General features: G+C 51.0%; 1 protein-coding gene across 1 annotated transcript; it reads left to right on the forward strand.

The window, feature by feature from the left end:
• Positions 1-6,665: 6,665 nt before the first annotated feature.
• On the forward strand, positions 6,666-55,057 carry SLC37A1 (solute carrier family 37 member 1). Its single transcript, XM_068969459.1, has 18 exons — positions 6,666-6,734; positions 7,339-7,471; positions 8,587-8,665; positions 12,030-12,165; positions 13,935-14,011; positions 15,570-15,736; positions 20,714-20,751; positions 27,378-27,458; positions 33,436-33,567; positions 36,433-36,523; positions 39,647-39,709; positions 40,056-40,141; positions 41,176-41,224; positions 42,406-42,479; positions 44,514-44,592; positions 49,565-49,662; positions 53,754-53,818; positions 54,263-55,057. The coding sequence occupies exons 1-18, from the start codon at positions 6,666-6,668 to the stop codon at positions 54,276-54,278; spliced, it is 1,533 nt and encodes a 510-aa protein (XP_068825560.1). The 3' UTR covers positions 54,279-55,057.
• Positions 55,058-70,880: the final 15,823 nt, after the last annotated feature.

Genomic DNA, 70,880 nt, shown 5'->3' on the forward strand with positions numbered 1-70,880 from the left:
ATAGTCTCCCTTTTTTTGATATGCCAAGTTTTAATAACTGTGGAAATGTTTGCAGACTTTAAAATGTGGTTTTCGAAAGAGAGAAAGGGACAGGGCAAAAGATGGTGGGCTTTTATCCACTCTACCAGCATCTCTAAAACCAGTACCAAGGACCAACCACCCCTGAAAACTTAAATTCAGCTCCTTCCTATCTTCCTGGTTAGGGAAATAAACATATGACTCAAGAAAGGCAAGTTATGAAAATGGGAGAGATGGTTGAGGGGGCCTTAGTGAGTGCTGTAGAACTGAAGGAGCTAGAGAGGTCTGGAGCTTTCCTGAGGTTCAGGATCCAGCCTAAAAGGCTGGATGTGGATCCTGGGGCCAGCGCCCGACGTGCTAGGTGGAGGGCAGCTGTCACCCTGCAGCAGCAGTCTGACCAGTGAAGGGCCTGTGTTGGGACTGGGGTAGCCCGCAGGTGGGCTGGACACCAGAGGGTCTCCTTCTGATGGTCGCGTGCATCCCCACGTAGCCAGGACCACTCTCCCGGCTTCCCTGATGGGGGCTTGGGGCTTAATGATGAGGCAATCCTGTGAGCAGCTTAGTTGAGTTTTCATCAGTCACAGTAAGGGCTGCTGGCTGAGCCCCCAGCCTGACCAGGTGCACGAGTCCCTTGTTTAATATCATCATCACAGTTGTCCTGAGAGCATCCCTTTGAGGAAATTGAGACTCTGGAGCCTAATTCCTCCATGAAGACTGGGGCCACACCAGGTGAATTCCATGGGTGTTGGCTGACTTAAGGGTCCCTGCTCTTGACCTTGCTGGCTCAGGGTCTCTGTTGTCCAGTTGCTCAGTTTTGCCTGACTTTTTGCGACCCCACGGACTGCAGCACGCCAGGCTTCCCTGTCCTTCACCATCTCCCAGAGCTTCCTCAAACTCATGTCTATTGAGTGGGTGATGCCATCCAACCATTTCATCCTCTGTTGCTCCCTTCTCCTTCTGCTCTCAATCTTTCCCAGCATCAGGGTTTTTTCCAGTGAGTCTCTTCTTCCCATCAGATGGCCAAAGTATTGGAGCTTCACTTTCAGCATCAGTCCTTCCAATGAACAATCAAGGTTTCAGGGCCTCTAGGGTAGGTTTAAGTACCTGAGTACATTCACAGCATCACCCCCAGATTTTCCTCAACACATATATGGTCTGACTCAGCACCTTCAGTGTGCCTGGTTGTGGACTAGCCTAATCGGAACCCAGGGGCTTCTTGGCCTTCTGAGATGGATGACGTGTCCCGCTGCATGTGATACCTGCCTCTGTAATGCCTTACAGGGCTTTCACATGCCTGATTACCTCATCTTATTTATAAACCTAGAAGTAATGACGATCCTGTTGACCCACGGGACAGTTTGAATTATCTCTCACCCATATTTATCAACACCTTATGAACAAATAAAAACATATTTGCTTCCCTAGAATTGATCACCAGGGACGGTGAATTATATAGTGATTCACATCCTTTCGTGTCATTTCTAGCTATCTGACATGTCATGTCAGCATGAGGCTACTCTGTTTAGACTTACTGCTGATATCTGTCATTTTCTCTGATTTTAGTAGACAGCAAAAAGGAAAAATAAGTGATAAAGATGAAAACAGGTCTGGGAGGAGGTGGGGTTACAACCTCGTTCTCTTTTCAGCTGCTCTAGATCTGGCCCCGCCTCCTACCTAGAGGCTGGAGGGACACTCGGTGAGGGACGCTTCCCAGCCGCCCCTGCCCTGGGTTGGGCCAGGACAAAAGCCTGAAAGCAGGGGGTTCTCCAGAAGGCTGCCGGGATCCAGGTTCTCCGGGGGGCAGAGACCAATCTGAGTGTGAATGTTCAGCTCTCTCTGCACACACAGGACCAGGAGAAGAAAGCTCTGAAGTCCAGAGGCCGACAGAAAACAAAGGCTGAGGGACTGGAAGTGCTCACCGAGGCTTTGGAGGGAAACTTGCTCTCTGGAGACTCAGGTTCAAGCCCTGGGGTGAGAGGACCCCCTGGAGGAGGCACAGCAGCCCACTCCAGTATGCAAAGAATGTCCAGGAATGAATTACCAAAGTGTGAAAAAGATAACATTTTTAAGCCACTATAATCCAATTATTATGGTATTACATGAAAACAAACAAGGAGGTCAGTAGAGTAGTAGAGAAAATACTGTAGAAATGCGGTAGGATGGTGACAGAGGTGATGGGAAAGGATAATTCATCTAATAAGTGGCGATTCACCTGGAAGCTTCCTAATATTGAACCTCTGTCATATAAAATAGATGGAAGAATTAAGGGTTTGAATGTGAAAAATGAAAAGTACGAATCCAAGAACAAGATCATATCCATTTTAGGGGTGTAAAGTGGGGAAACCCAAAGCAACGATGGACGGAGGGGTTGAAGAGGCAGTTCACAGGCGAGGGATCTGAATTTCAGGAGCTGTACTAACTGTGTGCAAGCTTGCTGATATTTACAAGTGCAAGTTCAAGTAACAGTGCGTCACTTTGTACCCACTGATGGGCAAAGCATGTAAGACAGCGACAGCCCTGGCGACATGCGAAGGGTCTGCAACCTTTGGGAAAGTGTCTGGGTAACACCTGTTGACATTAAAAATGCTTGTCCTTCAGTTCCTGCTTCTGGGAACTTTGTCCATAAAAATAAAAGCACTTAGGAATATCGGCATAAGCATCTTTATTGCAGCCTTATTGGCAATAAAAAAAAAAGGGGGGCAAAGGGGGGAGGAAAAACCCGGGCTATTATGTGAACTTAATCAGCAGGTGAAAGTTTGAATAAATTATAGTAAATTCATATTCTGATATGTACAACTACTTTAAAAATGAATTAGAGCAAAATCAGTTGATGCAGAAAAATTCCTCGGAGGTATTTTTGAGTAAGAAGAGTGAAAGTGTACATAAGTCCATGTAGAATGATCCCATTAAAAAATAGACAGTGACCCCGAGGCCTCCCTGTGTGTTTCTGAACGCCTGTGTAAGTGGGTGTGTGTCTGCATGTGCAGGTGTGTGTCTTCATGTGGCACCTGTGACACAGATGAGCTGACCACCACCAGGGGCTGCTGTAAGTGGGGCACCGCTTGTCTCTTCCCCCTGTTCTGAGCACTATCTCATCCACTCTTGCTGCTGTAACAAAACCCCACAGTCTGGATGGCTGTAAAGAGCAGACATTTCTTGCTTGTGGTCCTGGAGTCTGGACTTCCCCAGTCATGGTGCCAGCATCATAGGTTTCTTCCAGCCTGCAGACAGCCACCTTGTATCTTCATATGCTAGAAGGTTGAGGAGCTCTCTGGGGTCCTTTTTTTAAAATCTTATTATTTTTAATTGAAAGATAACTGCTTTACAATATTTTGTTGGTTTCTGCCTGTATCAACATGAATCAGACATATGTTCCCTTCCTCTTGAACCTCCCTCCCATCTCCAATATCCCACCCCTCCAGGTTGTCACAGAGCACTGGTTTGAGCTCCATGAGTCATACAGCAAATTCCCACTGGTTGTCTACTTTACGTAGGGTAGTGTATATGTTTCCATGCTAGAGTAGCATGGGGGTCCCTTTAAAAGGGCACTAACCCCATTTATGGACTTCCCTGGTGGCTCAGATGGTTAAGCGTCTGTCTACAATGCAGGAGACCCGGGTTTGATCACTGGGTTGGGAAGATCCCCTGGAGAAGGAAATGGCAATCCACTCCAGTACTATTGCCTGGAAAATCCCATGGACAGAGGAGCCTGGTAGGCTACAGTCCATGGGGTCGCAAAGAGTCAGACACGACTGAGCGACTTTGCTATCTATAACCCCATTTATGAGGGCTCTACCCTCATGACCTAATCAGCTCCTACAGGCCTCCCCTACTAACACCATCACCTCAGGGAGTTAGGTTTCAACATATGAATTTGGTGGGACACCAGTACTCAGAGCAGAGTGGGCACCAGAACTTTCACTTCTCTTCTAGGACTGCTCCGGCATATTGCTTCCAAGAGTTCTCTTAACCCAGAGCTTTATAAAAGGAGCGTGAAGGACTAGTTAGAATAAATGGACCCACACAACCTAACGAGCTCTAGAAAGTTTTCTAAACATATGCACTTGGCATAGATGATGTACACACTTGTATGTGCACATGCGTGCATCTGTGTACACACACATACTAAACTCGACGTGTGATCCAAAGGTGGAATGAAGCTGACACAACCCCATCCTCCTGATGACGCCCGAGTCCCCCGAGTGATTCCTGCCCCCCCGCCCCATTGTCAGCTGTCAGCATCTTCTGGACCCCTTCCTGATTCCCCCTGGGTTATCTCCTCCGTTAGAATGAGCAGCTTCAAGGAGGCCTTGGCCAGAGAACCCAAGAGCAAACCCGTGTTTTTGGAATGAATGAGCAAATAGAGTTTCTCAGGGTGTAGTTGTTCAGGTTCAGAGTTTGGAGCATAGGGTCTTCATTAATGTACATGTACATAAAAGACGATTATGCCTAAATGGCTGATGGGCAAGTGCATGTGCAGCCACGGTTGTCCCTGCCCCTCCCCCGCACACAGGGCTTCATGACGTCATGGCTGTTCTCTGCCTCCTTCCATCAAGTTGATAACCTGTCTTCTCTTGCTCCACTCCCCCTCCACCTGCCAATCACTGTGGCAGTTCATTTTGTTTTGTGGTTTATTTTGCTGTTCCCGTTCCATTACGTATCACATGGACATTTATTAAACCGTCATGAGCCCCAAGTACCAAGAACGTTCCATTCTGCTCCTCCTCCCCTGGCGTCTCACAACTCTTATTTCTCAGCTGCCGCATTGTCTTCTGATTGATTGACTTTTAATAACTGCCTGCTGTGTTTTGATTAATTTCCTGTGTAAAAAATTTGCGAAGGAGACTGCCTTTATGAAAACAGAAGGCTAGCCGCCCCCCTCCCCCGCAAATGATTTTATGATAAAAGAATCAGTTCACCTGGTGAGTTTGTTTTGTTTTTACAAACTAAGATAATCTTAGTTTTATTAATCCTTATCTTCCTGCAAGCGCCAAGTTTCGGGAATATCCTCAGAACTCATTATACTCAAGTAATCTTCAACCTTTTGTTGCTTTTGCTGCAGCCTTTCCATGGGGTGGGGTGGAGATTGCATTTCTCATGTGAAAGAGCCGGCGGAGAAGGGGCTGAATGAGAGGAGGGGCAGCTGGAGGCGTCAGGCTGCCTCAGTGTGGGTGGACCCCCAACTCACAGCTTAGCCAGCTTCTGGGTGCTTCTGAGGACAAGCACTGGAGCAGGAGCTCTCCACACACACCTCCACCTGCTCACCTTTACAGCAGCGCTGGGGTGGGCTGCACTGTGCTGGCTCCGTAACGGGCGGTGGGAGCTCAGCTCCCGTGACTCGGCCCAGGCTGGAAGCCGGAACAGCGGCACCCAGATCCTGGCTCAGAGGCTGTTCCCCTGACCAGCAACACCAAACCAAAACAGGAACCCTCTCCTGCTTGTTGATGAAGCAAAAATGGGTGCTTTCTAATCCTTTCCCTCCCCCGTGGATGGTGAAAGAGGGTGTGGACCTGCCGTGGGAGCTGCATCTACAGTGGTCCTCTTTGCAGATTTCCATGAGAGGCAGGTGTTAGGAACCCCACATCAGCCTTGCTCACAGGTCCCTCCCTTGCACACCGCCTACAGGACGCTTGCATCCTGCCTGGGGCTCCTTCAGTGAAAGGTGAATAGACAGCATCGGTGGCACCTTGGGCCTGGCCCTGACGGCTTCCGAGAGAAGCATCAGGGCAAGGTGGGCAAACACACCCGCTCCTGAGGTCAAAGACAGGAGAAGCTTGCATCAGGTGGCCGGGGAGGTGCTGGAATCCAGCTTCACGGAGAAGGGCAGGGCTTCAGGCTCCCCAGGCCCTGTCCCTCAAGTGGCCCGAGGGGGCCCGAGGGCACCGAGGTGGTGCTGCCCACCCCACTACCGGGCGGATGAGCTCAGCTAAGGGAAGCTCTTTGCTGAGTGTTACCTTCAGTTTGGAAAGCAGAGCCTTGGCTAGTTTTACGGCCATGTTTATATTATAGCAAGAGAGCCCAGTGATGATGACAAAGCCGTGTGGCCAGAGTCGCTGCGTCCTGTGTGCCAGGCCAGGTCTCAGGGGTGTGTGTCCGTGTAAAATCAGGAGGTGTCCACTCTGGCTAACCACGGCCCTGGCCAGGCGGCCTCTTAAAGGACATCAGCCTCTTTGGTGACTCCCTTCTGAAGAGACAGGGTGTCCACGAAGTGCAGGTGGTGGACGGGCCTCCTGGCTGCCCGCACCTGGCGGACAGGGGTCCAGCCCACTGCGGTCCTGTTGCTGTGTGTCTTGACCCTGGGGTAGACGCCCCTGCCGGGGCCCCCTTCCTGACATCCGCCCAGGCCTGGCCCCTCAGGCCAGTGTTCCCCCTGAGGGCCACCTCCCTGGCCTTGAGGACACCTCCCTTCTACCCTCACTCATACTGATTGGTTCATCTGAGACACGTGTAGCAAAAACCCCAGAAAGCCCACAGCAGGAAAGAAGTGGGAGCCGGGGGCCGTCTGGGGAGCGACACTGCATGACCCCCAGGCTGCCTGGCAGATGCGTGGAGTCCTGTCTGTCACTCCTTGTGTTTTAAGGAACAAGTCACCTGTTTCAGGTCCCCAAACCACGATGGCCCGGGCTGCCATATGGCACTTTTCGAACATGCATGTCCTCCCTAAGGAGCACCCTGAGCTAGTTTTAGGCATGTTTTTGAGATACAATTTGCACAAAGTAAAGTCCGCAGACCTCAGGGTCTGGCCTGGCAAATATTTGAGGTCTGGCCCCTGTCCAGGTTTCGAGGGCTCCCTGTGCCTGGCCCCCGTCATTACCCCCACTGTCTCTAGGTGACCACAATCCTCTCAATGTCACCTGGATTCTTCTCCCTCCTCCTGAGCTCATGACCAGAGTCCTCCCATGTGTGCTCCCCTGTGTAAGGCTTATTTCGAGATTCAGCCTCGTGTGGACCTGAAGCTTGTTTCAATGATATAAATACAGCAAGATGGATCCATGCATCTGTTTTGGGCACGTGGTCCTGGGTGTGGCCCGGCTGCTCTGAGCAGTGGTCTCTGGGTGGCTGTACGGGCTATGCTGGCTGTGTCTCCGCTCAGCCAGGCTATGCTGGCTGTGTCTCTGCTTAGGAGGGACTGGGCGCTAGGGAGCTCGGGAAAGGTCCTCATCAGCAGACATGCAGTGGATCCTGCAGAGACACTGACCCAGGGGTGCCTTATCCCCTGAGAATGCAGTCACCCTAGGATGGCTGCCTCATGCTGCACCCCTGAACCCCACTGAGTTCTCTCTCTCTCTCTGGCTTCTGTCCACCCCACGGGTGTCCCAGGGTGAATTGCACAGCTACTGCACGGCTTCAAATGATGGGAAAGTCGGATTCAGCAGCCAGAGCCAAAAAGCCAGAGCTGCCCCTGCTCACCAGCTCCCAGACAACGGGACCGACTGTGGCTGGGCCCCATTCGGTGAGTTCTCCGTCTGTTCCCCAGCCCCCACCCCCGCCCCCATGCTCACCCCAAAGGCTTCCTCCGCAGGTGGAGACCCCAGAGCTGGCTGGCTGGCCTGGCTCCCCTGGCCCAGATGATCTTAGCAGCGGTAACGATGCCCTTGGATAGATGCAGCCACACCTCCAGTTGCAAACTGGTCCCTCCTCCCAGCAAACCAATGTTTCGCCTTCAGCTGCTGCTGTGTCCCCAGTGCCCGTGTGCAGGGTTGCCCCTTAGTGCAGGGGTCCCCCGCCTCCAGGATCTGCTGCCTGGTGATCAGAGGTGGAGCTGATAAAATAATAATAGAGACAAAAGGCACAATAAATGTAATGCGCTTGAATCATCCTGAAACCATTCCCCTATCCTGGTCCATGGGAAAATTATCTTCCATGAAACCAGTCCCAGGTACCCAAACGGTTGGGGAACACTGGGTTAGTGATTAGATCTACTGAAGGTCAGGCTTGCCAGGTGGCACTAGTGTAAAGAACCTTCCTGCAAACCAGGAGACATAATGAGATATGAATTCGATCCCTGGGTTGGGAAGATCCCCTGAAGGAGGGCTTGGCTACCCACTCCAGTATTCTTTCTTGCCTGGAGAATCCCATGGACAGAGAAGCCTGGCAGTCCATAGGGTCCATAGGGTCGCCAAGAGTCGGACACAACTGAAGCAACTTAGCCTGCATGCCCTACTGAAGGTCATTTGCAGGTTGCACTTGTCCAAGCTAGAAGTCAGGACTGACAGGGCATAAGCTGTGGGCGGAAGCAAGAAAGCTTCGCTGGATGCTGGCCGGGGCAGGAGTGGGGGGTGATGATGCTGAAGCAAAGCCAGGGTAACGTGAAACAGAACGAGGAAACTACAGGCTCACCCCAGCGATTGGGATTTGACCTCGTGGGAGGATATTTATGCAGTGATAATTTTGCAACGTGGCAACTTTATTTCCCATTGCTGCGTTTTCTGTGTTACCACCTGAGGACACCACCCAGCCCTAGCGAGCAGAAGTCAGGATTTCACTGCCCCTCTCCTGGACGTACGCCGACGTTTAGTGAAGGCTAAGCAACACTGTGGCTCTCCCATTGCTTCTCAACCCGTGTAGATCAGGACAACTACCAACAGCTGCTCGGAGCCCTGGACTACTCCTTCCTGTGCGCGTACGCCATCGGCATGTACCTGAGGTAGGTCTGACTGGGACCACGAGACCCAGCTGGTCCGCTGGGTGCAGAGCAAGGCTCAGGCATGCTGAACATCCAGCCTGGTCCACAGGCAGTGGTCCTCTCGTCTCTTCTCAGAGCTGAGGTGAGATGGGAGCCAGAGCACGCCCCAGGTGTCCTGCTGACCAGGCAGACTGTCCTCAGATGGCTTATCCTGGCCCGGGGTTAGATGCACGGTGAACCCTGCAGGGACCTGCTCACTCTGGAGCAGGGTGCCGGGAGCTCCCCACACAGCAAGCCCAGCAGAGCACCCTCTCCTCTGGTTTCAGGGACTGTCGTCTGTTTACTAACCTGCCTGGCATCAGAGCAGTTCACACGGGGTGTGCTTGGTGTGCCCACTGGATGCCCAGCTCAGCTGGACCAGCGCCTCCCCTGCCTGCCAGAGGCCATCCTGCTGGGCAGTTGGAGGTGTGGACTCCAGGGACACGTTGCTGGAATTTGATCCTGGCTTTGACTACTCGCTCAGGTGGCTTAGGACAAGTCACTGCACCTCCTTGGGCCTCAGTTTCCCCTTTATAAAACTGGGGAACCAGTAGTTCTTAACTCACAGAGGTGTGCTGCTACTGCTGCTGCTAAGTCACTTCAGTCGTGTCCGACTCTGTGTGATGAGAGTTAAATAAGTTAGTATATGTAGGATGCTCAGAAGAGGGCCCGTCTGTGTTCCCAGCATCTGTTACATATGATCGTCATTACCTCGTTCTTGATCCAGTTCTGAAGTGGCCTGAGAAGGTGGTAAATGTTAGCAGGTATAGGACGTGTGATTGGTCAGTTAAAAATGGCTATTGTGTCATTCTAACCAGGTTTAACAAAAAAAAGAAAAGGCTTATAGGGACCCAGGCCTTTAGTCCAAAGAGACTTTTGTTCAGATAGAGAGATTTTAGAGCTTTGAGGATCTCTGGTTTCCCTATAAATGTTTACCTTCTTTGCTGAGACCCACCCGGACTGTGTTATTATCCAGCCCTGGGCCCCACCCCCCAGCTCAGGACCTGTGGGTGGCTGGGTGGCTGGTGCCCAGACAGGCAGTTTCTGCTGAAATGCCGTGTTGAACTTATACATCTGTAGAGCAGCAGGGCTTGTCTGAACGCAGTTCAAATAATAGCAGACGCAGGACAGAACGCGAGCCCAGCCTCGGAGAAGGACGGGGTAAGCCTCAGGTTCCCGAGGGCCTTGACTGTAACCAGCCAACCAGCCATATTCTACCCTGGGGTCGACTGTTTATGACCTATAGACTACAGTTTTCCTAGACACCAATAATCAATCATGTAAAAGGACCCAAAGGTTGAGTGTGTTTTTCTGTTACTGGAAAACAGTGTTTAAACGTGGTTCTCAGCTGGGAGAGGCTGGAGCCACTGCTGGTTTTCTCAGCTGGAGAAGGAGGGCGCTGCTGGCATCGAGTGGGCAGAGACCCGGGTGCTGCTAAGTGTGGGACAGGACCCAGGACAGCCCCTCACCACAAAGAATTATCCACCCAAGGTGCCAGGGATGCTGAGGCTTAGAAGCCTGGTTTGAATGAAGTGGTTTTATCATTGCTTATTTAAATTGGCAAAGGTGGTTCTTCATGCCAACAAAGGCTATTATGAAATAATATTACTTTATTATGAAATACGGTTATTTATTTCATAATGACCTAACTTGAAATTCACAGTAGACTCGTGACTCGAGGGTTTGCCTGCTTCCTTGCATGGCCTTTCAGTGACCCCATAGCCTAGTGATGTGGACGGTGCTGGTTTAATAGATAAATCAGACCCAGTGACACCTCCATTGACCCAGCTCAATGCTGGCAGCTTCAATCAGGGGTGGTGTGGCTTTCATTACCTGTAGGAGCCTGATAAAATGTGGAATGCTACCCCTTCTGTTAGGTCTTTTCTTTAAATACTTTTAAACAGAGACCAAATTGAGGCTTAGTATTGTCTTGCAAGGCTGGAGGACTTTTGAAAGCCCAGCAATAGCAGTAACTCTCTGGAGGCCCATCTGACTCTGCAGTTGGTCTGTGACCTTGGACACCTCAGCCAGCCCTCCCAGGGACATGGCTCCTCTTCTCTGAAGTGAGCAAGATGAAGTAGATAATTTCTTTAGCTCTAGGGTGCTCTCAAGTTTGTACGTGATCATGTTTCTACTCAGCTTGAAAAATGACCTGAATGCTGTTTATAATTTTAAATCACTTCCTCTGTTTTCATGTTTAAAAGGTCACTTACATGATACTGGGTAGATTTTCTTTCTTTCTTCTTTTTTTTTTTTTTTTGCTAAATTCGAAAGGAAAAGCTCTCCAGGATATTGGTTCTTGAGATGAAAGACCAGAATTTTGGAGTTTGTTCCCAGGGGAGGCAGGTGTCATTCTTCATTACGTTTCATATTTATCTGACTCCTAGAATGATTGCATGGAGGAAAATGAGACCCATAGGGTTGAGTGGAAAAGGCTCATAATCGTTAATGATTGCCCTCCAGCTTTTTTATTCAGTTAATAAGTGACAACATCAGACTGTTCCATGGTGACATTTCCTACAGGACAGTAATAAAGAGTGTTTAGTATGGCACTGGGCAGCGTGGTGTGATGGTGGTAAAAACCTGTTAAATATATATGCCCTAGTATGAAACTTTCACCCTCCCCAGAAGCACCAGAGCTATTTTATTGCACACCCACCACCTGCCAGGTGCTTAACCAAATTTACTTGTCTGAGAACCTAGGCAGCTCTAGGAAGCAGTTCTCCCGAAAGATTAGCTCTTTATTGGGTCATCCTGTTGTTTAGAAGGAAGATAGAGGCTCTGCCCCCGTGTTTCAGGCTTTGCCTTAAAGAAAAGGCTCTGTCGGTCTTTAAACCAGATCACAGTGGTTGAGGCAGGAGGGTCGTCAGCAGAGTCCCTTTCGCTGCTCATCCACAGGCTTGCTGCCAGCCAGAGGGTCGAGAAACCTGCTCAAGGTCCCAGGTGGTCCCTTTTCCTGCCACCTGTCTACAATCCAACAGTTGCAACTTTAAAACACTATATATTCCCTGGCTATTCTTTTTATATAAAACAGGATTAAGCCAGCAGGACAAGTTTTTTCGGTTTCTTCCACTGGCAGTCACCCTTTCTGTCAGAGTGTTTCAATTTTATTATTTGACAGTGACTTCTACTCTAAATAGAAAGTCTTAAAGGATGTCTCTGATTTCTGGAGAATAAATGCTCCACTGAGAAATAATTGTTATTGAAACTTCCTGGAAACTGAAGTGCTTTCAAGTTCTAAAAGCTCAGAGGACAGCATGAAAGCATCCGGAAAGAAGGGCCGGGTCATTTACGTTATGGGCGTGTTCATTTGCTCCTGTTTGTTTTTCTTTTTTCTCGTCCTCAGTGGCATAATAGGGGAGCGCCTCCCCATCCGGTGTTACCTAACCTTTGGGATGCTGGCCAGTGGCGCCTTCACTGCCCTGTTTGGCGTAGGGTACTTCTACAACATCCACAGTTTCGGGTTCTACGTGATAACTCAGGTGAGGTCTGGTCCATGGCTCACCGCATGTTGGGTTTCCACCATGAGCGGGATGGGGTGTTCATGTCACCTCTGCCAAGAGAGAAGACTGCGGAGCATGGGAGAGGCGGCAGAGCTGTGTCCTGTCTGAAGTCAAGGTCAGCACTGGACCACACGGCCGCTTCTCTCTCCTCTGCTCTGAGATGCCAGCAGCCACGAAGTGTTTCTTGAGGTCAGGAGTTGCCACTGAAAGAATCCTATTTGATTTTACCCCAGCAGGGGGATTGGAGCATGAAGCCCTATGAGTCCTCCTGCCTTCGTTTGAATGCGTTTGAGATGCTCTGTCCTGTCACAGATTTGACTGCTCCAGAGTTGGGGGATGTGGGTGTGACAAGGGGAGGAGAGGGTTGAGGGGCCTTGGGGGCAGTCAGTGGGGATGCGGCCGGCCCCCTCTAGCAGGCCCAGTGCTGCCTGGAACACTCGGCTCTGCCCCTGCCAGCAGCCCTGTGGATAATACTGACTGGACATGGAAAGGACTCAAAACAATGATGCTCAACTTCTGAGGCTCTCCAGAGAACCCAGGAGGATGTTCTAAGATCATGGGGCAAATTATATGTAATTTGCTCTTACAACTTTCACCACAGGACTTCAAAGAGTTTGGCTGTTTTTGTTACCAAAGTGATATACACTTTATAGTAATACAGAAAATTAGAATTCCCCAGAGTCACAGCACGTTCCTGGAGGGAAGGCTGAGCCTATTGCCCCCCGAGACCAGACCAGCGGCTCCCAGGCCGCCTCCCGGAAGCCAGTCCTTCCCTGCGGAGGTTGGAGGAGACTGGAGGTTGGTCCTTGCTTTGTGTTGTCCCCTAAAGCTGTCCCCTGAGGCCGCTGAGATGAAAGCAAAGCCAGTTGCCGATACACTTTCTAAGTCCCTTCTTCCAATGAAAGCTCAGGGCGCTCTTGGCAAGTGGAGAATGTTTCTCCAGCTGCCAGGTCAAGGTTATGCTCATTTCAGTGGAGCCTTAGCATCCATACCTTCTTGATGGTGGAAGGAGGAAAAATGTACAATTTATAAGCTACATTTGTGGTTTCATCACAGTTCTATAAAACAGAGAAGGTTTTCCTCTTTTTATAAAGTTTTAGGTTGGAAAGACATGGGACAGCTTGGCCCCAAGCTGTTCATCTCTCAGCAAGAGATTTTCTTTTCTTTCTTCTCTCTGCTTATTCTAAAATTTTCATAGTAGGCACATATTACTCTCATAATAAGGTATATACATGTGTGCTCAGTAGCTCAGTCATGTCTGACTCTTTGCAACCCTATGGACTGTAGCCCACCAGGCTCCTCTGTCCATGGGCTTATCCAGGCAAGAATACTGGAGTGGGTTGTCATTTCCTTCTCCAATATATATATATACATATATATAGGGCTTCCCTGGTGGCTCAGTGGTAAAGAATGTGCCTGGAATGCAGGAGACCTGAGTTCATTTCCTAGGTTGGGAAGACCCCCTGGAGTAGGAAATGGCAACCCACTCCAGTATTCTTGCCTGGGAAATCCCATGGACAGAGGAGCCTGGCAGACTACAGTCCATGAGGTCGCAAACAGTCGGACATGATTGAGCAACTGAGCACACATATATAGTTAAAATACAGGTTTGGCTATTGAAGCTCCCGTTGAATGGGTTTCTGCCCCTTCTTCCTGTGAGGTCCGGGCTGTGCACCCAAGCCCTGAGCATGGGCTCCCTCCGTGTGCATGTTCCCCTCAGTGGTCCTCTCCTTTGCTCTCTGTTGCAGATCATCAATGGACTTGTGCAGACCACCGGCTGGCCCAGCGTTGTCACCTGCCTTGGGAACTGGTTTGGAAAAGGCAGGTGAGGAAGGCAGCCTGTTTCCAGCAGCTTTCATTCTGCTGATGAAAACTAGACCACTTTATTTTTAGTTTTTCTTCAGATTGATTACAGAAAAATCACCTTAGTCTACTCTATGGGATAAGATGCTTGAAACCTCTGGGACTTGGGGGTCTGAAATTCAGATGGGCCTTGGTCCCAGGAGGTGCCCCCCGTTGTGGGCAAGGAGGAGTTTGAGTCACCCTCACAAGCCCACCAGCAGCCTGGGCTTTACCTGGCCTCCCGGGAACCTGGAAGAAATCAGTCAGGGCCTTGCCCCAGGCCTTTGGAAGCAGAAGCTACATATTCACAGACTGGAAGGTACAGGGAAGTGTTGGCAGGTCCTGTCAAGATCACGCAGCACCTGGTAGCAGAGCCGTACTCATTTCTGGACCTGACTGAAGTCAGAGGCCATCCTAATGTTCGTGTGACACACAGCACAGCCAGGACCATGATTAGAAAGTGATTGGAGATGCTGGACAACATAGGGAAGCTAAAACAGGAAACCCACTCATCCAGCTTTATTTAGCCATGTTCATCTGGCGGGTTCATCAGCATGGACTTTTGTTAACAAGATGTTTCATCAGATGATTGTATTCAGATTGCACACTTGCTAAGTTGCTCAGTCGTGTCCAATGCTTTGTGACTTTATGGACTGTAGCCCTTGGGGCTCCTCTGTCCATGGGGATTCTCCATGCAAAAACACTGGAGTGGGTTGTCACGCCCTATTCCAGGGGGCCTTCGTCATGCAGGGATCTAACCCACTTCTTTATGTCTCCTGCATTGCAAGCGAGTTCTTTACCACTAGCACCACAGGGGAAGTAAAGTGAAATGAAGTAAAAACTGCTCAGTCATGTCCAACTCTTTGCAATCCCATGGGCTATACGGTTCATGGAATTCTCCAAGCCAGAACACTGGAGTGGGTAGCCTTTCCCTTCTCTAGGGGATCTTCCTAACCCAGGTCTCCCACATTGCAGGTGGATTCTTTACCAACTGAGCCACAAGGGAAGCCCTGTATTTAAATTCCAAAGGCACAAATTTAAATTTCAGGCTTTCCAAGAATTTCAGGAAAAGGCCGCTTTCCTCTTTTAATCATAAAATGAATAAGCTAAGAGCGATGTAATTATACAGTCAGAGTAAGTGAAGATACAGCCGTCTCATAAACAGCCGGTCCCGAGCCTTGCAGAGATGGTGTGTGCACCACCTGTTTATTTCTGGGTGAGTGCTCAGTTGCTAAGTCATGTCTGACTCTTTGTGACCTCGTGGACAGTAGCCTTCCAGGCTCCTCTATCCATGGGATTTCCCAGGCGAGAATACTGGAGTGGGTTGCCATTCCCTTCCCCAGGGAATTTTTCTGGCCCAGCAATCAAACCCGCATCTCCTGCATTGGCAGCTGGACTCTTTACCACTGTGCCACCTGGGAAGCACCAATTATTTCTACACCAGCTCATGCACGGTGCAGGCACTGTTGTGAGGTCACGTGCTGACCCACTGAATCCCTGAATCCCTGAGACCTCACATGCCATTTCTTGCTGTGTTGCAGGCGAGGTTTGATTATGGGAGTCTGGAACTCTCACACGTCCGTGGGCAACATCCTGGGCTCCTTGATTGCTGGCTACTGGGTGTCCACGTGCTGGGGCCTGTCCTTCATCGTGCCCGGGGCCATCGTGGCTGCCATGGGCATCCTGTGCTTTCTGTTTCTCATCGAACGTAAGTACCATGGATGATGACCCCTCCCCAGGGTGGGTGGTGGCTTCTGGGGGATGAGTTTAGGAGAGACTGTTGTGGCTTCGTCCCAGGCAGGCATGCAGTTGCCCAGCTCTCCCAGGCCAGGCAGACTTCCTTCTTAGGTACAGGCTTCCCTGATGAGCTGTTGTTCTCCTGGTCTGGTTGGATTTTCTGTTGTTTCCTGATTTCTGGAGTAAACTGATGCTGAAACTCCTCCCGCCTTGTCCCCGGCTCTGCAGCATCAGGCGTAAGTGGTCTACCTCCGCTGGCCGCATTGCTCACTGCCCAGCCCATGTGGCTGTACCCGCTCACCCCAGTCTTGCTGCCACAAACTGAAACGTGCCTTCCCAGTTGTTTGCTCTCCGATAAGATATATCCTTGACAATGTTTTAAAACCATGGCATGACTTAAGCTCATATATCTTTATTAGACAAGAATGTTCTACCAGAAAATCCAATCCTTTGTTCCATCCTGGACTCCATACCAGACTTCTGTTTTAACTGCATTTGAAAGTAATTTTTAAAATCATGATTGGCAGGACAAGGATCCTAACAGTTACACTAACCGTAAAGAAGCAGGGGCTGCTTTAGCTCTTTATGTCAGGGTGTTCTAATCCCACAAGCTATTCTGATGAGTTATATTTGGCGTTTACATCTTTAATTTGGTTTAAAGCTAAATAAAATCATATGGTACTAGACAGTGCCCCACTGTCAGCCTCCAGGTAGAGATGCTCTGGAGTCAAATGACTTCATCCCTGTGGAACATTAATTGCAGCCTCAGCTTTGCATTCAGAGCAGTTTCATTGTCCAGAAGATTAAGGCATATGAAGTTTCTCACTTCTTTTTTCTTGTTTCTAATGGTAAGCTTTGCATTTTTAAAATAACTACCCTTTTAGTGGAGCACACAGGAGGCTCTCAGGCCAATATTGTCCTGTCAGTGAGGACAGAAAGTTAGATGAGGAATTACCGCCCTGCCACACCCAACCCTAGCTGCCCCCCAACCCCATGCAAACAGTGGGGGTGCTGCTCACCTCCCAGTTTCACTGTTTTCTCAAGGGGCTGAGTAAACTTTTAGCAGCATCTTGAAATTGCCCGAACAAGTGAATCGTTAAACAGGTTATGGGCGGGGGAGCCTCCTTGCAGACCTGTGAAGTCAGCTGTAGCTTACATGTCACCGAAGTTCCAGGAAAGGCCACCACATCGCCTGTTTTCCTCCAGGCTGTCTCCCCAGCACCTGGTGCCGGGTCACCTGGACTCTGCCGGGGCTCCTTTCACGCCGTCACCTGGACAGTGACTCACAGGCCCCCACGAGTCACTCTGCCCAGCGTCCAGAGTCCGCAGTGGCTTTTATTCTCCTCCTTAACTGACAAAGGGGCGGTTCTGAGGGAAAGAGGCGAGGTGATGAGGGACGGAGTGTGTGGCAGTGGATGGGAGCTTGTTCGCTGGCCTGGCTGGGGCTCAGTCATCCAGGGTGGGACAGGTTTTCCAGGAACAAGGAAGTCCTGATTTCGTCTTTGAGCATCCTCCCCAGAGCCGCAGCTTCTGTGGTTTCTGAGGGGCTGGGAGATGCTGAGAGGGTCTGTGTGGCAGTGATTGGGGGAGGGGTTCTCCCAGAGGTACTTTCCTACCTATGCACCATCCTCTCACCCCCTCTCCTGTTTCTATGGTGACCCAGGGGCTTTGCACCCCTTCCTGCCCCCCCCCCACCCCCGGCTCACTCTGGGATAAAATGCACCTGCCCAGGTCCCCCAAGGCCCTAAGGTGTTGCTGGGAGAGGTATGTGCACTGACTTGGGGCATGCTGAGCACTCATGTCCCCCCTCTTTGGTCTAGGGGGAGGCAGCCCTCAGTGGGCCCTGAAGACTAACAGGGGTTCTGGGGTGCTGCAGGCTGGGGGGAGGTGCTGTGGGGCTGAAGTCCCAGCCACAGAGGCCCCCTCGCCTCCTTTCATCACATTCATTTGGTTGATGCTGGGTCTCCTTACATCCAGTCTTAGCCTTTCACCGTTACCGGTAAATTTGTTCAAGGTTGTGCAAGGCCATCCATTGAGTTCCTGATCCCCGTTCTTCACAAGGCCCCTAGAAATGTCCTCTCACTGCTCCTCCTCCTCTGCCCCACACCGGCCCCCTCCCCTGCGCTGCTCCCGGCTGGGGCAGGAATCTCTGCACACTCTGGTCCCCCCCTCCCCTCGAGCATCACTCGGTCACCCGGTCCTGCCCTCTCTGCCTTGGGCAGCTCCTCTCTCCACAGGACTGGCCGTGCTTGTCTAAAGACCACTAGAGACCACGCTCGGCTGCTCCCTCTGTCCTCGCCTGGCCTCCGCCAAGGTCCCCAGGGCCTAGCTCACGGGGTTGTGCACACCTGCTGGACGTGGTGTTTCTCCACCTTCCCACTGACCGTCTTCCTCTTGAGATTGAGCTCTAGAGCTGCTACTCTGCACGTGGCTTTGACAGAATGCCAGTTGGTTGTGCGCCTGACACCTCCCCCTGGGACAGCCCCCGTAGCCAGCCTCGTGGGAGGAGGCATTTCTGTGGGCCCCTGACCATGCCCCCGCCCCCAACGCTGGGACCCAGGCACCAGGGCCCCACGTCCACGAGTCCCAACAAAGAGAGAAACAGGTGGGCAGGCTCGACCCGAGCCAGGTGCTCATGAATGAGTCTTTCCTTCCTGGTCCTGCTGTCACCTGTGAGCCGAGTCCACTGTCGACACTGTCACTCTAACAGGCTGCTGGTTGTCCTCTGCAGCAGAACAGAAGACCACGGGGTGCTTTCTGTCAAAGGGATTGGTACTGTATTCTTCCCCGTAACAAGGACGTGGCGTTTGTATGAATGACAGGAGGCAGCTGTAAGCACATCCTGTGTCCAAGGGCAGACCAGCTGCAGAGAGGAAAGATCAGGTCCACGTGCATCTTGGTGATTTATTTCTGCCCCCTCATCGTCCCTGATCCCTGACTCAGGGCTGGCTGGCAAAGCTGCAGCTGTGCCCTTTCTTGCGGCCAGCAGTAAGGGACAGGCCGTCCCTGCTCGTCCTTCCTGCCCAGGGCTGGGCCCAAGGGCTCCGTGGGCACCCTGTCCTCTGGTCCCACTAGGGCTGCCTGGGAAGGTGCCCTCAGACATATCCCAACCAAGGGTCACATGTGCCAGTGTCCTACAGGTGAAAGCCCAGGAAAAACACATCCTGGGGACTGGCCATGCCCACAGGGATGAGCCATTGGGACTGCCCCAGGGGCTCGCATTATGGGCGCGGGAAAGCTGGGGATTGAGAGGAGCTGATGTCAGTGCATATCCCCAGAGCCAGCAGGCCCACCAGAGCTCCCTGAGCCTACCCTCAGCAGAGGGTGAGCCAAGAGGAGCTTGCAGCCCAGGATCGCATGTGGTCCAGGAACCCCTATACTATGTCCCCCTCTGTGTCTTGCAGGAGGGAACTCCGCTGTGGGAAGTTTAAAGTCCTGTGCCTCAGTTTGTGTTTCAAGGCAGTGAAACTGTCTCACCATCTTTTTATAAAAAGACCCAGGTTCTGGGTGGTGGTGGGGGAGCAGAGCTGTTGAAAGGTAGCTTTCTGGATTCTCAAGAAGTAGGGTTTGCTTCCCAAGGCTACTCAGGGCAATAAGCTCAGCTCTTGTTCCCAGATCACATGGACATGGTCTTAAATTAGGAAAATGAAAAAAGCCTAGCTTCTGGATTTGTTCCTTTTCATGTCTTTCCCTCCATCAATGAAAAATTAAACAGTAGATTTAAGAAAGAATTGGAAAGTTTTATTTGAGCCAAATTTGAGGGTTGCTATTATCTGGGAAGCATGTCTTAGAATGCTCTGAGAACTGTTCCACCAGTTAGAAGTCAGGACACAGATCAGATTTTTGAGACAGAAGACTACATCTAATGTCGTGTTATTGACAGATTACAAGTCCAGGTCTGAGCGGCGTTGCGGTGGGTCCTGTGACCCATGACCAGACCCAGAAGGGATGTGGTCTTTAAGGACTGTCGATCTGTGGATGCTGGGAGAACTTTGCTCTTCCTGGATGAGCGGGTGTTCCTGCCAATGGGGAGGTTTGAAAAGTGAAAGTGTCGGTCGCTCAGACATGTCCGACTCTTTGTGAACCCATGGACTATAGCCCACCAGGCTCCTCTGTCCATGGGATTCTCCAGGCAAGAATACTGGAGTGGGTTGCCATGCCCTTCTCCAGGGGATCTTCCCGACCCAGGGATCGAAGCCCGGTCTCCTGCATTGCAGGCAGATTCTTTACCGGCAGAGCCACTAGGGAAGCCGCGATGGGCAAGTCTGGTCCGTGCCTAATCCAGATACAGAATTCACAGTGAGGAGGAGAGGTCTCCAAAGGGCAGAGATGAATCTTCATGTTTAGATTTTTCTTTGCTTGCTATAAAATATGACTTATTTCACACCTCCCTGCATTTCAGTAAAAGGCATTTTGTTCTATTTCAAGATAGGTGTTTTGTGCCCACTAATCTTTCCTTCTTATTCATCCCATAACATTAAATGACTCATCCTAAATGTTATCAGAGTCCCACTGCTCAGATCTCCTGGTCATGTTTTGTTTCCTTCTGACACTTATCCTTTAAATATGTCTGACAAGGCTGGTCTCCACAGTACACGTATGCTCTGCTTGTTTCTGTTTGTAAACTATTTTCTGTTCTGCAAAGCGGGCTTCAGATTCATGATGACCTGCGTTTGCTGGCACTGGTTGCCTGTTCTCCCAGCTTCAGTGCGCAGGGATCAGGCAGTCTCGGGGCCTGAGTGAGGGAAGGGGTGTGTACATGTGGGTCTGTGCAGGGATAGCCAACCTCTGGCCTCACCCCACCAGACAGGCTGCCTCTCGCATTTTTTTTTTTTTTAATGGTTGTTTATTTAGTAAAAGTGTCAGATGATGCCTTGTTCTGGTTTAATTTCTTGTGTTGGAGGACGCACCCAGCCCTGATTCACACTGTTCCTGTTTGGTGTTTCAGATCCGAAGGACATCGCCTGCTCGTCCTCCCCGGCCATGGTAAGGACACGCTCTCTGCTTCTCAAGCCTTCCAGGGCCGTGTCTGGTCACTGTCACCAGCCTGACCCTGTCTGTCTTGTCAGTGGGTAACAAATGTGCACACCAGTCCCACCCTCAAAATATTGGCAGTTTTAGGAAAAGATTACTTATAATGGCAATGAGCATCACTGTCCTCGTGTGTAATCAGCCTTGTGCACAGCTCAGACATATGGAAGAGCATCCCTGTGCCGGAGGCATTCCTGCACTTGTGTGTGTGACCTGGGCTGAAACTGAGTCATTTCCCTTGCTCAGTCCCCCTGACAGCTCGAGGAGCCCCTGGGGTGCCAGCTTCTCCAGGTCTCATGGGGAATCGGGGCTCCCCTTCCTCTTTCCAACTCTCAAAGGGATTTGGTCAGAGGGAGAGACTGGACTGATTTCTGGAGACATTTCTTCAGATTCTACAACAGTCCCAAAGTTCTCTTTCCCACAGGAATTGTGCTCACTTCTTGTAGGGCCCTGGGGAGACCCATGGGTGGGGGGAAGAGAGGGCTTCCCGAGGGGCTGCAGAGGCCAGGGGCTGGGGCTGGGCTGGGCTGCTTCCCCATCTGCTCTGCCCCTTCGCACCTGCCCCTCATCATGAGCAGAGCTCTGTGCCAAGCTGCACGTGCAAGGCCTTTCACAGGTGCTGACTTCCGGGCACAGCCCCGTCCTGGGAATTTCCCATCCGAAAGTCTTCTTTTCAGCATGCAGTTTTTATTTTTCCAGTTCTTTAAAGATTTTGTTACAGAAATTTTAAAACACGTGAGAAAGTAGAAAGAATAGTGTAATGAGTGTGCATGTACCCTTTACCCGCTCATCTCATGGTATCAGTACCCCTTCTAAGACCGCCCCCCTTCTCCTCAGAGTTTATTTTGTATGCAAATATTGGTCACCATATTATAACATTTTTTCTCTGACTATTTCAGTGTGTGTTTATAAAATATAAGGATTCTTTTCTTAAATTTATTTTAAATTTTTAAAAATTTGTTTATTTGGCTGCTCTGAGTTTTAGTTGCAGACTCCAGAATCTTCTTGAGTCATGTGATCTCAGAAGTTGTGGCTTGCAGGCTTAGTTGCTTTTTGTCATGTGGGGGTCCTTGTTCCCCCACCAGGGATTGAACTCATGTCCCCTGCATTGCAAGGCAGACTCTTAACCACTGGACCACCAGGGAAGTCCCATAAGGACTCTTTTATTAAAAACAAACAAACAACAACAGAAAAGAATGGAAAAACAATAGGGGAAATCAATTAAACTTGTCAACAGAAAAAACACACAGCCTGTAAGTTGTGAGTGATGTTTTATTCAGAGAACTCACTGAGGACTGAAGCCTGTCAGTCGCTCTGAGGAAGTGTTCCAAAGAGGTAAGGGAGGGGCCAGGATGGATAGGAGCTTTTGCTAAAAAAAAAAAAAAAAAAGCAACATACTTCAAAAGATTATTGCTAATCACAAAAAGCCAGACATCTCAAGTAAATGACTTTATTGCCTGTGTCTGTATGGTAAGATGCAGGAGGCTGGGCTCATTGAAATTGTTCCTTAGATAAGCATTCTAGATATCCTAGCTATCTATGGCTAAGATCCTTTTTCATCTTCCTGAAACCCCTCAGGGCACACCTTAGAAGGGGGCTGTAGTGGCTGATGGCTTGGTGGCAGCAACATTCTTTGTTTACTGAAACTGGGAGGCAACGTTTCTTGACCATAAGTCAAAAGTTGGTTCTTTGAAAAGATCCATAAAATGGAGACTCCTTTAGACTGATCAGGAAAAAGACAGAAGATTCACATTACCAAAATCTGGAATGAGAGAGGGGATGTTACTACCAACTTTATAGAAAGAAGCATAAAGGAATTCTATGGACAACTGTATACTAACAAGTTAGATAGCTTAGAATAAATGGGAAAATTCCTAGAAAAATATAAATTGCCAGAACTGACTCGAGAGAGAATCTGAATAGACCTATAACAAGGAAAGAAACTGAATCATTAATGAAAAGTTTTAATGTGAATACAAAGAAAACCCCAGGACTAGAGGACTTCACTGGTGAATTCCGACAAACATTCAGAGAATTAATACCAGCTATTCACAAACTCTTCCAAAGAAACAAAAGAGAACACTCCCCGCTTATTCTATATTATCCTATAACATCACAAGAACAGAAAACTGCAGACCAAGTTCTCTCATGAGTGTAGATGCAAAACTTAACAGAATACTAATCCAGCAGCATATGAAAAGGGTTAAGCATCATGATTCAATGGGATTTATTCCAGTATCAGTTCAGTTCAGTTCAGTCGCTCAGTCGTGTCCGACTCTTTGTGACCCCATGAATCGCAGCACGCCAGGCCTCCCTGTCCGTCACCAACTCCTGGAGTTCACTCAGACTCGTGTCCATCGAGTCAGTGATGCCATCCAGCCATCTCATCCTCGGTCGTCCCCTTCTCCTCCTGCCCTCAATCCCTCCCAGCATCAGAGTCTTTTCCAATGAGTCAACTCTTCACATGAGGTGGCCAAAGTACTGGAGCTTCAGCTCTAGCATCATTCCTTCCAAAGAAATCCCAGGGTTGATCTCCTCACACCTGGTTTAACACCTGAACATCAATTAATGTAATACTTACCTCAATAGAATAAAGGACCAGAAACTCTGGGGTCATTTCAATAGAAGCAGAGAAAGCCTTCAACAAAATCCAGCATCCCTTAATGATGAAACACTCAGCAGACTAGACATAGAAGAGACTTGCCTCACCCAGATGAAGGGCATTGATGAAAACCCGCAGCTAACATCGCACTTCATGATGAACGGATGGGATGCTTTCCCTGTAACGTCAGGAACAGAACAAGGATGACTGCTCTCACCATTTCTAGTTAACATACAGAAGTTCTAGCCAGAGCATCTGAACAAGAAAGTGAAATTAGAGGCACGCAGAATAAGTCAAAAGTGCCTCTTTGTAGACGATGTGATCTTGTCTATAGGAAATCCCAAGGAATCCACCAAAAACCTATTCAAACTAATTAAAAAATTAGCAAGATTGCAAGATACAAAATCAGCATATAAAAGTCAGTTGTATTTCTATACAGTAGCAATGAACAATCCAAAAATGAAATTAAGAAGGCAATTTTATTGACAGTAACAGCAAAAGGAATGAAATACTCAGAAATAAATTTAACCAAGGAAGGACAAGACTGATATCCATTGAAAACTACAAAACATTGTTGAAAGAAGTTGAAGGCCTAAGAAATGAAAATACATCCTGTATTCACGGCCAGGAAGACTCAGTGAATATTGTCAAGATGGCAATATTTCCCTAGATGGACCTACTGATTGTGTGTAATCTATATCAAAACCCCAGCTGGCTTCTTGGAAAAAATTGATAAATTTATCCTTGATTTCTTATGAAAATTCAAGGAATCTAGAGTAGCCAAAAAAATCCTGAAAAAGAACGAAGCTGGACTCACACATCCCGATTTCAAAACTTACTACAAAGCTGCTCTAATTAAGGCTCTGTCTATGTTACTATTATAAGGTTAAACATTTAGATCGATAGACAAGAACTGAGTCCAGAAACAAACCCTCATGTGTATGGTCAATTGTTTTTCGACAAAGGCGCCAAGACCATTCAATGGGAAAAAGATAGTCTTTTTAACACATGGTGCTGAGACAGCTGGATAGCCACATTCAAAGAATGAATTTGGAACACTTCTTCATACCATACACAAAATTAAAATGGATTAAAGACCTAAAGTGAAAGTCACTCAGTCGTATCCAACTCTTTGGGAACCCATGGACTATCCAGTCCATGGAATTCTCCAGGCCAGAATACTGGAATGGGTAGCCTTTCCCTTCTCCAGGGGATCTTCCTAACCCAGGGATCGAACCCAGGCCTCCCACATTGCAGGCAGATTCTTTACCAGCTGAGCCACAAGGGAAGTCCAGAAGTACTGGAGAGGGTAGCCTTTCCTTTCTCCAGGGGATCTTCCCGACCCAGGAATTGAACCAGGGTCTCCTGCACTGCAGGCAGATTCTTTACCAACTGAGCTATCAGGGAAGCCCCAAAGACCTAAAGGTGAGAGCGAAAACTATAAAACTCTTAGAAGAAAATACAGGAGGAAATCTTCATGATCTTGGATTAAGCCAGCCTCCTTGGATATGACACCAGAACCACAAAGCATGGAGGTAAAAACAGATAAATTGGACTTCACTGAATTTAAAACTTCTAGGCTTCAAGGGATACCATTAAGAAAGTGAAAATACAACCCAAAGAATGGTAGAAAACATGCACGAATCATGTATCTGATCATAGACTTGTATCTAGATTAGGTAAAGAACTCTGCATTCAGAAGAGTGTATCGTTCTGTTTCTCCTTTGGCTTTACCTCTTCTTTTCTCAGCTGTTTGTAAGGCCTCCTCAGACAACCATTTTGCGTTTTTGCATTTCCTTTTCTTTGGGATGGTCTTAATCACTACCTCCTATACAATGTCACGAACCTCTGTCCATAGTTCTTCAGGAACCATCCTAAAGGAAATCAATCCAGAATGTTCATTGGAAGGACTGATGCTGAAACTCCAATACTTTGGCCACCTGATGTAAAGAACTGACTTGTTGGAAAAGACCTTGATGCTGGGAAAGATTGAAGGTGGAAGGAGAAGGGGATGACAGAGGATGAGATGGTTGGATGGCATCACTCACTCGATGGACATGAGTTTGAGCAAGCTCTGGTAGTTAGTGATGGACAGGGAAGCCTGGAATGCTACAGTCCATGGGGTCACAAAGAGTTGGACACGACTGAGTGACTGAACTGAACTGAACTGAAGCATATAAAGAACACTTAGAACTCAGTAATAGAAAGACAACCTAGTTTAAAAGGGCTAAAAGAATCTGAAGAGGTGTTTCTCCAAAGAAGATAAATAAATGGCAAATAAACACATGAAAAGCTGTTTAATGTCGTGAGTCATCAAGGAAATGTAATCGAAACCATAATGAGATACCACTTCATACTCATTGCACTGGCTGAATCAAGAAGATAATAACAGATTGGAATACTCATACACTGCTGGTGAGGATATTAAAATGGTGCAACCACTTTGGAAAACAGTCTGGCAGTTCCTCAAAACGTTAAGCATAGGGTTACCAGATGACCCAGCAATTTCACTCCCGGGTGCAGCTAACAGAAATTAAGTGCGCTGTGGCTCATGTGCCCCCAGTTGTGACTGACTCTTTGTGGCCCCGTGAACTGTAGCCCACCAGGCTCCTCTGTCTGTGGAATTTTCCAGGCAAGAATACTGGAGTGGGTTGCCACGCTCTCCTCTAGAGGATCTTCCCAATCCAGGGACAGAACCCAGGTCTCCTGCATTGCAGGTGGATTCTTTACCACTGATGCCACCTGGGAACCAAGAGAAATTAAAACATATTTACTGTATACACACACACACACACACACACACACACACTTACACACCATAACCCCAGTGGCTGAGCTGTATCTTGTCCAACAAGCCTATGTGGAGAGTGTTTTCTTCCTTCTGAATCTGCTGATGTAAGAAGGTCTCTTTTTTTTTTTTTCACTTGTTAGAGAAAAACATTGGCCTATATTATTTCTGAAGGCCTTTCAGTCTTAAAAATGTCAAAGCCATTCATAAAAGTTAAGTTGCCTTAACCAGCATTTTTACGTTTTTTTATTCTTCGGTCTTATCACTTTGCCGACAAAGGTCCGAATAATCAAAGCTATGGTTTTTCCAGTACATCGTGTATGGATGTGAGAACTGGACCATAAAGAAGGCTGAGAGCCAAAGAACTGTGGTTTTCAAATTATGATGCTTCAGAAGACTCTTGAGAGTCACTTGGACTGCGTGGAGATCAAGCCAGTCAATCCTAAAGGAAATCAACCCTGAATATTCATTGGAAAGACTGATGCTGAAGCTCGAATACTTTGGCCACCTGATGTGAAGAGCCAGCTCATTGGAAAAGATCGTAATGCTGGGAAAGATTGAGGGCGAAAGGAGAAGGGAGCAGCAGAGAGTGAGATGGTTGGATGGCATCACCAACTCAATGGACATGAATTTGAACAGACTCTGGGAGATAGTGAAGGACAGAGGAGCCTGGTGTGCTGCAGTCTGTGAGGCTGCAAAGAGACAAAACTGAGTGACTGAACAGAAACAGTTGGAGTATAGCTGATTAGGGGCCTCCCAAGTGGTGCAGTGGTAAAGAATTGACCTGCTAGTGCAGGAAATGGGGATTCACTCCCTTGCCAGGAAGATCCCCTGGAGAAGGGAATGGCACCCCACTCCAGTATTCTTGCCTGGGAAATCCTATGGACAGCGGAGCCTGGCTGGCTGCAGTCCATGGGGTCGCAAAGGGTTGGACATGAGTTTGCAATTGAACAACAGCAATGTTCTTCAGTCTTGGATGATTCTTCAGGAAAGGATTTCACTTTTACCCTCTGTTATTCTGAGGGTCTGGAGTCTTGAGAATAAACTGAGCAGCCTTTGTTTTGTTTTAAACATTTGCCTTATTTTCCCTGGGTAGCATTTTCATGAAGACACTATGCTTGCGGCAGTGAGCATAGCTGTCAGTTCTGGTCATTGATTCAGTAATTGCTCTAATTAACTTTATTCCCTCAGCATCTGAGAGGCTACGAGAATGGTGCACACAGGTTCTGGCCACAGAAGCTGGTCCCAGCCGAGGAGAGGAGCAAGCCTCCGGTGAGTTCCGCAGGCAGGCAGTTGGGTCCTGCCTCAGTGACCCCTGTTGCCGACACCCAGGGTGTTGTGTTTCTTCAGTTCACATTTGTTCACTTTGTTTGGATGGTGAGCTGTGCTTCCTTTAAGTTTGTGACTCAGATTTGTGAGCGATTCATTCATTGGACAGCCATCTGCAGCATTTGGGGTTGCAGCCCCTCTCCAGGTGAGACTGTGCTAGGGCATCATCCCCTCACTCCTCACCCAACATCTGTCACCCCTGTGGACCTCACATCCTGGGGGGAAGAGGGCAGGTGTGGGGTGCAGAGAGAAAACCAACCAGACAGAGCTGCCCAGGGAGGACTGAGCAGGCGCTAGTTCAGGCCCGGTCTTGGGAGCTTCCCTGAGCCAGTGGCCTTGGACAGAGTTGTCTAGGAGGTGAGGGCTGAGTCTTTACATACTGACCCAAGGGGGTTTCATGTGGGGAGAGCATAAGGTGGGCTGAAAATAAGAGGGGGACCCAGAGACAACATAGAAAGTCAGCTTCCAGCCCCTTCACTGCCTGTCCATTATACAGAAGAGGAAGTTGAGGCACAGATGGGCTGAGCTCCCTGCCAGGTTTGCCTCAGAAATGAAGAGGTTAGCAGTCCAGGGCTCTTTGCTGGCCTGGACCTCACCTGAACCTCTCCTCTTAGGATGTAGTCAGCCCTTTGTGTCCAGAGGGCTGTGAAACCTACCCATATGGGGGCCGACTGTTCTTAGCCATCGTATACAAAGGATTCGAGTATCTAAGGATTTGAGTCTCTAAGGGGAATCCTGATACCAATCCCCTACCGATCCCGGGTACCAAGGGAGGGCTATGCTCCCAAGAAATGCCTTGCATCGCTTCTGTCTGGCTGACCACACCCAGCTGCAGGGCCACTTTATATTTGGTTATAATCCTTGAAAGTGTACGGTATTCTCAAGTCAGTTAGCTTAAAGGATAAGTGTTCTAAACAGACTTCCTACATTTTTTTTTCTTTATTGCCCAAGGGAACTATTTCAGGTGGTTGAAATAATGGAAAAAGGAAAAATAGTATCACATACAGTTTGGTTTTTGGATTTAGTGAAATTCAACTGAAATGTTTTCAAATCTCTACTCATTTCTGAGTTTCCATCAAAATCAGGTATCTCAGATTGGGCTGATGGAACAAAAATATCATAGACTGGGTGGCTAAAACAATAAACATTTATTTCTCCCATTTTAAACATGTATTTTTGGAGGCTGGGAAGTCCCACATCAAGGCTCCAACAGATCCGACATCTGGAGGGAGCCTGCTTCCCGGCTGGTGGGCAGCTCCCTTCCCCAGGAACCCTCACTTGGTGGAGCAGGGAGAGAAGCCAGCTCTCTGCTGTCTCTTCCTATATGGGCACTAACCTCCTCACCCAGCTCCACCTTTGTGGCCTAATCACCTGTAGGAGGCCCCACCTCCTAATTCCATCATGTTAGAGATAGGAGTTCAACATACACATTTGGGGGGAACAGAAATACTGGTATAAAGCATTGGGTCTTAATCAATGTCCGTTGTGTCCGATTCTTTAAGACCCCATGGACTGTAGCCTACCAGGCTCCTCTGTCCATGGGATTTTCCAGGCAAGGGTACTGGAGTGGGTTGCCATTGCCTTCTCCAGGGGATCTTCCCAACTCAGGGATCGAACCCTGGTCTCCCGCATTGCAGACAGACGCTTTACCATCTGAGCCGCCAGGGAAGCCCTTAATCAGTGTCCAGATGGCTCTAATTCCTCTCCATTTGTTGCTGAAGACTTACCTTTTTCCAGAGGTGAGAGCCAGGCCCTGTATTCTAATGTAGTTGTGTGTGTGTGTGTGTGTGTGTGTGTGTGTGTGTGTGTGTGTGTGCTCAGTTGTGTCTGACTCTTTAGGACACCATGGACTATAGCCAAGCAAGACTGTCTGTCTCCAGGCAAGAGTACTGCAGTGGGTTGCTGCGCCCTCCTCCCGGGGATCTTCCCCGCCCAGGGATCAAACCTGCATCTTTTGCGTTGGCAGGCAGATTCTTTACCACTAGAGGCACCTGGGAAGGCTCTCTAATGTGGTTACTGGCCAGGAAAGCTAGCCCTGTCTTATAAATGTGACTTCCTCTTCCTTTTTCTTTTTCTTCTACGAAAGTCTATTTACCAACATGTCACTAAAGAGACAGTGACATATTCCGAGGCCCCAGGAGGTCCTGTTTCAGGCTGACCTTGACGTGGACGTGACCAGGCAGGCGTCGGCCGTGGTGGAAGGGCGTCTCCTTTCAGCTGGCCCTGGTGCACTATTCAGGCTTGGTCCCCTCCCTCTGTCATAGGAGGACCTCATGCACCGGAGGTGGCCCCCGGGCCAGCAGGCAGGATGCGTCACCTGTTTGACAGCACGCCCTGGTGTCCCCTTTCACAGAGTGACCAGCTCAGAGTTGAGCCTTACCCAGGCCCCTGACCACAGTGGCTTTTCAGCTGGGACTGCTTAATCCTTTTCTGCCCCAGGCATGGCTCCTAATGACTTCATGGAAAAAAAATCATAAAGAAGGCGGTAGGGCGAGGACAAGAACGTGAACAGAGAAAGAGGCTCTGGGGTCACTTCCCATGTGGTGACCTGCGTCCAACCTTGCGGGTTTTCGTGATGTCATGTTGGGGATGGTTGACACTTGTCTTCCTTATAGCTATGCGTCTTTTTTGTCATCTTTGGCTTCTCTAAGGGTCTTTTGTTTAATAATTCTTTCCACTTCTTGTTTTTTATCTTTTTAAATTTTATTTTTATTGAAGTATAGTTGAATTACAATGCTGCATTAATTGCCTGCTGTACAGCAAAGTGACTCAGTTATACACACGTATATTAACACATTCTTTTTCATATTCTTTTCCATTATGGTTTATCACAGGATATTGGATATAATTCCCTGTGCTCTATAGTAGGACCTTGTTTATCCATTCTATATATTCCAGTTTCCATGTGCTCATCCCAAACTCCCAGTCCTACTCTCTCCTACACCTCTGAGGGTCTTTCTGATGGGTGTGGCTCAGCAACCACTTAAAGGGTGCTGAGCGGGTGTTTAGATGCTAAAGGTTAATGACCTAGATCTAAGGGATTGAGGGGTGGGGAGGGAAGGAGGTCCAAGTGGGAAGGGATGTATATACCTATACATACAATTGATTCACTGTGTTATACAGAAGAAACTAGCACAACATTGTAAAGCATTTATACTCCAATAAGAAATTCTTTAATAAAAACAGAAATAAAGGTTACTCCATCCGACAGCTCCACGTGGGGCCAGCACAGGTTGAGGCTGGGCTGAGCCATCTCTCATGCAAACTCCCGTGTGCGCTTGCTTTCATCACGCGGAGCCTTTTTGCTCTGTGAATGTGTAAACCTCAGAGTGCCGGCCCTAGGCTGAATGAGCTCTCAGCCCACTGAGGGCCCTCTGTCCCAGCAGATGCCCTGGGGGCTCTAATGCATACCGCTTCCCGTACCCAGTTCCCCCAGCTGGTCTCTGTTGGTTCCCAGAAGGAGGCAGCCTTGCTTTCCTGGTTCGCTTTGGAAACCAACCACCCCGCCCCTGACCTCACGGATCCCTCCTCCAGATGCTGCAAAATACTGGCCTTAGGAGACTGGAACCACCCCCTCCTCACTCCCCCAGGTTGTGCACAGAGGATGAGCAGGTGTGGGCAGGAGGCCTGTCTTAAATGAAGACAGGGCTTCCCGACTGGCCTGAGGGGCTCCTCATGGCTTAGGGCAGAGGGGCTGGACTGAGGCTTTGAACCCAGTATACAGAACCCAGTGTTCTGAACGAGGAAGGGTCAGTGCCAACCCTGGGCTGTGACCAGGTGGGTTTCTGTGCTGGACCTGTAATTACTACCCTCCTGTTTAAGCAGTCTTTTCTCTTCCTTTTTTCTCATTATCTGGCTGCATTTCATGGTTCACCTGTCAGAACTTTTAGTGTTAAAAAAAAGTCTATCCTGCGGTTCTCAGCCTACTGACACAAACGACTTTCTGGGGACCTGCTCCCAAGATTGCTATATTGGGTCCAGGGTGCAGCCTGGGAGTCTCTCAGAGTGCCCAGGAGATGCCAGGGTTGAGAACAATTGATTTCGTTTTCTACACAGGACAGCTGGTGCTAGTGGTAAAGAACCCACCTGCTAATGCAGGAGGTGTAAGAGATGCGGGTTCAATCCCTGGGTGGGGAAGATCCCTGGAAGAGGGATTGGCAACCCACCCCGGCACTCTTGCCTGGAGAATCCCAAGGACAGAGGAGCCTGGTGGGTATGGTCCATAGGGTCTCAAAGAGTCGGACATAACTGAAGTGACTTAACACACACACAGGACAGCTGTGTAATTCTCCAGAGAGAAGTTTATCTCCAGACTCAAATAGAGGGTCTCTGTGTTCACATACCTCTGTGGCATTGTCTTTAGGAGGATGCTCTGGTTCCAAGCGGGGGCTTGTCATCGGCATCCTGGAGCATCAGAGAACGTAGTTAACTGTGGCCATGCTCACCAGAGGCCAGCTCTCGATGTCTGAGCCATGGTGGGTGCTCAGTGCCCGAGGGGCTGCCCGTGCTGCAGCCTGCCACCCTGTTTTCCAAATTTCTGTTCTTCACCAGAAGAGAATTCTGATATCAAGAAACAGATGTGGCAATGCTTTGTCGTTTTCTTTTTTTTCAATTTAACTGCATTTTGAATACCGCTTGCATAGTTTATAGTGTGAGTGAGTGATAATCACTCAGTCGTGTCTGACTCTTTGTGACCCAATGGACTGTAGCCTGGCAGGCTCCTTTGTCCATGGAATTCTCCAGGCAAGAATACTGGAGTGGGTGAGATAAATCAATAAAACCTTTTTGATTTTGTGGAAAGTCAGGAATACATAGAAACATCTCTTTTTAAATCTTTGACCTTCATAGTGCCTTTATGAGGATATTTTTCAATCATCGTTGCTCTGATTTGATGTCCCACCCTGAGTTGGGGACCACTGTTCTTTGCTTTAATGATGATAAACTTTAGGCATGTCCAGAATCAAAATTTATGAAATATTGGAATTAGTTTATGAAGTTTAAAATAATATTGTTTGTGATCATGTGTGTCCTTTGTGAACTCCTTAAAAAATACAGAATCATGTAAAAAATTAACTGACATTTCATACAAATTACACATAATTCTGGGGCTTCCATGATAGCTCAGTTGGTAAAGAATCCACCTGCAATGCAGGACACCCCAGTTTGCTTCCTGGGCCAGGAAGATCCGCTGGACAAGAGATAGGTTACCCTCTCCAGTACTCTTGGGCTTCCCTTGTGGCTCAGTAAACAATCTACCTACAATGCAGGAGACCTGGGTTGGGAAGATCCCCTGGAGAAGGGAAAGGCTACCCACTCCAGTATTCCAGCCTGGAGAATTCCGTGGACTGTAGAGTCCATGGCCTCGCAAAGAAATTGGACATGACTGAGCAACTTTCACTTTCACGCATAATGCTACCACTGAGTGATAACCATTGTCGGTTTAGAATTTAGCTTCTTTTTCTCTGTAAATAATCCAATAGTTAACCTACTTAAATAGGTTTATATTTAAACATTCAATGAGATCATAATGAAAATGCTTTTGAATGATGTTTTATTGCTTAATGTATCATAAGCACTTTCTCATTTCTTCAAATCTCACAACCTTTTTTTTTTTTACAACTGCAGGATATGTCAGTTATGTGGATGTACTTTAGCAATTTTTCTCAATAATAGCGTGACATTAATCTTATCATATAAGTATTTTTCCACATCGAAAAGTATTTTTCGCAAACAGAGTCCTAGAGTTGAGTCAGAAGATTCTGCACGTCTTTGATTAGTGTTCCCCAAAACCATGTGGATGCTGATGGCCGTAAAAGCAGTGGCCATGTGAGGATGCTGTCCAGGGCACACCCACCTCCCAAGTCGACGGCCTGATGACACATTTTCTTCTCTTTCTCTTTTTCTGCGGGTTTGTCTCCAGGACCCAGAGATGCAGCGTCTACTGCTGTCGGATGGAAAACACTCTGGCCACCAGAACCACGTGGTCGTCCTCCCGGCAGACGGCGGGGGCGGCATGGCAGCCATCAGCTTCACAGGGGCCCTGAAGATTCCCGTGAGTACACGACCCTCTCAAGAGGGGGCATTTGTGAACAGTGTCTGTTTACTACAAATTACACATAATGCTGTGAATAGACACTGAGCTGTTGATAAGTTTAGAAAGAGAAATCCATGATCATATTATCTACACATTAGAAATCCAAGGGCTGTCCTTAGTGGCTCAGTTTCGTTCAACTCTTTGTAACCCCATGAAATGTAGCCCACCAGGCTCCTCTGTCCATGGGATTCTCCAGGCAAGCATACTGGAGTGGGTTGCTATTTCCTCCTCCAGGGGATCTTCCTGACTCAGGGATCGAAACTGTGCCTCCTGCATTGGAAGGCAGGTTCTATACCACTGAGCTACCTGGGAAGCTCATAGAAATCCATAACATGAACCAGAATTGCAAGCAGATCAGCTCAGGGCTGAATAAGGCTGCAGTGTTTTGTTCACCTGTTAATAGTTATAATATATTTTATATATGTATATTATGGATGTGAAATCCATGAGCTCCCAGAGCAGAGCATGCTGGGAGCTGTGCAAAGGCCTATGAGCAACTGTGTTCCTCTGACGTGGAGCTGTGGAGAGGGACAAAGGCAGGGAGCCAAGAGCAGAGATGGGAGGAGGGGAAGAGCACACTGGCCCCTGGGGACCACACTCTAGAACACCTAGCTCCTGCCCTTGGGTGCCTGTTCAGGGGAACAGATGCAGTCAAGGGCACTTCCCTCATGCTGGCCTCGGGGAGAATTGGAAGAGGGAACCCAGAAGCTCCACAGCAACTGTGCTGAGCTAGAAACCCAACAGTCCACGCAGAACCTCTGCATCATGGCACCCAATGAAGGAACTGAGAACTGCTGCTTTAAACAGAAAGTTCTGCCAGCTCCCAGATGAAACTGGGCTGCTGAGGACCCGGGAGCTGCTCTCCTGCCAGAAGAAACCACTGAAGGTCCGGCCTGGACTCTCCAGGGTCCCTAACAAAGATCTCTGGGGGTTTGGCCTGCAGGAGATGCTAGTTCCAAATATCAGTTATTTTTAAAATTTGTTAATAACAAGTAGTAACTTTTCTGTTGTTCCTTTATTGTGTAGCTGGGTCAAATACTGTTGCTAAAATTAAGGTGCCCACCATAAACAGAAGTTGGGTGGAGGCAAGAACAGGCTTCAGACCCCTGGCCTGGCCTGACCTGGCCCTGCCACGGGCGGGCTGGGTGTGCCTGGCACAGGTGGTAACCACTCTAGGCCTGTTTCCTCACTGTAGGGCAGCCTCGGTGGCTGTACAACTAGTTAGTGCTGTTCTCGGCATCAAATGAGATCATTAACTACACAACAGGCACACTGGCACGCACTTGGTAAGCATGAAGTACATTATACACACCTCCCATACTGGGTGTGACTGTGAAACGTTTAATTTCCAGAGCATTGACATGAATTGCATATCTGACCTCTGCTTGGATTTGAAGGGTGTTCATAAGCTATGCACTGTGATAGCCTGGGAGCAGCAACCGAGGAGTCGGTTCCTTAGTGTTACCCGATTTCTCATGCTCATTTCCCAAGTGATACCTGGACTTACTATCTCACAAGGGCCACCTCTTCCTAAATGTAGACACAAAGTGGAACATATAAGCATTTCTCAATAGCCGCGAGACCCCTCACCTCAGTTTCCTTATCAGAATCTACATGTCTCTTCTGGGTATCACTGAACTCAGGTCCAGCTGCTCGCTGCTTGAATTCAACACTCGAGAAGCAAATGCTGATAGAAAGGAAAGTTGCTTTAACCAGAGTAGCCAGCAGTCAGGGAGGAGGACTTGTGTCCCCCAAACCAACTCCGAAGAGGCCACAAAAGTTTTTAAAAAGAAAAAGTAATCTCAGTTAATCACTGAGATGGAGGATCAGGGCCATCATCACCCCACTGCCTGCAGGCTTGGCGACTCTTTGTGATCTTCCTCCAGATGCTGCATTGTTCACACAGTTCGCTTGTGAGATTACTGAAGGGGAAGCCAAGGAGGAGATCTGGTCATCTGTTAATTATTTATTTTTCATTTTTACTTCTTTGATCTAGGGAAGAACTGACCAGTTAGGCAAAGTATTGTGTGAGCAAAAGATTTGAAAGATCTGGCCCTGGCCAGAAATGAGTAGAGTATGTGAGTGACTGGTTTAAGTTTAGTTAAAATGTAGTGGACAGTGACTGCAGCCGTGAAATTAAAAGATGCTTGCTCCTTGGAAGAAAAGCTATGACAAACCTAGACAGCGTATTAAAAAAGCTGACACATTGCTTTCCTGACAAAGGTCCATATAGTCAAAGCTAAGATTTTCCCGGTAGTCGTGTGTGAATGTGAGAGTTGGACCATAAAGAAGTCTGCGCACCAAAGAACTGATGCTTTTGAATTGTGGTGTTGAGAAGACTCTTGAGAGTCCCTTGGACTGCAAGGACCAGTCTACCCTAAAGGAAATCAATCCTGAATACCCACTGGAAGGACTGATGCTGAAGCTGAAGCTCCAATCCTTTGGCCGCCTGATGTGAAGAGCAGACTCGCTGGAAAGACTGTGATGCTGGGAAAGGCTGAGGGCAGGAGGAGGGGGCGGCAGAGGATGAGAGGGTTGGATGGCATCACCAACTCAGTGGACATGAGTTTGAGCAAACTCTGGGAGATAGTGAAGAACAGGGAAGCCTGGTAGTTTATCGTCCAGAGTTGGACATGACTTAGGACTGAACACCACCATTAACAACATGTTATAGCTTTGCTAAAGAGACAAGACAAAAGGGGCCTCCTGCAGAGAGCTCCTCCCTGCCAAAAGCTGCTTACAAAGCCTCACTCGTCAGAACATCGCTCCATTTCTACGGGGTCATGGGCCAAGGCCTGTCTTCTGTCCTTCCCTCTCTTTCAGGGCGTGATAGAGTTCTCTCTGTGTCTGCTGTTTGCGAAACTGGTCAGCTACACGTTCCTTTTCTGGCTTCCACTCTACATCACAAATGTAGGTGAGTACCTTTGCTAGCAGCACAGCTGGGAGGTTCTGTTCAAGGGCTGTGATCAGGACTCCCTTTTATCCACTGGTGTCTCTAAACTTGGGAAGGAGAGAGATGCATGATGCTCTTGAATCACATAGCATGATTAGCAGAAACGTGTGGACAAAGAGAGGTAGATGTGGAGACAATGAGATGGTTAGATGGCATCACCAACTCAGTGGACAAGAATCCGAGCAAACTCTGGGAGAAAGCAGAGGACAGAGGAGCCTGGCATGGGCCACGAAGAGTCAGACACAACTCAGCAACTGAACAACAACAAACAAAGAGAATCCAGATAGGAATGTTTTATTGCCATGATGAGAACCTAGATGGAGTTTAAAGGGCTGACCTGGTGTTCCCCAGCTGTGGCTACTGGTTCCCCAAGGGGCTTCCTATCTGGGGCAGCCTGCTTTTAAATTTAGGCTGCATCTGACTTGGTCACAGCAGCTGGTGAGCAGGGAGAGAGGCCCTGGGGATCTCAGATAATACAGCCTTCATGACTGACCTGGAAATCGCTTCCTGGAGCTGAGCTGTAACTCCGGGGTAGCAGACAGCTTGTCCTGCATTTCAGAAGTCCAGCAGGGGCTAAAGCTGTATGTTACTACACAGCAGACCAGTTTGTAGTAACATATACCCCACGTCCTGGGCGTGACCACGGGGGAAGATGGGAAAGACCAGCAGTTCTCTGAGCAGAGGTTCCTGTGTAGGGGCTGCAGCCACAACTGAACAGGGACCCAGACAGTCAGCAGGGCCTCTGGGCCCCCGAGTTAGGGATTTCGAGGACAAAGCAAAGGAACCAGGGTCCCTGGGAGGTGCGTGCCCCAGTGAATGTGAAAAGAGGAGAAATTTGGGGCATGGGGGCTCCAGAGCACAGACCACGTGTCCCCAGTGTAACTGAAAGCAGGGTGGGGCTGCTCACTGCTCAAAAGCTAATAAAGAGGCAAGGTTGGTGGAAAGGAAAGTTTGTTCTATGTTGGATGCTGGCAACAGGAGTGGGGGAGGGGTTGCATGTCCAAAGGCCAACTTCCCCCCACTGATGGCCAGCCAGAGGGCAAGAGCTTTTATACATGGAGGGAGGGGCTACATGCAGAAACAGCAGTCAGCTCTGACAGTCATCTGGATACTGGTCACTGGTGATCTGACCAGGGTCATCTTGTTTTCAGTGCAGTTAATCTTCAGTTAAAGGTCCATCTAGTCAAGGCTATGGTTTTCCACTAGTCATGTGTGGATGTGAGAGTTGTATTATAAAGAAAGCTGAACACCGAAGAATTGATGCTTTTGAACTGTGGTGTTGGAGAAGACTCTTGAGAGTCCCTTGGACTGCAAGGAGATCCAACCAGTCCATTCTAAAGGAGATCAGTCCTGTGTACTCATTGGAAGGACTGATGTTGAAGCTGAAACTCCAATACTTTGGCCACCTTATGTGAAGAGCTGACTCATTGGAAAAGACCCTGATGCTGGGAAAGATTGAGGGCAGGAGGAGAAGGGAATGACAGAGGATGAGATAGATGGCTGGATGGCATCACTGACTCAATGGACATGGGTTTGGGTGAACTCCGGGAGTTGGTGATGGACAGGAAAGCCTGGCATGCTGTGGTTCAAGGGGTCACAAAGAGTCGGACACGACTGAGCGACTGAACTGAACTGAATCTTCAGTTCCAGGATTGGTTTGTTTCCATTTCCTTGAGGCCAGTTCTTGGAACTGTGGCAGCTTATGTCACAACTACAATCTGGTCATCATTAACCTGCATTAACCATCATTTCACCGGGTAGGGGTTTTGGTGTCTGTAAGACAGCTCACAGGAGATGGCCCCAAATATTATCTATAGTCCTTGAGGAGGTCCTTGACTTTGCTTAATAGCTACATTATTATTGTGTGGTCTCATTTGACTGTGTTCTTTTGTTTCTGCATTTTCTCACTGCTCTGATTAAACTCACTCTTTGGCTAAAGCTTTTCCACAGACAGAAGGCAGGTGGAGGACGCGGGCTGGGGAAGGGACCATAAGGTCCTGCTCCGTTTCACTAGCAGTATTGTAAGGACCAGCAGAGAGGGGCGTGAGCCCAAGGCAACATGGCAGAGTTTCTCGGGATGGGAGTTGGAGGCAGTGAGGGGACCATCCAGCATCACCCGTCAGTCTAGGTGGGGGCTGGGAGACACAGAGTCCTGCGCTGAGCATCCTAAGACCTCGGCCTCCTTCTCTGGGGGAGGAGGTTTCAGCCCCTCCCAGGTTTGAAAGTGGGAGGGTCATATGGTCTATGTTGAGGGGCTCCCACGGGCCAGCCCTTCCCCAGGACGTCACAGCTGCCCTGAGGGGACGCAGAGCAAAGGCGGGGTGATACCTAGATAGAGCCAGGTGAACCCTCACCTTTCGGTTAGGAGTGTTCATTGTTCACACTTTCTGTGTGTCTGCCCACAAAGCACACTCCTTTTTTTCCCATCTACTCTGATAATTACTATTTTAATGTTAATCTGATCTGCTGCTACTGCTAAGTCGCTTCAGTCCTGTCCGACTCTGTGCAACCCCTTAGACAGCAGCCCACCAGCCTCCCCGATCCTTGAGATTCTCCAGGCAAGAACACTGGAGTGGGTTGCCATTTCCTTCTCCAATACACAAAAGTGAAAAGTGAAAGTGAAGTTGCTCAGTCATGTCCGACTCTGTGCGACACCATGGATGGTAGCCTACCAGGCTCCTCTGTCCATGGGATTTTCCAGTCATGAGTACTGGAGTGGGTTGCCATTGCCTTCTCCGCTAATCTGATCATGGATATCATAATTGCTGTTTGGTTTAAATCATGCTTGTGAAACAAAAGAATGTTGTGTGTGGCTTGTACACTGCTGCGGCCTTCTCACAGTGACATTCTGCCATCATTTTTTTTTTTTAACTTTTAATTTTGTATTGGAGTGTAGCCGATGAACAATGTTGTGATAGTTACAGGTGAACAGCCAAGGGACTCTGCCATACATATATATGTATCCATTCTCCCCCAAAGTCCCCTCCTATCCAGGCTGTCACATGGCATTGAGCAGAGTTTCCTGTACTGTACAATAGGTCCTTCTTGGTTATCACTTTAAACACTCTGCTGTCATCCTAACAGATCACCTTGATGTCAAGAAGGCGGGGGAGCTCTCCACCTTGTTTGACGTGGGCGGAATCTTTGGTGAGTTCGTTTCCTCTTGTCCTACTTTGACAAAATCGTTCACCACTGAGGTGATGCATGGACACCCTCAGCCTGGATGCTGTTTGACTTGGCTCCCTACTGGGAGGCCCCCAGTGCCTGGCCTCTGATAGCAGGTCACGCCCCATCCTGGGCTCCCTGAGGACCAGGATACCTGGTGGGCGAGAGACTGGTGGTGCTAGGATGCTCACAGGCAAAGGGGCTTTGGGGCCAGCCTGCTCAAGGGGTGGAAAGGGCCCAGGGAAGAGGTCCTCCTCTCCTTGCTGCTGTGGCAGTGCGGGCCCCGTCGGGCACGTACACCCCTCAGGATCCTCCGTCTGCCTTGCAGGTGGGATCCTGGCAGGTGTGATCTCTGATCGCCTGGAGAAAAGGGCCTCCACCTGCGGCCTGATGCTGCTGCTCGCGGCCCCGACGGTAGGCCTGGCAGCCCCTCCGCCTCGTCTCGGCCCCCACACCTCCGGAACAGCCCCCCTGTCCTCCCACCCACATACCTGCAGCTGCCGGCGCAGCTCCTCTCGGGGCTCTGGTTTCCGGGACCTGGTGTCACCTCTGCTCCACTCAGGGCCCCCCACTCAGCCTCCCCTCCCCCAGCCCCCTGCCCCCTGCACACTGCGCACCAGCGCGGCTCCTCCCTCCTCCCTGCCTTCACGTGTGTGTGTGGGCTGTTCTCTTTGGGGTGCCCTTCCCCCCCTCTCTCCTCCCCCCCCCCGCAGGCGCCTGCTCATTTGGAGCACCCCCACTGTGGCTGCCCTACCCGCTTCCCTGGGGAGCGCCACCCCTCCCCTCATAACCCAGGTTCCATTGCTTTTCAAGTGTTTAGTGGGCAGCTTACTCTCCCTCTGAGCCCCAGTTTCCTCATCTGAAAAATGAGGATGCCGGCAGCACCACCTCACAGGGTGAAGACGATGGTCAAGGGGAACATGGTTATACCATCACTGTTTCCTCAACATCATACGTAGTATTATTGCTCATCAACTTGCACTGACTGCTTTGCCCATCTGCCGCTCCACTGGGCTGAACAAAACCCAATCTTCAGTTATCCTGGGGCCCTGGACATTGCCCAGCACAAACACTCTGAGAACCTTGACGCACAAGCACTGACGGGGGTCCCCTCACCACCCGGGCCCTGGCATTCAGGGCTTATGGCCCAGGAGGGGACATGGGGCTCAGGGAGAGCTGCGCCAAACCCAGGGTCCTCCCCCAGGAGCTCAGGGTGGGGCGCTCCCAGGTTTCCAGCTCAGCAGACCCTATATGTCTGCGTCCAGCCTGGGGACAGTTTGCAAGCATTTGGACACCTGTCTTTGGACAGCCTGCCAGGGCACCATGGCCTTCCTTCCACTGTCTGGCTGCTGCCCAAGAGTCACTTTTCAGAAATACACATTCCTGGGAAATCTCTCAGCTGCTCATAGTAAACCTTTTTTCCTCTCCTGTTTTGACACCGTTCACAGCTCTACGCGTTCTCCTCCATCAGCAGAATGGGGCTGGAAGCCACCATAGGTGAGTCCATGAGGTCTTTCTTTCCTTCAGCCATTTTTTGGTCCACACAGCTTTGTGAGATGAACTGAAAAATCAGCAAAGAAGCAAAGATGTGGCTTGCGCACTGTGGCTAAAATCATCCTTGTGTTCCTCCTTGGAGGGGGCACTTTCAGAGGGGCCCACGGGGATCCTGCCTGCAGAACTGAGGCCATAGGTTTAAGGGCCAGTGTAGGAGAGTTCAGGCCCCGGGGCTGGCCTGTGAGAAGCCCTGGGTGCCCAGTGCAGGAGTCCCTCAGAGAAGCCACATCCCCTGGAAGGCAGCAGGAGGAGCTGTGGTCCCCAGGTCCTGCACCAGCATCACAAGCCCGGGGGCGGCCTGACCTCTGAGCTACTCCGTCAACTGCCACTCTGGGCACAGCCTCTATTTTTAACTTTGCACAAGCAGCTCTATCAAATTAAGGCTCTGACGTTGAGTAAACGCTTCTTTTGGTCTCACAACCCAGCAGAGGGGATTGGTAGGGATCCCATTAAAAGCTACCCAGAGGGCAAATTCCGGATGCAAGGGGCCCATGAAGTGACCCATTAGTCCAGGAGCTTCCACACAGAGCAATGTGACCCAGAGGGTGGTTCGGGAAAGTGAACCCGGGGTCAGGTTAGGAGACTGCATTTTGGGAATGGGCATGGTGGTCCCGCCCATCGGGGACTGGGCTGTGCTGGGGCCCCAGGTCTCCTGGGGGTGGCCGTCAGTGGCTGTGGGCAAAGAGAGGAAGTCCTGTCCGCTGCAGATGAGGCTGTGGTGGTGGCCGCCTCTGGTGCTCACACACATCACGCCTGTGGTCACATCTGTGGTCACGTCTGGGCTCGGACGTCCAGGTTCTCACTTCCTCTCAGCATGGCTTCTGCTCTCCAGGTTCAAGAAAACAGGGGCCAGGTTCTCTGAACTTGGCTTGAGTCTTTGGGAAAGTGTGATTAGCCCTACAACCATCTCAGGGCAAGTTTAATGGAAGATGTTTATGACGCTTGCTCCAGCCGTGGCCACTCCTGGTGGTGTGGGCATATTTCCAGGACCGGCCCGTGTCCAGATCAGGGCAGGGCCAGCGTGCGATGCCAGGATGACCAACAGGGAGAAGCTTAGATGGCAGAGGCTCCCCCGGGGGCCTGTCCTGCTGGCTGACCCCCCTCTGGGCTTCTGTCTCCTGCAGCCATGCTGCTCCTCAGCGGGGCCCTGGTCAGCGGGCCGTACGCACTCATCACGACTGCCGTGTCCGCCGACCTGGTGAGTACGTGAAGCTCATCACAGAGCCAGGGCCAGATGCTGGCGGGGCGGCCATCTCTTCCATCACAACTGTTGTGATGGGTGGTCTCTGATAGTGAAATGGTCTGTTTCGATGAACACACTTGTGCAGACGGCCAGTAAGGATGCTAAGAGTCTTCTGAAGCAGATAAGGGGACATGGCCACCCTGTCCTATAAACCAGTGGCCCAAGGCCTGATGCCAGCGTCTGGCTCACTCCTCTGAGCCACTCTGGCAGCCCAGGAAGCCAGAGGCCGTGACCCCTGGAGCCCACCCATAGGGCCTCAGCAGAGTCCAGCCCACCGTGGGTGTCCCACTCTGTGCCCAGCCCTCTGCCGGTCTTGGGGACTGCAGGGACAAGCCAGGCGGGGTCCTGGCCCTGGGAGGACATGCTCCAAGTCAGAGTCCAGCGTGGTAAAGAAATGTTTATTGCACAGGGTGGTGAATTCCATGCAGGCCTGGGGATCCACGGGGGCTCCTGCCCAGTTCTTCCAGGAGGAAGCACTGCTGACAGGTGGCCTTTGACTCCAGGCTCTTTGGACCTGGAGGCGGCAGGGCCGTCTCATCTACCTGACAAGAAAGACGAGACATGTCACACGGGAGCCACGTGTGGACATCGGCAGGATACATGCACTGCGCTGAAGTACAAAGTCCCCTGATAGGAAGTAGTGTCCATAAAGAACTGGGAGAGGAGAGGCAGTGTCCTGTACAGAAGGGCGTAGGCAGGTCCTCTGCCCGGGGCAGGGAGCCCAACTCCCCTGTCCTCAGGGGCGGGCTGAGCACAGAGGATGGCGTGGGGAGGGGGGATCGAGTAACTTCTCAGGGGAGAAAGCCAACAGCACCCACTTCCGCCGAGGTCACAGTCAGCACCAGCAGGGAGGCATCAAGCTGATGCATGGATGCAGGGTGAGAGGTGATGCCCACGGTCCTTCACCTCCGTGATCTCCCTCCTAGAACCGACACCCATCCAGTCACAGGAAACAAGGAAAGTCCCAGAAGCAACATCTGCAAAACTGTCACAGCCAAGAGGAGCCCCAGGAGTCACATGGACTAAATGTCCTGGGTGGGCTCCTGGGACACAGATTCAGTTAGACACTAGATAAAAAGCCAGGGGTCTGAAAAAATCATGGATTTTCATGATGAGGCATCAATATTGGGTCATTCATCATGACAAATGTAGCCCAACAGTGCAAGATGTTAACACAGGGCAAAGTGAGTGCAGGGCTTGTAACAGCTGTCCTCTCTGTGCACATTTTCCATGAATCTAAGATTGTTCTAAATTAAAAGCTTATTGAAAACCACGAGCAGTTCCCCACACATGGTGTACAGACTTGTGGGAGGAGGCCAGGCTTCTCAGCCGTCTGTCCAGCATGCCTTCCCCACACAAGCTCCCAAGCGCCCTCAATCCTTTCTGCCGGCTCCAGCACTCAGCTTGGGGACAGGACGAGCACCATTCGTCTTTTCATTTTCCATGCTGGATGATACGGTGCCTCAGTGATGGTGCCAAGGAAAGGCTTGTTTATTGGAGAGAATTCTAAGAGTTCTTTTAACTAGAATACATCTGAAAGTGTTAGTCTGTCAGTCGTGTCCAACTCTTTGTGACCCCATTGACTGTAGCCCACCAGGCTCCTCTGTCCACGGGATCCTCCAGGCAAGAATACTGGAGTGGGTTGCCCATCCCTCCTCCATGAACCAGGGATCTTCATGAACCAGGGGTCAAACCCGGGTCTCCTGTATTAGACAGATTCTTTACTGTCTGAGCTACCAGGGAAACCAGAATGCACTTGGACAAGTATTATTATCTCTGATGATTTTTTTACTACTAAAAACATTTGAAGCTTTGCATGCTTTTCCAAGATGAGTCTGGGATGGAGTAGATCTTCAGTCTCCTAATGGAAAGATGCCACGTTTTGCTTTGCACAGTGGTTTGGGTGGATTGTCGTGCAGGAAGTATAGGTTTATTTCTCACTCTGCCATTGCTGGGGCATGCTTCACACTGATGTTCCTTCCTCTCCAGGGGACACACAAAAGCCTGAAGGGAAACTCCCATGCCCTGGCCACCGTGACCGCCATCATCGACGGAACCGGATCTGTAGGTACGTGGATGTTTTAGCCCAAGGAGGTTCAATCATGGTCCGGGGGGAAACCATGACATCACATCTAGCTAGCAGACGCCCAGGATTCCAACTGCTTTTGTGTTATCAGGATCAGCTGGCCTTCTTCTTTTATTTATTTATTTTTTTAATATTTATTTGTTTGGCTGTGCCAGGTGTTAGTTGTGGCATGCAGGGTCTTTAGTTACAGCATCTGGTTGTGGCATCTAGTTCCCTGACCAGAAATTGAACTTGGGCCCTCTGCATTGGGAGTGTGGAGTTTTAACCACTGGACCACCAGGAAAGTCTCAGTCCTCCTTAAAACATGAGCAGATCCAAAGCACATGCAAGCCCTGGAAAGTGAGCAGCTGGCCCTGCCAACCGTCTTTGATGGGAGGCTCCCAGAGGAGACGTGGTGTGTGGCTGGTGGGTCAAGGTTTCTTCAACGTGAGAGGACATTGCTCCAGGTTTTCCTCCAAGCCAGCAGTGGGAAAACTGGCCCACAGGCCTCTGGTCTGCTGACTGTTTATCACTGTCATTTCAAGGGGGATAGAACTCTTGCATGAGTGCATGTGGGCTAAGTCACTTCAGTTGTGTCTGACTCTTTGCGACCGTATGGACTATAGCCCGCCGGGCTTCTCTGTCCATGGGGATTCTCCAGGCAAGAATACTGGAGTGGGTAGCCTGCCCTCCTCTAGGGGATCTTCTCAACCCAGGATTCGAGCCTGTGTTTCTCTTTTACATCTCCTGCATTGACAAGCAGGTTCTTTACCAGTAGCGCCACTCGGGAAGCTCGGATAGAATCTTCAGCTCAGTTTGGTTCAGTCGCTCAGTCGTGTCCAACTCTTTGCGACCCCATGAATCACAGCACGCCAGGCCTCCCTATCCATCACCAACTCCTGGAGTTTATTCAGACTCACATCCAACGAGTCGGTGATGCCATCTAGCCATCTCATCCTCTGTCGTCCCCTTCTCCTCCTGCCCCCAATCCCTCCTAACATCAGAGTCTTTTCCAATGAGTCAACTCTTCACATGAGGTGGCCAAAGTATTGGAGCTTCAGCTTCAGCATCAGTCCTTCCAAAGAAATCCCAGGGCTGATCTCCTTCAGAATGGACTGGTTGGATCTCCTTGCAGTCCAAGGGACTCTCAAGAGTCTTCTCCAACACCACAGTTCAAAAGCATCAGTTCTTCGGCACTCAGCTTTCTTCACAGTCCAACTCTCACACCCATACATGACCACTGGAAAAACCACAGCCTTGACTAGACGGACCTTTGTTGGCAAAGTAATGTCTCCGCTTTTTAATATGCTGTCTAGGTTGGTCATAACTTTCCTTCCAAGGAGTAAGCGTCTTTTAATTTCATGGCTGCAATCACCATCTGCAGTGATTTTGGAGCCCAAACTTTTTCCCCATCTATTTCCCATGAAGTGATGGGACCAGATGCTGTGATTTTAGTCTTCTGAATGTTGAGCTTTAAGCCAACTTCGGATAGAATCTTACTGAAAGGTAAATGACAGGTGAGCTGTGGGTCCCAAAGCTCATGAGACGAGTGTCACCAGCCCTGTCAGGGGTCTTGGAGAGAACACAGCAGCGTGTTCTGAGGAAAGAAAGGGGGCAAAACAAGCCCCTGGCCCCTGTGAGCTGGGCGCATGGGACTTGGTGACAGCAAGCCTGTCCTGATCCGAGTCAGGAGGCTGACAGGGATGTCCTTGAACTTTCCTGAGGCTCAGCTGGGGAGCTCGCGCTCTGGGGCCACTCCTGCCGAGACCCCGAAGCCACCTGTGCTCTGCAGACCCTGGAAATGGAGGCGGGAGGTGGGCTGGTGTGGCCCTCATGGCTTCTCCAGGAGGTCTCAGGTTGCATCCTGGCATGTTGCTTCCCACCACAGGTGCCTGATGCTAGGGGGGCAGTGAGAGAGAGGGCAGGCCAGGTGGGGCAGGCCCTGGGGGCCTGGAACACCCTCTAGCAGTAGACCAAGCGTTTGCTGGATGAAGGTGGCTCTGTGAACATAGCTCCGCCAAACACTGGCCTCTCCTCGGCCCACCTTGTCTGGGGCCTGCAGACCCCCCCCCACCCAGACTCAGGGCCTCTCTCCTGGCCTACCCTCCTCCGGGGCCCCGTCCACTGTCTGCTCTGTACTGTCCTCTCCATGCTGCTCCTGCTCAGTGAGTGGGCAAGGAGGGCATTGCTGGGTGGCTCTAAGGCAGGAGATCAGAGATAGGCCTGGGGGAGGGGGGGTACGGAGAAGGTCTCCCATCCAGGCTACTGGGTTTGCAAGGGAGGGCTCAGGGGACAGGGGCCGGGGCCCCCCTCAGCCCTCACGGCTCATGGGGATAGGGCCCCCCAGCTCCTACTCCTGCCACATATGACAGTGGTCACCACTCTGGTGTCTGCGGGGAGACCATTCCCTTTGGGGGCTCCTCTTGTAGCCTTTGGGACAAGTCTGGGGAAAGGGCTGTGGGGGCAGGGTCGTGTCATGTGACAGATGTCCGTGGCCCACCAGCCTGCTATCCCGGCTCTCGCAGAACATGAAAAGCTTCTGCAGCCTGGAAGATGTGAGGTCATTGGGAGACTCCTGGGCCGAGCGCAGTTCTCAGGGGCTGAGCAACCCAGCAGCATCCTCCCACCTCCTGTCTGCAGAGCCCTCTGTCTGAGTCCATCCCTGGCTACCACTGTGACACCCTTTTCTGAAAGCAAACAGAGCTCAGCTGGCAGTGCTGTCTGATTTTAAAGCAGAAGATGAGGGGTTGAAAAAGAGGAAATGATGAAGCAGCTGGAAGGCCACCTATTTCTTGATTTCCTTCCCAAAACAAGAGGGAAGAAGAAGTCCTTGGCCCAGGGTGGAGGCTCAGCATCTATGCCTGAGGGCAGCTCTGAGCCACAGGAGAAACTGTGAACTCCTCCCACCCCCACGGAAGGACGGCAGGGGGCGACTCAGACCTTCTCGACAGACCTTCTCGACCTCTACGCTCCTCTGTGTTCAGTGTTGACCATCCAGAGTCATCACTCCCACCCGTGCGTCAGGATCTGGCTGGACTTGAACTCCCCCGGGCTGTGCCAGCCCCAGTGCATGAGGACCCGGAGGTGGTCGCCATGGAAACGGCGTGCAGGCTCGTCCGCTGCTGCGTGTGTCTCGTTGTTTCTCTGCTTAAGTGCTGCCCAAGGACACCAAAGCCGAGCAAGGCTCAAGTGGGAACACACAGTTTCAGCAAAATTCCGATTCTCAAGGGCGTATGCCCCGATATGTTTGTTAAATGTCGTAAATGTTGGTTCCTTTGGAGGCAGAGTTTGACTGATTATAAATGAGCCGAAAGTGCTAGCCTGCCCAGTCATGTCCGACTCTTTGCGGCCGCATGGCCTATAGCCACCAGGCTCCTCTGTCCATGGAATTTTCCAGGCAAGAATACTGGAGTGGGTTTCCAGTTCCTCCTCCAGGAGACATTCCCGGCCCAGGGATCGAACCCGGGTCCACTGTATCACCTGCGTCACTGGCGGTCTCTTTAGCCGCTGAGCCGTCGGGGAAGCCTAATGAGCGGAACACCTTCTTGCAGTTCACCAGAGCTGAAGGTTCCAGGGACTCCAGCTGATGTGTGTGATGTGTTCACAGTGCTGAGCGCTGCACCCCAGGGGCTGCAAGCTGGTTGTTTCTATATGTTTGTGCAATTCTTTAGAGCCCTGACGTTCTTTAGGTTCATTTTTATTTTCTCGAAGTAACACATGATGTCACTTGAGAAGCCAGGTAGCCTTAGAAACCATCCTAAGTCTAAACTTAGAAACTATCTAAGAAAATATCTAAACTTAGGAACTCTACTAAATGCAAAATGATAGTCCCCCGCCCACGTCCCCCTCCAGAATTTTCTCTGGAGTCAGTGTCTTCTAGCTCTGGCATCACCAGAGGAAAGCCTCTTGTCACCTTAGCAAGAACTCCACCTCTGACCTCTGGTCTTCCCCCTCAGAGGTCCCCAGCTCCCTGTATCTCTCTGCATCCCTGCTCCCACCCCTGTGCCCTGGGCACCCAGGACCCATGCAGCCTGGAAACGGATGCCCTTGATCCCTGGGAAATTGGGCTGTGTTTTCTCTTTGACGAGTTTCCTCCACTGTTTGTCTTCCTGGAAAACTTACCGGTCAATGTTTTCTGCAGTCATCCTTCAGTTCTCTCTTCTCTTTGTCTGCCTGTGTCTTTGTTCTTTTCCTCCATCTTCTCAGAGATGCTCTTGGCTTTCCTTTCGCACTTCTGCACTCAACTTTTTATTTTCACCATCACGGAGTTCTATTTGTTGGTGTCATTCTGCCCTTTTAATCCCACCTGTTCTTTCTTCGTGGACGCAGTGCTATGAAATTGAATCCTGGGCAGTTTCTGGTGCTGGGGGTTTTCAGACGTGGACACAGGGGTTTCACACATTTCAATTTCATTCTCTGTGGTTCTCGTGGGTGTGACACGCTTTCCTAGGAATCTTTTTCTCCCTGGTTTATTTCTTCCACATTCCCCTTGAACCAGATTGTTTTCTTTCAGGTCGAGGCTTTCCTCTGATACGAGTGAACCTTGACTGTCCCCTCTTAAACATGTTGATGTTTAAGACAGAGCTTAATCACTCATTTAAAGGCTTTTCTGCGCAGCAGGCATGGGGGAGTGTACAAACTGTTGGTCTATGGGGTCTGAGTGGGGTCTGGAGGAGGAGACCCCCAGTACCCATGGGGGTGTGCCCCAGCATTCCTGCTGTTGTGAGGGAGGGGGCGGTGTGAAGGATCTTAGTTCTCCAACCAGGGATGGAACCTGTGCCCCTGCAATGGAAGCACAGAGTCTTAACCAGTGGACCACAGGGAAGTCCCCTTAATGTGTGTGTGTGGGTGTGTGTGTGTGTTTTAATTACGAATAAGGTGTTGAGGACTCCCTTGTTTACTGGGCCTGGGTATTTGGGTGGTTGCGGTCCAGGGTCCTCTGCACACACCATGTATGTCCATTTCCTCATTCCAGGAGCAGCGCTGGGCCCGCTGCTGGCAGGGCTCATCTCCCCATCAGGATGGAACAACGTGTTCTACATGCTCATGTTCGCAGACGCCTGTGCCTTACTGGTGAGTCGCCTCGCCTTTCCTCCAAGGCTTTCACAAGTGTCTCTGTGGTTGTTATGGTCGAACACTGGGGACGCTTTTTTCCTGAGGACTCCCGCCGCTTCTAGGGGACTCTGGGCCGGTGATGGATCCCTCAGGCTCCTGGGCCAGGGCTCTTTCTCCCTCTGGCTTTGATGTGTCCAGAGCAGCAGCAGGTAGTTTCCAGCAGGATGGGCGAGAGGTCACAAGCAGGGGCTCCCTGGCCTCGGATCCTGAGCCCGTCAGCTGTGAGTGGCTGGGCTCGTGTATGACTTGGGTGGTTCCTGAGCCCCTCTGCTCCAAAGCGTCCACCTGTGAAGTGGGCAGCACGGGGACACCAGGAACAGGATTACTGTGTTGTTGTGGGGATTAAAGGGGACGGTGCGCCGAGTCCCACCCTGTGCCCTGACCTTTCCCCCACGCAGTTCCTCAGTTATTGATCCCCCCGCCCCAGATCATTTCTGCCAGGTAGCAGTGAAACTTTCATAATTATGGCTATTTAAAGACAGAATATTCTTCTATTTCAGAAATAACGTGTATATATCCATCAAACTTCCTTTTGCTGCACAACAAAACTCGCAAGAAAGGAAGGGACATCCCCAGGACCCAGAGATGTAGAGGCTACATGAAATTTGTACCCAAACTGATGCTGGGCGGTTATACCTCCCCCACCACCGTCCCCAGCCTCAGGTGCGGGGCCGGCCCAGGACAGGGAGCTGGAAGTGCAGACCCCCTCCTCAAGCCCGGGCCCTCAGGGAGCTCTGGGTGCAGTGAAAGCATAAACACGCACACTGGTGCAGGAGAGAACCAGGATCTGCGGCCTCGTAGCCTGCCCACCAAACTGGGCAGAAATCTTCCTGGAGGCTGAAAGTTAACCTTTAGTTGAAGGCTACAGTAACCTTCAACTTTTTAACTTATATTGTGTAAATATTACACAATAAGTGAAGTCACTCAGTCGTGTCCAACTCTTTGCGACCCCATGGACTGTAGCTTATCAGGCTCCTCCATCCATGGGATTTTCCAGGCAAGGGTGCTGGAGTGGGTTGCCATTTCCTTCTCCAGGGGATCTTCCCAATCCAGGAATTGAAGCCAGGTCTCCCACATTGCAGGCAGACGCTTTACTGTCTGAGCCACCAGGGAAGCCCAGTATTACACAATGAGAATGTAATATTACAAAAAATGAGTAAAAAATGAGTATTAAAATACTGAAAAAGTGAATATTACAAAAAGTGAGTAAAACTGGTCCCAAATCAACTGAAAGGGATAAACCTCACCCCAGTGGCATGGAGTCCCACAGCCATCACCCCGCTGCAGACATGCTCATACCCCAAATCAGGAAACAGTAGGAAATGGTCTGCTGTGATGGGGTGACAGGCACAACAGACAGACCTCCCCCAAAAAAAACACAGGTAGAAGGGTTACCAGACAAACTAAAAATAAACATATTTAGCATTTCCCTGGTGGCTCAGTTGGCAAAGAATCTGCCTGCAATGCAGGAGACCTAGGTTCAACCCACTCTGGTATTCTTGCCTGGGAAATCCCATGGATAGAGAAGCCTGGTGGGTTACAGGCCATGGGGTCGCAAAGAGTCGGACACAACTTAGCGACTAAGTCACCAAGATTATCATACTAAGTGAAGTAAAGAGAAAGAGAAAGACAGATACCATATGATGTCACATATATGTGGAATCTAAAATGCAACACAAATGACCTATCTCTGAAACAGAAACAGACTACAGACATGTGTTTGCCCGGGAGGAGTGGTGGGATTCAAGGATGGGGAGTTTGGGATTAGCAGAGGCAACCTATTATGTAGAAGACAGATAAACAACAAGGTCCTACCGTATAGTACAGGGAACTGTCTGTATTCAGTCTTCTGGGATAAACCATAGTGGAGAAGAATATAAAAAAAGAATATATGTGTATAAACAGTACTGCGCATCAGAGACCAGCACAACATTGTAAATCAGCTGTATGCGTACGTGCTCAGTCGCGTCAGTCGTGTCCGACTTTAGCCCTCCAGGCTCCTCTGTCCATGGGATGGTCCAGGCAAGAATACTGGAGTGAGTTGCCATGCCCTCCTCCTGGGGATCTTCCCAACCCAGGGATCATACCTCAATTTTTAAAAGATTAAAAAGAACAAACAAGAAAATGTTACTAAAGATGGTAAAGAAGAAACCAAATTCACAAGAAAAGAACAAGGGCTAAGAAAGACAGAACTGGTGAGATGCAGGTGTAAGGAGATCATCCAGAATGCAGCCCAGGAAGAGATGGAAAATATTGGAGAGCAGAGACTGGAGGCCCTGTGCTGCCCAGGAGGAACTCTAAAGGAAGAGACTGCCGAGAACAGAAGCAGCCCCTGCGACGAAGTACAGACATGGGGTGGATGCAAGGGACGTTGGGGGAGGATCCAAGCAGAAGTGCAGGCTGGCTGATGCACCCCTACCTGCAGATGGAAGACAGGCATGGAAATTCGGACCCCAGTTTACAAGGGACAGACCTGAAAAGTCAAAACGCAGAGAGGACAAAAGGGGAGACTCACACACACGACAGGCAAATAATAACTTTGAGGCTGCGGGACCAGCCAGGTTAGATGAGAAACTAAAGCCAAGTCACTGCAGGAGAGAAAGAGGGCTTCAGCAGGTGGCTGGGCAGCTCACTGAGGACAAGTCTTCAGCCTTAAAGACCAGATGCACCTCCTCTCTTTGCGGGTCCACAGGCCAGTTTCCCCTCCTTGCAGGTCTGAGGCTGGGCCGCAGTGTCATCCTGGGGGCCTGAGGACTGTCCAGCTGCACTTACACCTGGGGGCTGTGCTCCCCAAGCCTTGGGCCTACTCCTCACTCTCCAACTTTGGTCCCATGGGGCTGTGGCCACCCAGGTGGGCTCTGGGCCTGGCAGGTCCACTCACTGCGGGCATTGCACACAGAGGCCACTTTTGTCCTGAGAAGCTGGTGTTTGCCCTTCAGAATTGTCGCTGTGGCTCACAGGGCACCCTGCCCCAGAGAAAACACTCAAGGGTCCTTCCTCATCTCCTTCCTCTTAAGGATTTGCTTTCTGTGGTCATGGGCCCTCCCTGATACAGTTTTGCACATATTGGACATGGAATTCATATTGAGGAGACTCCAGCTCAAACTCAGCAAGGCAATGCTAGACCGTGGGGTCTAGAGGTTCAAGTTCACAGGATCGGTGTCTTTAGCCGGAGTGTGACGTAGCCACCCACACTGCTCTGAGCATCTGTCAAATCCCCACCCTCTGGCTCAGCCACCGAGATCCCAGGAGCCCCGTGTGTAGGTTGGTCCTCGAGGAGAAACACCTGTTATCTTCAACCTGCACGGCCACCATACGAGGCATGACTTAAGCTCCTTCCTGAATCTTCTGCTCCCAGAGTCTGCCGGTAGACTTGGTACTTGGCAGCTCGCGTTTTATTGAAGGAGCCCCTCCAAAGCGCCTCCAGCATCCCCAACTGCCGGGGCCTCCTGGGCCCAGAGCACCTGTGGCTTCCCTAGAGGAGGGGCCACAAGAGCCAGGACTTCCTCAGGAGCCCCTCTCGCAGCCCTGAGCAACTCACATCGTGGGGGTTCCTCCCGGGGGGTGGGGGTGCACAGCGCTTAGGAAAGACTAGCTCCCTTTTTTCCCTTGGATATTTTATGACTAATCTAGTTTCGTTAAAACAAATGTCCTTCTGGCTGAAATCTGGCCTAAGGGCCTTATTCCCAGGAGCACGGCCTCCACCATGAGGCACGGGACTATATGACCAGCAGCCCAGCAGCCCAGCAGCCCAGCAGCCCTGCCCTGAGACCAGGCCTGCAGGCAGTTGTGCCTGAGGTGGGGGTCGGGGGTGCCCGCTGCTCTGCTTTAGAATTTTACATTCAGAGGCACGAGGCAGCCCCCCGCCCTCATCTTGTGACATGGGAAATCACAGAATGACGAACTGAAACTCGAATGCCGAGCTTGTTGGGCAGGGGAACTGGCAGAGTGGGGAATGGCTGTGCCAGCTCCTCCCCAGTGACAGCAGGGCACCCGCCCAGGGTCTCCCAGCAATAATGTGGTCTTCTCTTTGCTCTGGGCACTTACAGTTTCTGATTCGCCTCATACACAAGGAGCTGAGCTGCCCAGGGTCGGCGACAGGAAACCAGGTTCCGTAAGTGTCTCCCCCCGTGCCCCACCCATGCCCATCACTTACTGTCCACTGCCACCCCAGCTTCTCCTGAGGGGCCACACCTCACCCGTGGTCCCTGGCACTCTACACCATACTCACTCTCATTTCTCCTTTCCTAATGAATACCTGGTGGGGATGCGATCCAGGTAAATCTTTTCTCAAAATAGAGTGAAAAAATGTATGGGGAGTTGATTCAGTTCTTCTCTTTGGGCTGCAGCTTTGGGACAAACAGCAGCTCCCGGGCTCTGCGTGGCTCTGCCCCCTTCCTATGTCCTGTCCCCTCCCCGCTCCCCAAGGCCAGGGGAAAGGGAGGCCTCAGGAGTCCCCTGCAGAGGGGGAGAAGCGGGCACCTGGGCTCTGCTCTTTGGCTGTGAATTGAGTGCTGCGGGCCAGGTGACCAGCGGCTTTTTCTTCCTCCTCTTCCAGGTTTAAGGAGCACTGAGCCCTCGAGTCCCATGAAGGAGGGCTGGGCCCATCCTTCACAAACTGTTTTTCAAGAAAAAGTTCAAATAAAGGATCCTGTGTTGAAAAGAATGATTTTACCCTTGCCTTTTGCACATTCACCTGGAAAAGACACACAAGCCACCTTGAGCATTCCTGGTACCGTGTCAGCCAGGCCGTGGGGTTCGGGCCACAGGAGGGGAGCCCATGGGCAGTGCTGGCTGCCACCACTGAGCCCCTCAAGCAGACACCTCCCAGGCGCTGGGCAGCCGCTCCACGTCCAGAATGACGGTGGCCAGGACTGGTGTGGCACCCAGGCCAGCCCTGGTCTCTCTCAGGTATTACAGCACTGATGTCGGAGCAGGTGGAGCTCTGATGACAGGAACGCACCGGGGGACACTAAGGACGCTGCAGGTGGTGGGAGACGCCTCTGCAAGGACAGAGCTGACACCTGCGTTCACAGCAGCGCGGAGCTCAGACCAAGGATGTCCCCAGCGCTTCTTCCTGCTCTTCACCCACCTGAAAATGGTCCAGGGTGGACTGTGGTCCACCATCAGAGCCTTCGGACAGGCTGGAGGACCACCACGGAACCCCGGAGGTTCCTGTCACTGGAACCCCAAGGGCCATGACGTCACTGGCCCCATGAGTGATTGCCAGGAGGACAGTGAGGCCAGGCCTGGGGCTGGGATTGGCCGATCCCTCCGCCCAGCCCTCTGTGCTCCCCCAACACTGCAGACCTGGGCCTGTTCTTGGAGACTCAGCACTGGAGCGGATTTATTTATTGAAATGTGTGAGGTGTTATAGAAGCTTAGGAGATGCAAGTGGCGCCTTGTTATTTATTAAGACAAGCTCTGGTTGTTCTCTGGCCACTTGTTTCCTCAGTTGTTGCCCTTTGAAATAAAATGTTTAAAAAAAAAAAAAAAACTCAGGCAGAATGTTGGTTATTTCTGCTCCCATCGCCATTATATTCAAAACAGAAAACTTCCGGGAAGAGCGCGTGCCCTTGGTTTTCTCAGGGTTGGCTTCAGTCTGTGGTTTTGCAGCTGGAAGCGGAGACTGTTTCCAGCAGAGAAGGGGTCACCCCGAGGCAGGCTGGGACCTGGGACCCTTTGCTGCACAGCTTGCACCTGGGCGAGCCTCTTCTCCAGCAACAACACAGAGAAACTGCAAGGGACTAAAAGTAACTGTGTGCGTGACAGCTGGGGCCAAAAAACCCAACTGCCACTTCTGAAAAGCAGGGAGCAAAAGAAGGATTGAGCATCCCCCCCTCCCGCCGCATTCAACACCACCTAAGGGGTGAGCAAGGCACCTAAGCCACCCCTCCAGCCTGAGCCCTGGACACACCCCTCCCCCCTCCCCTCACCCCAAATAAGGAAGCAGCAAGCAAGCAGGTAACAGTACTGTTCTCACTTCCCACTGCTGAAGCAGGGGCTCCAACAAAGCCTTGCCTGAGTTTCTTGTCTGGCCTCTAGTCAATTTGTATTGATCATGGGAGGCCAAGAACCCTGGTCAGTATCAACCTTGCTCAGGGTCAGCCCCCAGTCTACACATGGACCCACTCTCCAGGGAAGGGCAGGCAAGGTGAGGGCTCTTCTGAACGCAGAGGTTTGCTATTTTATTATCACTATTTATTATTATTATTTTATTATCAAAACCTCACAAGAAGGTTTGCTATTTTATTAACAAAATTTACACACTTGGAAAGTTTCCTTCTAGGAAAGATAAAATTCCCATTTGTTAAAATGTTAGAAGACTCTTGAGAGTCCCTTGGGCTGTAAGGTGATCCAACCAGTCAATCCTAAAGGAAATCAGTCCTGAGTGTTCACTGGAAGGACTGATGCTGAAGCTGAAACTCCAGTACTTTGGCCACCTAATGCAAAGAGCTGATTCATTGGGAAAGGCACTGCTGCTGAGAAAGACTGAAGGCAGGAGGAGAAGGGGATGACAGAGGATGAGACGGTTGGATGGCCTCACAGACGCAATGGATATGAATTTGAGGCAACTCCAGGAGACAGTGAAGGATGGGTAGCCTGGTGTGCTGCAGTCCGTGGCATGGTAAAGAGTCGGACACAACTGGGCAACTGAACAGCAACAAAAAGTGGATTCCATACAGTTCTGTGCACAGTTCACTCCGCACATCCTTCTCTCCTCCGCTCTTCCCATCCCGTCTCCTCCTCTGCCTCTGGCCCGCAAGCCCAGGGCATAGCCTTCTTGTCCTCCCTCCCTGGCCTGGGCTATAAACACCCTCCCCTCCTGACTGGTCTCCAGGAATCGCAGCTGCCTGAGTTTTCTGCGCCCTGCAGACTGCAGGCCCCCTTGCTGCCACACAGCCCCTGTCCTTCTTTAGACACTAAATTGCATAAACAAGGGAGAGATGAGACTGATATAATCGTGCCGTTAAGTGATGCCCAGGGAATTCTTTTCTAATAAAATCTGGAACCCACTGCCCTCACCTCAGAGCACAGTTCTCTCTGGGGCCTGAGCTGGTCAGACAGCCAGATGAGGTCTCGAGTTGACCCAATTCATTTCTGCACCTTCCCCGAAGAATAACCATCCTCTGCTACGGTTCAGCAACAGGAAGTTTTGAGGACGCGGTCACTGTTTTTCCCAACTCGGGAGACTAAGGTGTTAGAAGAAAATCTTCCATGACCCATGAAGGAAGAAGGGCGGCCTCCTGAGCCTGCCGAGGGACAGAAGACAGTGCCCTTGACGGCCCCTTTAGAGAAGGACGTGTACACACACTATTTCTTAAAGCAGTTTAGCTGAGCCATCCTCTACCTGTGAATGGAACAGTTCGTCCTGACCTTTAAGGAAAAAAGTATATGATTTCAATAAGAAAATGCATCATCATTTCACCCGGAGCAGTAGCTGAGATAGTATCCTGCAGACAGCCTGCCCGAGGTGCCTGCCTGCTTGCATTCATATGGAAATAAGACTGCCTTTCATGAATATCTATGTCAGTGAGATTTTCCTATTCAAATCCACAAAAAATACCCCATATTGAAATGCAAGCTTGTAAGAGGGGCAGGGAAGGAGCCAGAGAAGGCAAGGCTACAGTCCTTCAGTCACAAAGGAGAGAAAGACTGCTCTCAGAAATTCGCCATAATAAATAGCCCCCCAGATCATAAAACCAGAATCCCGTCCAATTGCCAGCTTATAAAATCTAGTAGAAATAAATTACCAGGAAAAAAATGAGCTAGAAAAAAAATAAGTCATAACTTTTTATCGTTAGATTCAGTACACATAAAACCACTCTGCCAAATTGCTGTGGAAGTTTGTGAATGCTTTACTCCTGTCTCTGTTTAGCTTTTTTTTTTTTTAATTTCATTGGCGTATAGTTGATTTTAATGTGTTAGTTTCAGGTGTCCAGTAAAGTGATCCAGTTATTACATATATTCTTTCTTGTTCATATTATTTTCCCATATAGGTCATTACAGAATACTGAGTAGAGTTCCCTGTGCTATACAATAGGTTCCTGTTGATTATTTTTTAAAAGACTTTTTCTATGTAGATCATTTTTAAAGTCTTTATTGAAGTTTTTACAATATTGTTTCTGTTTTATGCTTTGTTTTTTTGGTCGTGAGGCATATGGGATCTTAGCTGCAGGGACTGAACCCACACCCCCCGTATAACCACCGGACCATGAGGAAAGCTTCCAATCACTTTAAATTTGGTGGAGTCGGACACGACTGAAGTGACTTAGCAGCAGCAGCAGCAGCAGTGTGTGCAGGCTTCCTCGATGGCCCAGCAGTAAAGAATCCACCTGCCAATGCAGGAGACACAAGTTCAATCCCTGGGTCAGAAAGATCCCCTGGAGGAGGGCGTGGCAACCCACTCCAGTATTCTTGCCTGGAGAATCCCATGGACAGAGGAGCCTGGCGGGCTACAGTCCATGGGGTTGCAAAGAGCTGGACACAATTGAGCACGCATGCCACAACTCAGTGTGTGTATGTTAATCCTAAACTCCAAATTTATCCCTCTCTTCATCACAAGTTTCCCCTTTGGTAACCATAAGTTTGTTTTTGAAGTCTGGGCTTCTCTTATCCTGAACTGTAACCGGTGGCCCACCAGCCACATCTCGGATAGGAGATGAACTTGCCGGTGAGGGTTCTGCGGCGTGGTGTGGCTTCACCCCAGGGGTGGGGTGGCAGGGTGGAGGGCTTGCAGGCTGGCCGTGGTCGTGCCAGAGCTGCTGTGAGTGGCTCACACAGGGCGTAATGTGAAGTGTCCCCACGGAGCCTCAGCAGCCTGGCTTCCAGGGCACCCCAGCACTCTGGGAAGTGCCAACAATGCCTCTATGGACTGGCCCGGCAGCAGGCTTCCGTTTCTTCAAACCAGAGCCCTTGTTCAAAGTCAGAAACAAGTGCTGTTCAAGGTACTAGAATCTTCCCGGGGAAGGGGCAGTGGGAGGCAGGGTCATGGGGCAGCCAAGGGTCCGGCCCCCAGCCCCACATCACTGTCACAACCAGCTTTGCTATAAACCATGGAACCCAAAAGAACACCCTCTAGGACTCCACACAACACGCACGGAGCCATCAACCCAAGAGCATGGCCCGGCGACTACAGTGATCACAGCCCGTGAAGCCGCTGCTTACCCCGGGCTAAGACAGGGCCTTCAAGCCTGAGGGAGGGCTGGCCGTTTCTAAGGACCGAGATCAGAGTCGGCCGATGGGGCTGGCATGTCCCTGCAACCCCGAGCTGTCCTGCACGTCAGTCATGCAGCCCCTTCAGGCGTCCTCCTCCAGGGTCTCTGAAATGTCCCTACTGCCAGGATGCAGATGTGGGCTCATGCTCCACGAGCCGGGAAAGTCTGGCTCGCCAACTCCAGTCAGGCAGTCCCTTTTAAGCTGCCCTTTCACGGGTCGCCTGAAGGCGCAGACCTTCTGATGTTCTTCTAAAGAAGCGTGGGTAAATGTGTATCCCCAGCCTGTCTCCAGCCCGCCACGGCCGAGGGTGCTGACTGACTGGGGTGCTTTACCGAGGCCCTGGCAGCGAGGCCCCAGGGCAGTGGCACCTTCACGGGGAGCGAGTTCCCCACAAAAAAGAGCCTGATTCCCCGCCCCGGGTACAGCTCAGGAGCTGGCGCCCTGCACCCACACAAAGCCCGACCCTGAAACTGGTGAGTCGCCGGCCCAACTAAGATGCTCCTGTGACAGGACAGGAGCATCACCTCCAAACTCACTGGGAGGACCTCAGCTGAGGACCTGGTGATGTCTTGACAGAGTGTTGGGTCCCTGCTAAGCCATCGCAGGTGGGGCCCTGCGGGGAGAGCAGGGCGAGTCCCACAGCTTGGAAAGTAGAAGGGCAGGCTGCGAGGGATTTGCCAGTGTTTACAGGTTCAGAGCCCTCTCCTTTCTGGAGGTCTCAGAACCTGTGTCCTAAACATTGTTTCCTTGCCTCTTCCCATCAGCTTTACCTACTGCTATTTATTTCCCAATAGCACCAAATGGCTCACGTCTGGCCAGGACACGTTGCACATATGTGAAAGTGTTCACAGATCTACCAGCGTTTAAAATAGATCAATTTAGGTTATTTTTACTGCTTTGAGTCAATCTAAACTTACAACCTAAAGCAGATAACTCTGGCCGAAAGATGTCTCTTGCCTCGAAGTCGATGTGACTGGGGTCCCCATGTGGGTTGCCAGGAAACCTGTAGGAGAAGCAGGCAGCTTGCTCCAGAAGGCAAGCGCTACAGCAGTCACTCCACACCTGCACCAGACCCCAAAGGCCGAGAGCAGCTCTGCCTTGCCTCCACCCTGGTACCCAGAACCAGCCCAGCCCGGGGGGAGCCCCTCACCCCTTCAAGTACAACCAATCAGTCAATGATCATCACTCCACAGTCATGTAGCCGGTATCCAGGGCAGAAGGTAGAATGTCACCCCACCCCGGAAAGAGCCTGGGGCCTCCCTGCCCTCAAAAGCCAGCGCTGTTCTGGCCTCCCTGGTTTTCCTGTTCGGCAGTGAGCGAGGGTGAGTGTCCTGTCGTGTGCCAGTGCCTCTGGGCTCTTGTGCAAGCCTCTTAGGGACTGCTGTCCATTGTCTCGTTGGAATGCTGGCCTTTTCTTTCTGATTTGCAGAGGACTTCTGCAGTTAGTTCATGTCTCTGGTGGCTGGTTTTCCGCTTGGCTGGTTGCCAGTGCCCACTCATTTATCAGTCACTGACTCAGGTGCTGCCAGGGGCCTTGACAGACGTGGTTTGTTGTTGTTGTTCAGTAGTCAAGTCATGTCCGACTCTTTGCAGCCTTATGAGCTGCAGCACGCCAGGCCTCCCTGTCCTTCACCATCTCCCAGAGTTTGCTAAAACACATGTCCATTGAGTCTGTGATGCCATCCTTATATATATATATATACACACACACATACATGTGTGCATGCTAAGTCACTTCAGTCGTGTCCAACTCTTTTCAGCTCTATGGACTGTAGCCTGCCAGGCTCCTCTGTCCATGGGATTCTCCAGGCAAGAATACTGGAGTGGGTTGCCATGCCCTCCTCCAAGGGCTCTTCCTGATCCGAGGATCAAACCCACATCTCCTGTGTCTCTGGCATTGATAAGCAGGTTCTTTACCACTCGTGCCACCTGGGAAGCCCCATATATACATATATGCATACATACATATGTATATATGTTTTTTCTTAATTGGAGAGTAATTGCTTTACAATGTGCTGGTTTCTGCTGTACAGTGAAGTGAATCAGCTTGTGAATCCCTTCCTCTTGGTCCTGCCTCCCACCCGCCCCCACCCCGCCCCTCCAGGCCATCACCGAGCACTGAGCTGAGCTCCCTGTGCCCTGCAGCGGCTTCCTGCGAGCTGTCTCATGTGTCTGTGTGCAAGTATGTATTTGTGTGCCTGTGTGTATCTGCGTGTGGTTTACATGTCCATGTTTGCATATGTGTGTACGGTGTGTGTCTATAAGCAGGGGTAACGCTAGAAAGAGAGTCCACTCTTGCAGGGTTTTGTTTCAGCGAGTTTTCCCAGGGGCTGCAGCAGAAGCAGGGCTGTGGAGCCCGGGGCCCTGCCACACCCTCAGGGACCTCAGCATCACCACCTGCACGAGCTCTGCCTTCAGAACCCCCAGCCCGGGAGCCACACCCGTGGAGACACATCTGGGCCGCCTGGAGTCGTGACTTCAAACCTATCGGCAGGCTGGTGTCCTTCTTTCCTCCAACACGCACACGGCCAAGTGTGGAGAAAGGCAGTGACTCTCGGGAGGAGCGCACCCTCTGCTTCGTGGGGCCGATTCCGTGGGGCCACGAACCGCGACAGCAGACAGACCAGCAGTGTCCTGGCGGGGCTGGGGCAGTTCGAGGAAGAAACTAAACCTGTGGGAGGGGACAGGACAGGCAGGGGTTACCTTACATCAGGTGACCATACCTGGGGAAGGGATCGTTGAGCAGAGGACTCAGTGACAGGATGAAGCGAACCACCCAAGGACCTGCGGAGAGGGCGGGATGGTCAGTGGGCACCGGCCACAGAGGGCTGCCATTTTAACCAGGATGGGCCGGGCCAGGGAGGCAGGATGGAGGTGCCGGGGGAGGCGGGGAGAGGGGACAGGACCCTCGGTGGGTGAAGGGGTGGGTAATGGGGATGACATGGGAGGTCCTAGGGACTGAGGACCTGCTGGAGGAACGGTGGTAGGTGGTCTGGGGGTCAGTGGGCCTTGGCGCAAAGACTCAGGAGATGGTGCTGATACGAGGCTGAGGTTGACCATGGAAACAGGGACAGATGTGGTGGGGGACGGGTGAAGTTGGGAAGTTACTGGTTAGCCATCCAGGATGAGTTAGAGATGGAAGGGTCAGAGGAAAGCGGACCTGGGTGAAGGCTTGATTTTGGCCACAAAATCACAAGCTCAGAGCTGCCAGAGGTCACTTGACAGTAGAGGACACTGAGGGCCAAGGAGAGGCTCAGAGGAGACCCATCCAGGTGTGCTGGCCACTATCCCTGCCCACCGTCCCCTGTAAATGCGGAATCCAGGCGACCTCCGGTCACTGAGCGCCCTGGACATGCCCTTGTCTCTGTGGCAATCGTTCCAGCCACTGTGCCTCATGCCTCCACACCCAGGGCACCAGCCATGTTCCAGGGGTTCTGGTCACTGATGGACAACCAGGGACTCCCCCACAGCTAAGGGACTGGGGAGCTATTGGGACCTGAAAACCTGCAGGTCTGAGAGGCAAGACCTCTGTTTTGTTTTCAATTCTCTGCTAACAGAAGCCAGAAATCTTTGCTACCACTAGAGGGCCTCCCCGTGCTGAGTCACAGATGGACCTGGGGAAGGATGGCCATGTCCCTGGGGTTGCAGGGGCACGGCGCTCATCTGCAGAGGCTCCCTGGGCCCCAGCCAACCCCCGAGCTGCCCTCACTGGCTGGGTTGTCAGAAGGTCCCTTTTTGAACCAAAGAGCCAGCGCCATGTATCAGGTGGCCAGACTGGCAAGGGGATGGGAGGGCTTGGGGGCAGAGGGAAGGAGGGTGAGCCCTGTGCAGCCAGGTGGGCTGATGGGGGGCCTAGGAGACCCCGACCTTTGTGAAGCTCAGCCAGGTGGGGGTCAAGGAGGCCCCGACCTTTATGAAGCTCAGCTCCACCCTGCAGTGGGGTGACGTTCCGTCACACTCAGTCACCACCCCTGCTCCCAACACTTGTGAGCCCCCGTCTTCCCCTCCATTTAAAGAAAAGCAAAGGGGCTGAGGTCCAGACAGTCACCTGCTCAAGCTCCCTGAGCCCCTGAGCCAGAGTTAGCATCCACGTGTCTGACCAAAGCTCACTGTCCGTCTCTCCTTCTCCAGGGAGGCCAGAGAAACCCAGGCTTCCTTGTGATTTTGTTTTACGGGCTTTTTTAAAATTTTTACACTTCTATTTTCTAACACCAAAAGCATTTTGTACTGGGGTATAGCCAGTTAACGGTGTTGTAGTTTCAGGTGAACAGCAAAGAGAATCAGCCATTGGCACACATGTATCCATTCTCCCCCACACTCCCTTCCCAACCAGGGGGCACATAACATTCAGCAGAGTTCCATGTGCTAGGGATTTGGGGAAGATGATTGGAAAAGACTCTGATGCTGGGAGGGATTGGGGGCAGGAGGAGAAGGGGACGACCGAGGATGAGATGGCTGGATGGCATCACGGACTTGATGGACGTGAGTCTGAGTGAACTCCGGGAGTTGGTGATGGACAGGGAGGCCTGGCGTGCTGCGATTCATGAGGTAGCAAAGAGTCGGACACAACTGAGCGACTGAACTGAAGTAAACTGACGCACACACTGCTGTATTTAAAATGGATAACCAACAAAGACCTTTTTTTTTTTTTTAATACTTCTTATTAGGGAATTTTCACGCTTGCATGAAATTGACATAGTAAGTTCCACGCACCCATCCCCTGGCCTCAAGTATCACTGTACATTTCCCCTCTGCACTGCATTTCTATTTCCCTCTAACAATGTTATGTATCTTTAGGCAAATGTTAGAATCATGTCCGTGACACAAACACCTTCACTGCCTCCGCCAGCGGCTTGCTCAGCTCTCTTCTGTAGGAACAAAGATCAGACACTGGTCTCCATCATCCAGACAAGTCTCTGCCACCAAGAGAGCCAGAGTGACAAGGGTATGGTGCTAGTGGTGAACCCGCCTGCCGATGCAGGAGATGCAAGAGACCTGGGTTCAATCCCTGAGTGAGAAAGATCCTCTAGGGTAGGGCAGGGCAACCCACTCCGGTATTCTTGCCTGGAGAATCCCATGGATGGAGGAGGAGGCTGGCGGGCTACAGGCCGTGAGGTGGCAGAGTCAGGCGTGATTTAGTGACTGAGAACACAAGTACACACCCCAAGGATCAGAGCTGGGAGCCCTGGGGATGCAGGTCCTGCTTGAGACCTGGCCCCGAGGGCAAGGGGCGAGCCACCCCCACCCCGCCCCGAAGTGGTCCCACTTCTGCAGGTGATCCCAGCTGAAGCAAAGCAGGAGGCTGACCACACGAGTTCTGGGTAACTTGGTCTTCCACTCACCTCCTCGGCTGCAGGATTTCACAGATCCTATCGCCTGGTGTTGAAAAGGAAGAGAAATGAGTAAGAAACTCAAGTTACCACTAAGTTCATTTTTAGAAACTGTAGCATGAAATGAAAAATGAGTGTCTCCAGAATACCAAGTAAGGGGAAATGATAAACGATGCCTCCAAATCACAGGAAATGCAAGGAAACCGTCCAAGTGCCCATGACTCAGAGATGCCCGGGGGCGGGATTTGATAGAACGGGGACCCACTAGAGGGCTTTTGACTCAGTGACAAACTGATGGTGCTAATGACACTCTCGAGGATAGGTCAGCTCCCATCCAAAGCCAACACAGCGTGGAGCTCAGTACTTCTGGGGCCCCCAAATCAAGTGGGAACAAAAGTCCAGGCCTGTTCCCTGGGCCAGCACTCAAACAGGGGCCCCCAAAGGGCTTTCAGGTGTGTGACCAGGGTTGTGCCAGGGGTTACTCAACCCCAAGAGCTGAGTCACCACCTCTCAGACACTGTCCTGTGTGTGGACAGCACAAGCCAGAGCTGGACCATAACACTGAGTGCTGAGCTCAACCACCTCAACAAACCCACTGTTCGAGGCTCACCCTCCCATCCCTGAGGCTACATCACTTGGCTTTGTGATCCATCTGCTCCCCTGGAGTCCCTAAAAGTCCTCCTATCTCTTTAGTCCGCTGCAGCAGTAATTTGAGTTTTCTACCAGATATTCTTGCCCCTTCTAAGCATCAAGAAAATCTGGCTCGGATGGCAGAGAATCTGCTTGCAATGCAGGAGACCTAGGTTCGATTTCTGGGTCAGGAAGATCCCCTGGAGGAGGAAATGACAACAACCCACTCCAGTATTCTGACCTGGAGAATCCCATGGCCAGAGTAGCCTGGTGGGCTACAGTCCACAGGGTCACATAGTGTCAGACTCAGCTGAGCGACAGCACACACTGCACACACTTGCAAGTACACACAGCTGTTGCACCACCACCTCCCTGCCTGTTCAGCCAACGTGTTGTGAGGGGGGTGACCTGTGTCCCTTCCCAGCTGGAGAATTGAATTGCCCGGGTGTGACCTCCAGCAGCAGCAGACCCTCCAGAACACTTTTCCCTCTGCCACGGTGGCTGATGATGTTGAGATGTGGCTGCTTTGTGAACCTGGCTTAGATGTGAGCAGAGGCCCTGATGGCTCCAGGGGTCCCCACAATGAAACCTACACAGCCGAGGGGCTGGCAGGAGGGTCAAGAGAAGATCATCAGAGGAAGGAAGAGGGTCCTTCTTGGTGGGCTTGTTTGGTCATTTAGTAAAACTGCCACCTGTGACCCAGGGAGGCAGGTCTTCCACCTAAGGACACCATTGCTCTTGGGGACACAGCTGGAAACTATATTTTAGTGTGTGAGGATTGGTCACTGTTGGATTCGTTGCAAAGATGTTATATGGAAAGACAAGCTCAGAAAATAATTCTCTGGTTTGTAAGTGGGGATGAAAGAGACAGAGAGTCAAACTCAGGAACTCACAGGATTAAAAAGAAGCTTCTGGCCTCCCAGGTGGCACAGTGGTAAAGAATCTACGTGGGTTCAGTCCCTGGGTGGGGAAGATCCCCTGGAGGAGGAAATGAAAACCACTCCAGTATTCTTGCCTGGGAAACTCCATGGACAGAGGAGCCTGGTGGGCTACAGTCCATGGGGTCGCAAAGAGTCAGACATGACTTAGTGACTGGACCATCACCACTGATTCTCAAACCCCAACAGCAAAGTGATGAAACTGAGAAATGCCCAGAGCAGCAGCCGCAGGAACCTCAGCCACGACCGAGGATGAGATCAGGGTGAGGTCAGTGGATCAAGGCGACTCCCGGAGAGTCACTGCAGGTGGACACGTGGGAAGAGAAGAGGCCGTGTCTCCCAGGTCAGTTCACAGGCTTGGGGACCACAGCCATATCATTGTGGAGGTAAGAGGACCATCCACCAAAGAAACTACAAACCGGGAAGAAAACTACCAGTGGCTACACTGCGTGAAGTCCCTCTGAATTAGTGAAGTCCAAGCCACGGCTCCCAGGAAACACGGGATCCTGCAAGCCTCTGATCACAACAATTTCATCAGTCAAAGAGCTTGTCTGAGCTTGTTTGGCGTGTGTTTCTGTGCAAAGACAGCTAATTCCATACATGTTGTTGATTCACTAACCCTGAGCTCCTGCCAGCAGCTCCATAGCTCATTCCTGTAACCAAGCTCCTCTGACGCCCGTGCTTTCGCCAGAGGGCACAGCCCAGCCTCCTGCATCTGGGACATGAGACAGCACTCCCACTGTGTAAAAGTGTGGAGGTGTTAGCTGCTCAGTCATGTCTGACTGTTTGCGACCCTGTGGAATGTAGCCCACCAGGCTCCTCTGTCCGTGGGATTCTCCAGGCAAGAATGCTGGAGTGGGTAGCCATTCCCTTCTCCAGGGGATCTTCCCAACCCAGGGATCAAACCTGGGTCTCCTGCATTGTGGGCAGATTCTAAACCATCTGAGCCACCAGGGAAGCCCACTGTGCTCAGGGCCAACAAAATCACCAGCAAAAAGCACAAAAATGTAGAAAAACTGGCACTAAACAGGCCAGGAAAGGAGGTTGGTTTGCCGCACGGGCTGAAACAAGAAGGCGGAGTCATCCTTTTGCCCTCAGCTGGGGGCATGTCCGGGCCCTCAGATTCTCTGTCCTTCCCCGGCCCCTCCCCGGTGCATGTCTGAGAAAGACGTCTTAAGTTCCTTGGGTGATGATTTGAGGTCACACATAAATTTTCTCGGGTAGGTGAATTTAAAAACACAGAATTCACAAATAACAAGGCACAGCGGTAGCTGGGGCTGTTTGAGAACTCAAACGTACCCATTGGCCACGTTCTTGTGGAGCAGACAGGCCGGGAGAACAGCTGGAGGGTCGCTCCCCTGGGTCCCGTTCAGACGTGGCTGAGGAGAGGGCCAGCAAAGGGAAGACCCCCGAAAGGCAGGGCTATGGCCAGAGCTCGGTGGACAGGGCCCTTCCTGCGCCACTGGGGCGCCAGGATGGCACAGACCCGTGATTCCCGCCTGCCCACCCTCCTGCCTCTTTCTGATGGGCACGTGGATCGCTGTCATCCTACCCGGTTCCAACATTTTACAGTAAATACGGGGGGATAATGTGTCTTTTCACCAGTCTCCAGTTCCTGACATGATGGGGACCCCTGGGCATCACCCCTGATGCAGAAGCCCCCCCCACACACACACCACCCAGAGAGCCAGAGAGCTCGGTCTAGGAATGACCGGGAAAGGGGGGTGGGGAGGGGGGGGACGAGTATTCCAAATATGAGGGGAGCGAACCCAAGGGAGCAGGCGGACACGTTGGCATCAGTGATGCTCGAAAGGACCTTGCTCCTCTCCAGTCTGGACGTGGTCAGTGTCCAGGCGGATTCCAGGGAGTAGACCCTAAGACAGAGCTGAGCAGGCGGGACATCTGTTAGAAGTCCCCCTGGAATGGACGGCCGTGGAAAGGAGGGCTGGAAAAGGACATGGCAGAGGGAGGGAGGCGAGGAGCCGCCATAAAGGCCAGACCACAGCCTTGGTCCCCGGGCAGAGGTCTGAGCAAGAACCGCCCAAGGTCCCAGTGGGCCAGGCTTGTCCTCCTGGCTGGGCTGCCAGCTGCCTCTCCTGGGGATGTTCCTTGCTGCCCAGAGAGCCTCCTCCTCATGCCCGTCTGCCCACCGATGCCTCCTTGCTTTTCCTTGTTCCCGCATCTCAGGTCCCCTGCTCCCTGCCTTAGCTCTGCTCAGCTGGCCCATTCCTTCCCCATCACCCGTAAACTCCAGCCCCTGCTCACCTTGAGGGTGCTTCTCCGTCCACACAGAGCAGAGGACCAGGTGGGTTCAAAGCTCTACCACGGGGAGAATTTTCCCTCTTCACTCTCTTTATTTTTTGTTTTTACTTTTCTGTTTTTCGGCCACATATGGAATGGGAGATCTTAGTTCCCTGACCAAGAATCAAACCTGCGACCTCTGCAGTGGAAGTGCAGTGTCTTAAACACTGGACCACCAGGGAAATCCCCTTCCTCACTCTCTTAAAGCAACCTGAGTGAGGCTGTAGGGTTGTGGCTGTGCCATCTGGGCTGGAGTGAACCCATCCCTGAACCAGGAAAGCCTTCCCCTCCTGCATGGGCCCACCAAGAGGGAACCTCCCTATAGCCGAGGGTATAAGCTGGGCCTAGAGGTGCTGGGTGACGCGCCACCTGCAGGCCCTCTGCCCAGTTCTGCTGGTCTCAGATGCTCGTTTCCATCTGAGATGGGTGATTTCTGAGCCCCACAACCTTATGATTTGTGCGGGTGACAGAGCCCAGCTCACCCCGGATGAGTGGCCAGATATCCCATCTCCGCCGGCCCTCTTAGCACATCAGCATTTGTGTCTCAAAGGCACAGGGTCCTTTGCTGCAGATGGAGCATCTTTCCTCCAGAGTCTCTGGGACCGGAGCTGTGGCTCTGCCATGAGGCTGGCCGCAAAGGCCACGCAGCACTGTCCCACCGGTGACTTCTCTGATGGCACACAGTGGGCCTGGTTGTATGGCTGGAGTCTCAGGGCTGCTCGCTCTCAGCCCAGCTGGGCTGAAGAGCCCTTTCCTGCTCTGGGCTGACTCGCAGCTGGTGCCGTCTTCCCAGGGGTGGAACATGCTGCTTCCAGAGTCCACAGGGGCCTGGCCAGGCATCGTCTGGGGGCTGATGCAAGATGCAGGAACTGGTGGGAGGTCCAGGTCAGTTCCTGGTTAGGGGCCCCTAACCAGGATTAGAATTGTATTCGGGCTTCCCTGTTGGCTCAGCTGTTAAGAATCCATCTGCCAATGCAGGAGACTCAAGTTCGATCCCTGGGTCAGGAAGATTCCCAGAAGGAATAAATGGCAACCCACTCCAGTATTCTTGCCTGGAGAATCCCATGGACATAGGAGCCTTGTGGGCTCTAGTCCATGGAATTGCAAAGAGTCAAGCAAGACTTAGCAACTAACCAACAGTAACAAGAATTGTATTGCTGTGGTGGTTCTGAGTCTTCTTAGAGTTTCTCTTCCACCTACCGGAGCTCAAGTACCTCCCCGAGACTCCCAGGGTGTGAACCTCTTCTTGTTGCTTATCACCCAGGTAGCATGACGTCATCAGTGTAGTAGAGCAAGGTGATGTCCTTTGGGGTGTCCAGTCACCTGGATCTCTTGGGACATAGAGGGCATGAAGTGACAAGGACATAGACCTCAGACTGTTTCCTCACCAGCAAAGAAAAGCCAACTTCGGGGGTAACCACATACCTGAGGCTGTGCTCACCTCTTTGGCAAAGAGCCACACCTAGAGGGAAGCTGCCACTGAGGCTGCTTCCTGGTCACTTCAGGATTCTTCTGCTTCTGCAGGGGACAGATTGGCCAATCAAATGTAAGTTACATGCAGCTGGGATGGAGCCCTCCACCCCTGCGTCCCTCAGATCCTTGGGTGTAGAACTAATCCCAGCCCCACCCCCATCTGGGGTGGAAGAGTGGTTTTTTTAAAAATGTACTGTCTTGACCAGGGTTGGGGGCATTTCCAAAGACTTCTACCTGTCATGTCCCATTTGTTCCTACCCCACAGACTGAAGACCCAAAGCCAGATTACATCAAGTTTATCTCTCCTAATTATAACCTGGGGTCTGGGGACATGACCATAGCGGGTCAGGGTCCCAGTGTACCTACTGTAAGCCAGGCCTTGGCTACAATGACCTGGAAGACTACCTGGTTGTATCTACACCCACCTCAAGAGGGGGCTGCCATGAAGCTTGGGATCCTCAGTTGCCAACATAAACTCTTAACTTATATCTGAAAGTAAAGATGAAAGTGTTAGCCGCTCAGTCATGTCTGACTCTTTGTGACATCATGGACTGGAGCCCACTAGGCTCCTCTGTCCATGGGATTCTCCAGGCACGAATACTGGAGTGGGCAGCCATTCCCTTCCCCAGAGGCTCTTCCCAACCCAGAGATCGGACCTGACTCTCCTACATTGCTTATGTCTGGTGATCATTAAAATGTTTGGATCCTCCCGCAGTGTATCACCACCCAAGGGAGTGGCTCAAGTCATTGTAAGAAGCTCACGTGTGGCACGTTCAGTTCTCCAGGGGACCCAGGCTTCTCAGGTCGAGAAAGAGGACAAAGCGTTGTGACTCTCGAATGGGGCAGCTGTCTTCACCCTTCAGACGTCCATCCTTGCTTCCATCTCATGATCTACATCCTTGTCGGCTGCAGGTACATTTTGCTCCTGAGGATGCTACGCTGTCTTAACCATGGAGCCCTGCAAGTTGCCACACTGACTTTTCTGTTCGCCGCAGTGAGAAAGGAAACGCTGCAAAGAAACGCTGCAAAGGACAGCTGCAATGAAACACTGCGTGCGTTCTGACTGGTCTGCACCCACACCGGCCCCTGTGGTTTTTATGTCTTTGTCTCTGTTGCTCTCGATGATTCTGGTTTCCGTGGCCCCTCTTATAGTGAGTCTTGTCCACAGATGGGGCCGCCACTGACTTCCTGAAGTGCTCACCTCATCACTGCATTTCATGTGCCTTTGGTCAACAGCAAGACCTGCAGCACTTCCCATGCAATAGAGCCATCTCGTGGGTTTGGA

This window comes from Capricornis sumatraensis, chromosome 1 (assembly GCF_032405125.1).
Source record: "Capricornis sumatraensis isolate serow.1 chromosome 1, serow.2, whole genome shotgun sequence".
NCBI classification, from domain to species: Eukaryota; Metazoa; Chordata; class Mammalia; order Artiodactyla; family Bovidae; genus Capricornis; species Capricornis sumatraensis.

Excerpts from the sequence above, each read along its gene's own strand:
- SLC37A1 (XM_068969459.1), top strand. The coding sequence starts at position 6,666 with ATGCATGTCCTCCCTAAGGAGCACCCTGAGCTAGTTTTAGGCATGTTT. Across the intron at positions 8,666-12,029 it reads GCCATCGGCATGTACCTGAG|TGGCATAATAGGGGAGCGCC; the intron begins GTAGGTCTGACT and ends TCTCGTCCTCAG. Across the intron at positions 49,663-53,753 it reads CAGACGCCTGTGCCTTACTG|TTTCTGATTCGCCTCATACA; the intron begins GTGAGTCGCCTC and ends GGGCACTTACAG.